Source organism: Ochlerotatus camptorhynchus, unplaced genomic scaffold (genome assembly GCF_037179485.1).
Source record: "Ochlerotatus camptorhynchus isolate MF236.1 unplaced genomic scaffold, CSIRO-AGI_Acam_v1.1 ptg000113l, whole genome shotgun sequence".
Taxonomy (NCBI): Eukaryota; Metazoa; Arthropoda; class Insecta; order Diptera; family Culicidae; genus Ochlerotatus; species Ochlerotatus camptorhynchus.
The window spans coordinates 201,950-273,425 of record NW_027040603.1 but is presented as its reverse complement, the minus strand read 5'-3'; the positions used below and the strand labels follow the sequence as shown (position 1 = coordinate 273,425).

The 71,476-nt window shown below is 39.6% G+C and overlaps 7 protein-coding genes across 7 annotated transcripts; 3 read left to right on the top strand and 4 right to left on the bottom strand.

Annotated features, from left to right (window-relative positions):
- The first annotated feature begins 339 nt into the window (after positions 1-339).
- LOC135699650 (probable tRNA N6-adenosine threonylcarbamoyltransferase) lies at positions 340-1,618 on the top strand. Its single transcript, XM_065219941.1, has 2 exons — positions 340-503; positions 683-1,618. The coding sequence occupies exons 1-2, from the start codon at positions 389-391 to the stop codon at positions 1,609-1,611; spliced, it is 1,044 nt and encodes a 347-aa protein (XP_065076013.1). The 5' UTR covers positions 340-388; the 3' UTR covers positions 1,612-1,618.
- An 87-nt stretch (positions 1,619-1,705) lies between these two features.
- On the bottom strand, positions 1,706-2,396 carry LOC135699649 (uncharacterized). The gene is made up of 2 exons (XM_065219940.1): positions 2,175-2,396; positions 1,706-2,114 (listed from the first exon to the last, which is right to left on the bottom strand). Exons 1-2 carry the CDS (start codon positions 2,349-2,351, stop codon positions 1,743-1,745), a joined length of 549 nt encoding a protein of 182 aa, XP_065076012.1. The 5' UTR covers positions 2,352-2,396; the 3' UTR covers positions 1,706-1,742.
- Positions 2,397-17,080: 14,684 nt separating this feature from the next.
- On the bottom strand, positions 17,081-32,666 carry LOC135699656 (type 1 phosphatidylinositol 4,5-bisphosphate 4-phosphatase-like). The gene is made up of 5 exons (XM_065219949.1): positions 31,887-32,666; positions 23,402-23,577; positions 21,204-21,413; positions 20,960-21,124; positions 17,081-18,680 (listed from the first exon to the last, which is right to left on the bottom strand). The coding sequence occupies exons 1-5, from the start codon at positions 31,963-31,965 to the stop codon at positions 18,564-18,566; spliced, it is 747 nt and encodes a 248-aa protein (XP_065076021.1). The 5' UTR covers positions 31,966-32,666; the 3' UTR covers positions 17,081-18,563.
- Positions 32,667-42,259: 9,593 nt separating this feature from the next.
- On the top strand, positions 42,260-43,483 carry LOC135699648 (zinc finger matrin-type protein 2-like). The gene is made up of 2 exons (XM_065219939.1): positions 42,260-42,539; positions 42,597-43,483. The coding sequence occupies exons 1-2, from the start codon at positions 42,434-42,436 to the stop codon at positions 43,073-43,075; spliced, it is 585 nt and encodes a 194-aa protein (XP_065076011.1). The 5' UTR covers positions 42,260-42,433; the 3' UTR covers positions 43,076-43,483.
- Positions 43,484-43,569: 86 nt separating this feature from the next.
- LOC135699647 (ribosome biogenesis protein BRX1 homolog) lies at positions 43,570-44,942 on the bottom strand. Its single transcript, XM_065219938.1, has 2 exons — positions 44,669-44,942; positions 43,570-44,604 (listed from the first exon to the last, which is right to left on the bottom strand). Exons 1-2 carry the CDS (start codon positions 44,828-44,830, stop codon positions 43,594-43,596), a joined length of 1,173 nt encoding a protein of 390 aa, XP_065076010.1. The 5' UTR covers positions 44,831-44,942; the 3' UTR covers positions 43,570-43,593.
- Positions 44,943-45,170: 228 nt separating this feature from the next.
- Positions 45,171-58,134, top strand: LOC135699654 (choline transporter-like 1). Its single transcript, XM_065219944.1, has 5 exons — positions 45,171-45,504; positions 55,173-56,244; positions 56,312-56,591; positions 56,657-56,819; positions 56,881-58,134. Exons 1-5 carry the CDS (start codon positions 45,397-45,399, stop codon positions 57,319-57,321), a joined length of 2,064 nt encoding a protein of 687 aa, XP_065076016.1. The 5' UTR covers positions 45,171-45,396; the 3' UTR covers positions 57,322-58,134.
- Positions 58,135-67,943: 9,809 nt separating this feature from the next.
- On the bottom strand, positions 67,944-69,398 carry LOC135699646 (uncharacterized). Its single transcript, XM_065219937.1, has 2 exons — positions 69,136-69,398; positions 67,944-69,073 (listed from the first exon to the last, which is right to left on the bottom strand). Exons 1-2 carry the CDS (start codon positions 69,250-69,252, stop codon positions 68,210-68,212), a joined length of 981 nt encoding a protein of 326 aa, XP_065076009.1. The 5' UTR covers positions 69,253-69,398; the 3' UTR covers positions 67,944-68,209.
- Between the last annotated feature and the right edge of the window lie 2,078 nt (positions 69,399-71,476).

The window sequence follows — 71,476 nt, the reverse complement described above, 5'->3', positions numbered from 1 at the left end:
GGGAGCGGTGCATTTTGACGGTTCGATTGGAACAACTTTTGACAGACGTCCCACTTTTACTGTACAAAACTACCCAAATTTGGGTAGAATACACCCAGATCGGTCAAAACTGAACCCACCCAAAAATGGTAAACTGTGTTTGAAACAGGTTGACAAATGAAGAACATCGACATGAATCCGATCGACGTTGTTCATTTGTCAACTTGTCACTCCCAACACAGTTTACCCATTTTCTGGTAGGTTCAGTTTTGACCGATGTGGGTGGATTCTACCCAAATTTGGGTAGTTTTGAAATAGCGTGTTGGACTTTATTTTGAAGTTGTTATGATTAGCGAGATTTCCGCAAATAAAGAATAATAATTAATTATTAATGCAAAACTAACCAACCATGGTAATCGCGATCGGATTTGAAGGAAGCGCCAACAAAATCGGTGTTGGAATAGTGCGCGACGGTGAGGTGCTCGCTAACGAACGAGAAACCTACATCACCCCACCGGGAGAAGGTAAGGATAAGACAATCATCCATATTCTCGTTTTCGTTCGAACCGTATTTTCCGTACAAAAAAAGTTTTTTTTTGTACGGAAAAATACAGCTCGAACAAAAACAAGAATAAAGGTGAATAATAAATATTTTGATTAACTGTGTCCGTAGCTTAACGGAATATGTCTTCCATTATGTTAGGATTCCTTCCGAAGGAAACAGCGCAACATCACCGATCGAAAATTCACGACATTCTGAAGCGTGCCCTTGCCGTTTCTGGCGTAAAGCCTAAGGAGATTGATGTCGTCTGCTATACCAAGGGACCGGGAATGGCACCTCCACTACTGGCGGTGGCAATCGTCGCTCGAACCATTGCTCAGATTTGGAACAAACCGATCATGGGAGTGAACCACTGCATCGGTCACATTGAAATGGGTCGGTTGATTACCAAAGCGGAAAACCCAACCGTCCTGTACGTAAGCGGTGGAAACACCCAGGTCATATCGTACGCTTGCAAACGGTACAGGATTTTCGGGGAAACGATCGATATCGCCATCGGGAATTGCTTGGACCGGTTTGCTCGAATCATAAAACTGTCCAACGATCCCAGTCCCGGCTATAACATCGAGCAGATGGCCAAAAAGGGCACCAAATATGTTCCGCTTCCATATTCGGTTAAGGGCATGGATGTTAGTTTTTCAGGAATTTTGTCCTTTATCGAACAAAAGGCTAGACCGAAGGGAAAACAGAAAAAGCAGAAGCGAGTCAGTGGAGTGGAAGAAGAAAAGTGGTCCGATGAGGATTTATGCTTCTCACTGCAGGAGACTCTTTTTGCTATGCTGATCGAAACAACTGAACGAGCGATGGCTCATTGCGGTTCCAGTGAGGTACTGATCGTGGGAGGAGTAGGCTGCAACGAGCGTCTTCAGGAAATGATGGGTATAATGTGTGAGGAGCGGGGAGCAAAGCTGTTTGCCACGGATGAAAGATTTTGCATCGACAACGGAGTAATGATTGCTCATGCTGGATGGGAGATGTTCCGCAGTGGGACCCGAATGAGCTGGGAAGAAGCCACCATCACACAGAGGTACAGAACCGATGAGGTTGAAGTTACCTGGAGAGATGATTAACGCGGTTGTAAATTATTTAATTAAATCATCGAATTATTATCAGAAGAATTTTAAATGGAAACAAAGTTCCTTCTTTCAGAATAATCATACTATCTTTCTAGTTAATAATCTATATTTATTCATCCAAACAATTACATTTCGCAATTCGCATACAGCTTAGGACTAGCTGGCTTTCCGATGCCCATACCAACTTCAATGGTGGGTTTCTCGCCCTCCTTCGCCAATCGGTAGACATTGTTATGACCCGGTTTCAGTTTGATCGCAATCTTCGGGTCGCTTTTTCCCGTTTCTCTTTGAACAAATTCCTTCAATAGTGGAGGCATATCGATTTCCCGCGGAATAATTTTCTCCGCCCGCTGCACCGCCCTGCAGTAGGATGCCTCCTCGTGCTTGTGAAGCAACCGATAGTCGGCCTTGTAGGATACGCTGTTGATTTCAACCAATTTGGGGTACGTTTGGCCGCGGAATGTTTTCTCCACCGTTACTTTGACCTTACGTGTTTCCTAAAAAAAATCAACACATTTGAAACAATTTTCTGAAGCCCATGAACATTTATTACTTACCTCATTCGGTAGGGTTTCGACTTTAACGATTTTCATGTAGCTGGGTTCTGGGTAGCGCTCGAACATGTTCCGGACGACCACTCGACCAACACCGAAATTTTTCAGATTGCCTACGATTTCCCACAGGGTTTTACCTTTAAAATCGGTTGTGCGACCGATGTACTTTATGGTCGACATGTTTTGAAGATTTTTTACAATTGATTATTCTTAATTTATGGCAAATATGTTTGAATGCCGACGAAGTTTTACAAAATTATGTAAAATGTTTTTGTTTTGCTTTGGAATAATGTGCTGCACCAGCACTATTCAAAATATGTCAAAACTGACCCCTGCGGCAAATTTCTGGTGTCAAAGCACACAAGAGTTGCCAGAACTATTTGTCAAATATCGGTACACGGAGAGAAAAATATTGAAAAACAACCATATTTTACACGGATAGAAATCTCCTTATACCTTTTGGCAAATTTCCATTGCTGATTATTCATAAAATGTATAAGTCAACTAATAAGCAGACGCCTTGCAAAAAGTTAATAAAGATCATGAGTCAAATGAAATGTATATGCGGTCACACATACCTTTTATGCATTCTAATAGGACCTATGTGGTTTGTCTTATGGAATGTATAAGGCTGATGCTTTGGCGAAAATGTATAAGTGAAACACATGAATTAAATAATTGATTTTCGTTTCGTGTAGATTACTCATAATAAAAAAATATCATACCCGAACGATAACCTTAATGATAGAACTATTCCACAAATGGTTTGGCCCTCCCGTAGGCTATTCTTAAGCACCTTGTCGAAGATGGGAGAGCTTAACGCCATGCTGCAGGCCTGCACGAGAGACCAAGACAGTGGCCCGAAGTCAAGCCCGACGTGATGGTATCTTATATTCTTCTCATCCATTTCCTACACAGAAAAAAAAGTTGTTGAATATTACATCTAAACACGTCGTACACAGCAAAAAAAATGTAATATCGATCAACGTAATTCAAGCTGATGTAGGAACGCAATCCGGCAATAGAAAGAGCCACCACCCGGCTAAATCACCGGGAAGCTCTGACCGCTCAACCTGGACTAGTTAAAACAGCATGACTGCTAATCCACCACTAAACTCCGTTCCCAACTACAAATCGCTATAAATTCGAAATGTTTTAATCGAATGAACCCAAACAAATAATGAAATTAAAACATTGTTGACTTATTCATCAAAAAAAATAAATAAATAAAATATAAATGCTGAAAAACTCAGTAAAAAACTATGTAAACAAACAAATTACTGTTCGACAGACAGCAATTCTAGTACTGACTAACACGGTAACTTTTGACAGTTCAGAGATTCTGCAAAAGCAAAAACTACTGGGTTGATTACTGAAAACTCAGCTGTTTAAAACCCCAGTAAAATTTTACCGACTTCGGTAATCTAAACTCTGTGTTATCTTGCAATAAGCACTCAAACACAGGATTTCCAGTGAAAACTAGATCATAGTCTGTACACAGCAAAAAAAAAATGTAATATCGATCAATGTAATTCAAGCTGATGTATGAAATAATGATGTAATAGCAAAAAGCAGATACAATATTACATCAATGGATGTTATTTTGATCGCAAAATCGATGTACATCGTACAACGCTATATTACACAACCGATGGATTTACCTGGTTGCAGCAGTTTGTATGTAATATTCAACAACTTTTTTTTTCTGTGTACGGGGTATGAGGGATCGATAAAAATATCGTTGTACTCAAAAAACGAAGCTCTACACACTTAAAATTTTTCGCCGAAATTCCAACAGCCGAGTAATTCTGTAATTTATTTTGCTGAGATTCAGTCAAACAATTGCCGAGACTCAGCTAACAAATAATATTTTGCTGAGATATCAGCTAACAAACAGATTGTTTGCAGAGATATCAGCAAAACTAAATGCCGAAGTAATCGGCTGTTGGAGATTTTACCGAGCTAGATTAAGTGTGTATCAGATGATGTATAAAAATCCGTATATTTTTCGAAGTTAAACAACCCAATTGCGTGAAGTATTTTAATTGTTTTTCATTCATTTATTCAATGATAATAACCAAAATACCTATATTACAGTTGGCATCATAAATAATGTATGTATATTGCTTCATTCTCGAAAAGGGTGAATGCTTCTGTTATGGCTGTGTGTCCTGTTGTGTATTCGGTTGTGGCATTTTGGAATACCATTTACCATGACAGGGTGCGTTGGGATGGAGTCAGTTGGCCATGATGGAAGTACTCACCATAAACAAAATATACTATTTAAATAGGAAACTAATCTATGAATGAAGCATTTTATCACAGACAAGTTTTACTTAAGACCAGGCTTGCAATTGCTCATTACAGCTAAAATGCTATTTTTCGTAATTATGAATCAATGAGATACTGTAATGATAATTTTTATTTGTAAGATGCAAGAAGAGGTGGTAAAGTTTGTGTAAAGGGTGATACGGTCAAAATTTGGTCAATATCAACTTGACGTATTTCTTTCAATTTTGCATTTAAAAAACCTGAACACCCCTCATTTTGAAGGTGTGTGTGTGTAGAATGTTGCTCCTATTTTGATTTTGGAATTCATTCTTCAGTTGTCAAAATGCCGTCCAAGCAAGAAGAGCAGCGTATCAAAATTTTGCTCGCGCATCGCGAAAATCCGAGCTACTCGCACGCAAAGTTGGCAAAATCGCTAAAAGTTGCCAAATCTACCGTTACAAATGTAATTAAAGTGTTTGGGGAACGTTTGTCGACAGCCAGGAAGTCTGGATCGGGGGAAAATCGAAAACCGGAAGCCGCTGAGACGACAAAGAGAGTTGCCGGTAGTTTCAAGCGAAACCCTAACCTCTCTCTCCGAGATGCCGCAAATAAGCTGGGTGTATCGTCTACAACCGTGCATCGAACCAAAAAACGAGCCGGACTATGGACTTACAAGAAGGTAGTGACTCCAAATCGCGATGATAAACAAAATACGACGGCCAAAGCGCGATCCCGGAGGCTGTACACGACGATGCTGACGAAGTTTGACTGCGTGGTAATGGACGACGAAACCTACGTCAAAGCCGACTACAAGCAGCTTCCGGGACAGGAGTTTTATACGGCAAAAGGAAGGGGAAAGGTAGCAGATGTTTTCAAGCACATGAAACTGTCAAAGTTCGCAAAGAAATATCTGGTTTGGCAAGCCATCTGTACCTGTGGCTTGAAAAGCAGCATTTTCATAGCTTCCGGGACTGTCAACCAAGAAATTTACGTGAAAGAGTGTTTGAATAAACGTCTGCTGCCTTTCCTGAAGAAACGCGGTTGTTCCGTACTGTTTTGGCCGGATTTGGCATCTTGCCATTACGGTAAAAAGGCCATGGAGTGGTACGCCGCCAACAACGTGCAGGTGGTTCCCAGGACAAGAACCCTCCCAACACGCCAGAGCTCCGCCCAATTGAGAAATACTGGGCTATTGTCAAGCGGAACCTAAAGAAGACCAAAAAAACTGCTAAGGGCGAGCAGCAGTTCAAGGCAAACTGGCTTTCTGCGGCGAAGAAGGTGGACAAGGTGGCTGTATAAATTCTGATGGCAGGGGTCAAGCGTAAGGCCCGGCAATTCGGATTTGGAAAAGCGGAAGCCTAACTGAATATTTTTCCTGAATTTTATACTAATTGAACTTGAAAAAGAAATTTAATTTGATTTTTTAAATAAACGATTTCACCGATTTACACGCGTTTTCCCTTGACCAAATTTTGACCGTATCACCCTTTATGACATATACAATTTGTCAATTTTGCTTTCAGAAGGTCACAACTAGCAATTAGCTGTAACGATGAGCAACGCGTTGAGCGAGCAATCAGCGATCATAAAATCGCTAGTTTTGACCTTCTGAAAGCAAAATTGACAAATTTTATGTGTCATACACAAACTTTACCACCTCTTCTTGCATCTTACAAATAAAAATTATCATTATAGTATCACATTGTTTCATAATTACGATAAATAGCATTTTAGCTGTAATGAGCAATTGCAATATCATATCATCACATCATATATATGATCACTCATACATGAGCAATTGCAATATCATATCATCACATCATATGATCACTCATACATAGGATTTCCAGTGAAAACTAGATGTATGAGTGCTCATTGCAAGACAGCCTATATTACATGATAATATAAACCATAGTCTGTACGGGGTACTAGACTTTAATCTTCTCTAATATTTATGCATATTCGTTTCGAGATATTTCCGATCGTAGTCAAAGTTGTTGAATGTTGGCGACAAAGTAAACAGGAATTTTCATTCGAATAATTTTCAATAACCCTTATTTTATTGTTATTTAGTATTTGCAAGTCATTTTAGGCATTTTGTGTTCATTTTCAACATTCTGTAGGTTAGTGGCACCGGTGGTGTAGTAGTAAGCGTGATTGCCTCTCACTCCAAAAGGCCTGGGTTCAATTCCAGTCGTCGCCGCCGGGATTAATAAAATCTCTGATCACGCCTTCAGGGAACCCTAATAAAAAAATACGATACCCTAACGATAACCCAAATGATAAAACTATTCCATAAATGGTTTTGATGATAATGACGGGAAGCAAATTAACCGTACAAATTTTATTAGGGAAGTAAAGCCGTTGGTCCCCAGTCTATGAGTTGATGGGTCGATAGGTAGGGTCCAGGTATGGGAGCTGCCTCCCTGGCGTCGGTACCATTGGAACATGTTGGTTCTCAGTAATGAAAACAAGATCAACGGAAAACAAATCAAGAAAAAAAACTGTAGCGAATTACTTTTGAACGTGGAGTTTAAAATTCACATTTTTTTCTAACGTGATTTTTTTGCGGATTTTGTAATTTACATAGTTTATTATTATTTTTCTTTTGATATTATAGTTATAGTTGTTAGGTTCTAGGTATGTGTGCGTGTGCAAATTTTGCTTCCTTCGGTGATTTTAGTATGAACGGAGAAGGTGATTCTGATTCAAGTTTCGGTTTTCCTGGAACAAGATGATTACAACAACGTAATCCAGTGTCAGGTAACAAGTTCGATCCAAGATCAAAGGTCCCGGACGATTCTGCTGTCAAAACATGCAGGGTGGTCACACACAAAATATTCAGATATGTGTTTGGAGACCTATGAGCACCGGAAGGTCTTTGCAATAATTTCTGAGACCGCTAATACCACGAGATAATATCTGAGAGACGGTATTTCAATTGTTGTACAGTTGAAGATCTTCAGAATAAAACTTGTTATCCTGAAGTATTGGAAAAATAGCATGAGTAGTTATTGGAGACCTATGAGCACCTGAAGGATTTGCAATAATGTCTGTGACATCTATAGAGAATCTCTGATATTTGATCATCCTGAAAAATTGAGAAAATATCCTGAAAAGTTTTTGTTCTGAGACACCTGGTATCATGAGAGAATCTCTGTGAGACGTTATTTGAATGTTGGACAGTTAAAGAACTTCAGAATAATAGTTGATCATCCAGAAGTATTGAAAAAAATATCCAAAATTTGTTTAGTTAGCTGACATGATCAGGTCTGAACACCTGAAGGTCTTTGGTATAATTTCTGAGTCACGTGGTATCATAAGAGAATATCTGAGAGAAGCAAATTGAATTGTTGGATACCTTCAGAATAGTACCTATTAAACCTAAAGGCATGAAAAAATATCCTACGAATTTAATGAAGATCTCTGATCATCTGATGGGCTTTGGAATAATTTCTAAGCAACCTGGTATCTGTCAGATTAGAAGCTCCACAAATATATTAATAGAAATTTGAAATAGAGTTCCATTCGTGTTTCAAACCCGCTCATAAATAAAACAAAATTCAATTCTAGACTGCAGTTCTGCACGTTGCTATACGCATCGCTTCATCTCGTCTCCTTTAATCCGTTGAGTCTCGCTGTTTCGAAGATGTACTGTAATTCCTTAACCTTTCCTGTATCGCTGAGTGGAAGAGTCTGCATCCGTTGATTCATGTTGGAAGTATAGGGGATAACTCATATTCTTCGCTTGAATACAAAATTTACAGGAAACCAACAAGCACCAAAGAGTTATCCCCTATACTTTCAACCATTCGTTCCAGCAGAAAATGGCCGCCTTCCACCACATGATTCATCGGATGCAGACTCTTCCACTCAGCGCTACAGGAAGGGTTAAGGAATTACAGTACATCTTCGAAACAGCGAGACTGAACGGATACAAGGAGACCACAATCCAGGCAATGATCGATAAAAAAGCGAGAATTCTACAGAGAAGATTATCTACAACCCTCACCGCAGCACCTGATCCCTTGAAACGAGTGTCCGTTCCATTTAATCAAGATATTAATTGTAAGCTAACCCAACAAACAATCGTCGATTGAAGAAACGACTTCTTGACGATTTTATTCAACTGCATGCTTAATAATAACTTGCATTATTTTTAATAATTCGCGTAATCCTAACAGAAGAAGGGGTAATAACGAGTGGCTTGATTATACTGCAAAAAGGGATCGTGTTGCATCACTTATCTTTGCAGCCAAGAAGCGGTACGCCGAGAGGAACTTTTCCAGTGATCTTCCAGCGAAGAAATTGTGGAATAATCTTCGCCGAGAAGGAATACACAACAACGCAAAGAAGAATGTCGCTGTTGAACAGGCAGATCCAGATATGCTTAACCGGTACTTTGCCGAAGGCCACAAGCTCCTTCGTTCTGTTCCTGGTCCGGGTCTAGGTGATCCGTCTCTTCCTGTAAGTAGCGAACAAGTTCAACGCACATCGTCTGACCACCCGCTACAACGATTAAGGTTTAATCACACCAACGTGGAAGAAGTATCGAGGAAAATTGCTGAAATCCAGACCAACGCATCGGGATCGGATGAAATTCCGATTTGCTTCGTGAAAATGCTGTGTCCACATATTCTGCCGCTGCTTGTGCATCTGTACAACTCTATCATTGACGCTAGGATCTACCCTTCAATCTGGAAAAAAGCACTAGTAACACCGATTCCGAAAATTGCTAACCCGGGTCAACCGAAAAACTTCAGACCAATAAGTGTCCTTCCGGCAGTGTCTAAAGCGTTAGAGAAGATTCTACTCGGTCAGATCACGGAGCACCTAGACAACCCATATATGTCACTGCTGGCAAAACATCAATCTGGATATAGAAAAGGTTATAGCACCACAACCGCCCTTACTAAAGTGACACATGACATATATAGCAACCTAGACCAAAACCACTGCACCGTTATGGTCCTAGTTGATTTTTCGTTAGCTTTCAACAGCGTAGACCATCAACGGCTGAGACATAAATTGCTGGCGGAATTTAATTTCTCAGATGAAGCAGGGGAATTGATTACAGCGTTTCTTAGCAATCGTAGTCAAGCTGTACAAAATGGAAACCAGACATCTGCTGAGCGCCTGGTACCTGATGGTACCCCGCAAGGATCCTGCCTCAGTGCACTATTATTCAGCTTATATATAAACAGCCTCCCGTCACAGTTGAAGTGTGAATTCCAACTGTACGCCGATGATCTTCAAATGTACATTTCCGGGCATACAGATGATATCAGAAAGACTGATTGCAACTATCAATCAGGATCTGGCAACAATCGAGCATTGGGCTAAGACTAACGTTCTCTACCCTAATCCGAAGAAGTCTCAAGCCATAGTTTTCTCGAAAGATGGCACGATTATTGCGCCTTGCCAAATTGTGTTCTGCGGAGAACCGATTGTTCTCTCAGATACTGTCGTCAACCTTGGACTCCGAATGGACAAAAAATTGAACTGGTATGCGCAGATCAACGATGTGACATCAAAAGTGTTTGGAACGTTAAGAACATTCAGGCGATTCGCCCCGGTACTATCTACACAAACACGCAAGAAGCTGGTGCAGTCAGTTATCATACCGTTCTTTACGTACTGCGATGTGGTCTACTATAATGGACACTCTGTAGCCTTCAAAGAACAATTAAACCAATGCTTCAAGGCCTCGGTACGCTTCGTGTACAACATTAGACATCGAGAAAGCACTGCTGCTGTACGTAATACCACAGACAAACAGACGTAACTCTTCATTGTGTATCTTCGTTCACGCATTTAACGGTTGATTTGAATATTATCAGTTCCGCGAACTACTCGCCGCAGCGCTGGCATCGGATCACTTTGACGTTTCTATACATTCTATAGAGCTTTTATGCAATATTGTTTGCGAGTTAGCGAGCAAGCTTGTTTTCCGCGAGAAGCCTGAAAGATGTCGCTACTGAGGTCCTATGTTTTGAGATACTATGTTTTCATAAAAAACTTTTTCAAAGATTTACGTCTGTTTGTCTGTGGTAATACCATTTTTAAGGCACGACCTCTCAAAGAACTACCACAATCGAATATGTTGCTTCATAAGACAGAGGTATCTAGAGGCACTTCCGGATTATCTGCAACAACACCTGCAACGCGGATTGCACGACCGATCTCGATGCTTCATCGTTCCTAGACACACCACATCGGCTCGAAGGAGTTTGCTAGTGTCAGGGACGCTCACCTGGAACGATTTGCCACTTGCAGCCAAACAACAACCAACCTTAGTCCTATTTAAGCGATGTCTTAACACACCTGGTAGAGGTTAACATAGGTATAGCATTGGCGTTCAAACATAGGTTATAGCACTACATTAACTTAAATTTCAATTACATTTGTCACGATTTGTAGCTTTTTTTTAGTTTTCCGTAAAGTGAGTTTCTTTCAAAAAATGTATTCTTCCTTGACCTGGTAAAAAGTGTCAACTACAGGCTAACGTATCACTAAATAAATACAAATACAAATACAAATAATAATAACTTCTTTCTGTTCAGGCTTTGTTCACACAAATCTGGAGAATTTAGTTAACCACAACACATTGAACTATTGGTGTTGTATAAGGTATGTCGAGAAGCTGTTATTCGACTTATATTGAGTTGTAACAGAGCTTATTCGATAACATTTTTGATTATTCAGCGTTTATTAGACATCATCAGAATACCTATCAGCACTCCCGATCGCAACTCTAGCTCCTTCAAGGCCCTGTGGGAATGATTAATTCATTCATCGTTCTTTTACATGAGACCAATGTTACCTCCTCGCCTCTCCAATTCCAAGGAAAGGATGCTCGGTTATTTTTTAAACTAGATCAATGCATTCATTGTCGTGAGCCATGTGATCGATGATTACTATTTAAATTAATTAGGCGTAGAAAACAAATTAAAAAAAAACGTGTTGAACCTGGGAATGAACTCACGACCTTCTACTTGGTCGCTACTGAAAATTTAGTCGATTGCTAAATTTATGTATGGGCCCAAACACTGACATGCAACACGGCTTCTTTAAATGACGTTCGACCTTGAAAAATTTACTTGAATTTATAGACTATACATTAAATGCAATGGATAATGGAAACCACGTAGAAGCCCTCTATACGGACTTTAGCAAGGCATTTGACCGAATTGACATACCAATGCTACTCTTCAAATTAAAAAAAAATGGAATCGAGCTAGGACTCCTGAAATGGCTTGAATCATATTTAACTAGGGGAAAAGCTTCTATAGTTGCGGTACGTTAGAAGCGTTAGGTTCCTATACTGCCTATAATCGCATATCAGTCCCATATGGATTTGCGACAATTTTAAGATAATAACGCTATCCACTATCAATTGGCATCTACTTTCATATTACATGATAAAACCACATAAAACTATGGACTTTAATCATGCCAACTGTGAAAACAACATCAAGTCAGTATTTCCCATCAAGCAAAGTAACCGCATATCAGTCCCATCCTGAAATTAAATCGTCAGAGGCTACGATACAGTTCTGCTGGGAATATAGGCAGTATAAAGGGTGTCCACGATGAAATTGCCACACACAAAATTGATTCGCAAAATTCGAGTTTTCATCCGATTGCCATCAAATTTTCAGGGATTGAGAAATAACTATTAAACTTCATTTTACCATTTTACTCGTATTTTATTTACAGTCCATACGCAAATGCCCGCACCTTGGCCTGTGAATCAACCGTTTTTTGCATGTAAACCCATACTTTCTTCAGTTCCTCGACTGTCTTCACTACCTTAGGTCGTTTAAGAAGGTGCTGCTTCATAATCGCCCAGTACTTCTCGATGGGGCGGAGCTCCGGAGTGTTGGGAGGGTTGAACATTTTCGGCACGAAATTGACCTTATTGTCCGCATACCACTTCAGCACGTCCTTGGAGTAGTGGCATGAGGCCAAATCCGGCCAGAAGATTGTTGGGACGTTGTGGGCCTTCAGGAGAGGAAGCAGCCGCTTCTGGAGGCACTCTTTTATGTACACCTGTCCGTTCATCGTGTCCTGGGTCACGAAAGGTGCACTCCGCTTCCCGCACGTGCAGATGGCTTGCCAAACCAGGAATTTCTTCGCAAATTTGGACATCTTCTGAGTGCGGACATGCTCCGGAACGCTGAACTTATCCTTGGCCGTGAAAAACAGGTTGCCTGGGATCTGTTTGAAGTCGGCCTTCACATATGTTTCGTCGTCCATGATGCAGCATTCAACTTTCGTCAGCATGTTGAGGTACAACTTCCTGGCACGGGTTTTGGCGGACTTGTTCTGCTTCTCGTCGCGATCAGGGGCCTTTTGTACCTTGAACGTTCGAAGCCCAGCCTTAGTTTTGGCCTTCTGGACAAAACTTCGGCTTAGGTGCAGCTTCTTAGCCACATCCCTAACGGAGGCGTTCGGATTTCGGTTGAAGGCCCCAACTACGCGGTTGTGATTTTTGGTGTTGTACGGAATACTTTTTCCTTCACTTCTGGGCTTCCGATCGGTGGTCAACCGTTCCTCGAACCGCTTAATCACTCGCGACACCGTGGAATTCGCGATTCCCAACGTTTTAGCGATGGAACGATGCGAGAGATCCTTGTTCTCGTGATGAATGCGCAAGATTTTATCACGCACGAGCTGTTCTTTCGACTCCATTTCCGCGAGTTTTGATCACAGGACTTTAAAACTTGCAGGATGTAAATAATGCACTATGAACTAAATCCACCCAAATTTTCATTAAATTCTACCCAACGATTAAAAAGTTAGAGCAATTTCATAGTGTGGCAATTTCATCGTGGACACCCTTTAGTCGTATAGTTGTGCATGCAGAGTGCAGACTCAACACACAACTATAGGAACCTAACGCTTCTTACGTACCGCAACGTCCGCAACTATAGGAGCGTTTACTCTAACCGCCAACAAATAATTAAATTCAATGGAAAGAAATCGACTCCAATTCAAGTCACCTCAGGAGTCCCCCAAGGCTCTCATTTGGGACCTCTTCTTTTTACTCTGTATGTAAACAACATTTCCTTCATTTCGTTTTTAACGATTTCTCGACAACGATACAACCTGATTCCAATCACATTATCCATTTCAAGCTATAGGTAATCCAATGGCATACTTAAAAAAAATCACAAACTTTAAAAAAATGGTAAAAAAATGCAACTTAATATCATTTAGCAGAAAAAGAACACCATCAAACATTTCAATTGCATTAGAAAATCAGAATGTAGAAAAATGTGAAAAAGTTAGGGATTATCTTAGACTCCAAACTAACTTTCATAGACCATTACAATACAATAATTCACTGGGCAAATAACATCCTAGGCTTTATCAAACGCTTTTGCTATAACGTTTAGGAACCATACACGATTAAAACACTATAAATTGCCTATGTGAGGTCAATACTGGAGTATTGCATCATTGTATGGTCTCCATTTTCAATTTCTATTATATACCCTTTCGTAAATTAGGTTGGACATCATTTCCTCTTTCATCATATGAAGCACGCTGCATGCTTATAAACATACAAACATTAAAAGAGCGACGTAGATATGCAATGGTTACGTTTGTAAACGATATCGTTTCGCAGCGCATTGACTCAGCAGAACTTTTATCAAAATTAAATTTTTATGCACCTACTCGATAACTCAGAAATAGAAATTTATTTAACCCATCATCGCACAAATTATGCAAAATTTGGGCAATTAAATCGCATGATTTACAATCACTTACAATCAACACTGCGAAACCATTGACTGTTCAATGTCTCGCCATAAACTAAAACAATATTTTAACTCCATACGGAATCATAACTCGTAAGAAGTAAAAATAGAATAGCAGACAATATATTTTTTTATATATTAAGAAAAACAAATTTGTATATGTATTTGTACTAGTCTACATCAGTTGACGAAAAATAAATAAATAAATAAATAAATTAGAGGCATTTAGGCCGATATTACATCCATTGATGCAGGCCCTATATGATAAAAGCTCAAAAATTACTGTATTTTTTTCTGGTTTTGTCTGTGCTTGCCATAAATTTCCTACTTAATAGTGTGCTTTCTACTTCAAATAAACTGCATAGTAGTAGTAGTACTTAAACCATATAGATACGTGGGGCTTTAGGTAGTGATGAAAACGTCGCTAGAACTATTCCACAGCCGCAGTCAGTTTATGAGCAACAAGAGGAACGCACATTTTTGCCTGTGGACTTGGAGACATACTTCAAGTCCCCGCGTACATCGTACGGGTTAGGCAAAAATGTGCGTCTATCTTGAAAACTGTCGCTTTAATGGCCCTTCGCTCATTTTCAACTTCTATTCAATTTTCATACTGCCGTACTCTAACGGAACTATCCACCTACCCTCTTCTAAAGACCATTCTCTAGCTAATAAAGGGTGATACGGTCAAAATTTGGTCAAGGGAAAACGCGTGTAAATCGGTCAAATCGTTTATTTAAAAAATCAAATTAAATTTCTTTTTCCAGTTCAATTAGTATAAAATTCAGGAAAAATATTCAGTTAGGCTTCCGCTTTTCCAAATCAGAATTGCCGGGCCTTACGCTTGACCCCTGCCATCAGATTTTGTACAGCCACCTTGTCCACCTTCTTCGCCGCAGAAAGCCAGTTTGCCTTGAACTGCTGCTCGCCCTTAGCAGTTTTTTTGGTCTTCTTTAGGTTCCGCTTGACAATAGCCCAGTATTTCTCAATTGGGCGGAGCTCTGGCGTGTTGGGAGGGTTCTTGTCCTGGGAACCACCTGCACGTTGTTGGCGGCGTACCACTCCATGGCCTTTTTACCGTAATGGCAAGATGCCAAATCCGGCCAAAACAGTACGGAACAACCGTGTTTCTTCAGGAAAGGCAGCAGACGTTTATTCAAACACTCTTTCACGTAAATTTCTTGGTTGACAGTCCCGGAAGCTATGAAAATGCTGCTTTTCAAGCCACAGGTACAGATGGCTTGCCAAACCAGATATTTCTTTGCGAACTTTGACAGTTTCATGTGCTTGAAAACATCTGCTACCTTTCCCCTTCCTTTTGCCGTATAAAACTCCTGTCCCGGAAGCTGCTTGTAGTCGGCTTTGACGTAGGTTTCGTCGTCCATTACCACGCAGTCAAACTTCGTCAGCATCGTCGTGTACAGCCTCCGGGATCGCGCTTTGGCCGTCGTATTTTGTTTATCATCGCGATTTGGAGTCACTACCTTCTTGTAAGTCGATAGTCCGGCTCGTTTTTTGGCTCGATGCACGGTTGTAGACGATACACCCAGCTTATTTGCGGCATCTCGGAGAGAGAGGTTAGGGTTTCGCTTGAAACTACCGGCAACTCTCTTTGTCGTCTCAGCGGCTTCCGGTTTTCGATTTCCCCCCGATCCAGACTTCCTGGCTGTCGACAAACGTTCCCCAAACACTTTAATTACATTTGTAACGGTAGATTTGGCAACTTTTAGCGATTTTGCCAACTTTGCGTGCGAGTAGCTCGGATTTTAGCGATGCGCGAGCAAAATTTTGATACGCTGCTCTTCTTGCTTGGACGGCATTTTGACAACTGAAGAGTGAATTCCAAAATCAAAATAGGAGCAACATTCTACACACACACACCTTCAAAATGAGGGGTGTTCAGGTTTTTTAAATGCAAAATTGAAAGAAATACGTCAAGTTGATATTGACCAAATTTTGACCGTATCACCCTTTAAATCATCACACTAAAGCTTCATGTTAGCATTTCCAACCAACTCTGAAAATCGTTAACTTCGCGTATGAAGTAACATAAAAACACTTTGAACATATAGATAAGTTATGCCGCGGATACACTTGTATAACAAGTTATGAGCATGAGCCTTGTTTGTATAATAAAACACATGCTCATAATTTGTCATACAAGTGTATCCGTGGCATTAATGTACCCGAACCTGGATGAGTATTGCACGAGCGAGTATTGACAAGTGCACCGGGAAGGACAGTAGGTGTATAGACTAGGACAGGCCTGCCCAACCGTTCTAAACTTGCTTTTTTAAATGGCTGTATCTATGTTCGAAGAACATTTTTCTAGCTGCATTTTGCTTAATGCTTATTCATTCTGAGCTAAAATTCGTAATGATGAATAAAATTGGACTAGAATGAAATCATTACTGAAATCCAGATACCACGTCCGACCCGCGCGCCGCACGTTGAGCAGCGCTGGAATAGGAGGTTGGTCCCTATACACGCCGACTTAGCGGAAGGCACGGTTTATGTACTGAACAACAGAAATTACTGCACACAGTTGAAGGCTGTTGTAGCGATGGACAACTATTGTACCGATCTAACTTTCTTTCCCTTCAATTTCGACAAAAAAAACGACACTTAAACACGCTACAATTTGCCTAATCTTTCCTTTATTTTTTTTTTCGCTTGTTGTGTTATTTAATGTAGTTTTTGTATACACCCAAACTATTTTTTACGCGGGCTTGTTTTCCTTTTTCTTTTTCGATGTTCAATTAAAACCAAGCAAGACCAAGCCAAAAATCAAGGAAAAATATGGTACCTACAGAAATTTTCTACCACAGATAATGAAAATTGGAAGAACATAAACTTCCCGCGTAAAAAAGGGTTGGGTGTATCGTTTATGGTTATAGTAATTAATCATAAAACCACAATACGAGGCTGAAAGAATTTATTTTCTTTCAGTTTGGAGCTTTGTTTGATTCTGCGATTCTAGCACATTATTCTTCCCTTATGCTTATTTGTAATATCATTACGGGAGGGGGAAGGGGGGGGGGATGGTTGGTGCAAAGAAGATTACGAGATAAACTCAAAATATAAATCATAAGCATGGGTTACACTAGAGAATGGGACGCTATAATTTGTGGCTAACTATCGCTTATTCTAACAAAACCATACTGCATCAAAGGCAAGCGGATAATTGGTATTCGTCGTTCATATTCGTGAGAAGCATCCTGCAAAAGGTAGATTTTTTTCTTAGAATCGCTTAGGAATTGAAAGTAGCTTGTGAAAGGTCCAGTAAATTGAGTAGATTTGTAGGTGATTTGATAGTTTCGAATTTATCCTTACAGAACAACTATTTGCTTAGCTTCATTCTATAATGGATTGTTAAGATTTACAACTATATTTCAATGGTTCAATCTCAACATGCCCAATTTGGCAATTGGGATTAAAGCGTTTCCCATTTTTATTGCAGATTAACTATCCAAATGTTGACCAAGTATGGAGTTTAATGATAATATTATTTATATAAAGTGTTTTATAAATGTGTTATTCCTCGTCTGGTGCTTACGATTTACCCCGACAGCTTTACCGGTTTCCTATTTCTTCTTTATTTTTGGTTAACAACGTTGCAAGCTGTTCTACCATCATCTGCTTCTTCACTCTTTCTGCTATCACGTGCATTTTATTTTCACATACAGTTTGTATAGTTTATTCCACGATTTAATTAAATATAACTCTTTAACACAAGAAAAAGAAACATCACATTCCTGCACTTATCCGATTAATTTATACAGCATATAAATTCCGATTAGGTGATTACAATGTGTAAAAATGTAAAAATATGAATAATAATCAGTAAATCATAATCTTTACATGTATCGATGATGTTTCTTGTTTGTTTGTCTTAAGCTTACTCATCACCATCTACTACCGTTTGGAGCACAGAGTAGATCTTTTCCTTTATCTTTGTTCGAGGTGTTCCGCAGTTACGTTGAATATGGCTTCTACTGCAACCATCAATCAGATCTGTGGTTTATTCGAAGAAATAAAACACAAAATGTACCTGCATTTTTGTTTCGAACCAAACCCATCACTTTTCTGTTTTCAATAGCAACGAACAACAAATTCTGTGTACTAGCTTCCAATACACGTCCGGTTACGACTGCTGTTATCTTATAGGAATGTGTATAAACTGTTGGTTGTTTGTGAGTATGTGTGTGGGCATGGATAATTTACATTTGATCCTTAGATTACCGCTGCTGCAACTGTTACTGTTTGGTTTGCTTGCGAACAAAAAAAAACTTTGGATATAGACGATGACACAGGCAGAGAATACAGCAAACTGGCCCAACGTTCTCGAAACACTTTAGATTGGCCCTTCCACGTTACTCACTTTCAGCGTGCAGTAGTATATCGTCTTGGCGAACAGAAGAAGAGCGACCAGGAACAGGCTGATGTAGGCAATGAACATTCCACTGTGATCCTGCAATGTTGGGAGGTTCGATTAGACTTTCACACTGTCAAAGGACTTGGTAATATCATAAATAAAGAAACTGAAATGGGTAAAGAGACACATCCATATGACAGGTCTTCTGCTCGATTGGAATAACTTTTCCTAACTTTGACAGATGATCGATTGTTCCTATTTCAGCCACTTTAATCATAAGGAGTAGGATGGAGCCCCTTACATTTCTGAATGAATTAATAAACTGTCGATAATGCTAGGGTATAGAGCAAAAACAATCATATTTACAAGAAAGTACCACGTGTCAGTGCAAACCTCGAACCCGGTTATAAAAGCAAACGATCAAACTGACGATTGCCTGAAAACAAGCTAACCATACCATGATACCATCCATGTTGGAACGGAATTAACCACTTCATTCGAGCAGTTAAAATGACGTTTACTACCACTTGAACTTTGAAATAAAACATTATTTTGAGATGTTTTCTACTAGAACCACGAGCAAAGTAGCCAACATTTCTAGATAGAGCTGGAATTAGGGCGTAACAGATTTTGTAAACAATGACTTCTCTCGTTGATTTCTAGCAACTTAATGCACGCCTACACAAACCAACATATCCATCGGGTAGGGGAAGTATTCCCCTATTCGATGGTAATGTTGATTTACCAGGGAGAGTCATGCCTTTCGAGAAATCATCGAGAGAAGCAATTGTTTACAAAAGCTGTTACGCCCTAAATCCAGCTCTATCTAGATTTGTGAGTTTCATACAAAAATAGAAATTAGTTGGTCCAGTTTTGTGAAATTGCTGGTAGAAAGTCACGCTAAAACTGCTTGACAAAGTGGTCAATTGAAAACAAATTCGGTATGAACCACTTCATTCGAGCAGTTCAAAATATTGTTTACTACCAATCGAACATCGTTTTTTTTTCTTCTAGAAACAGCAAAAAAGTAAGTAGCCAAAATGTGACTTTCATAAAAAAAAAGTTGTTGCTCCAGTTTTCTTAAGTCACTGCTAGAAAATCATACCAAAACTGCTTAACAAAGTGATCCATTAGTTAGGGGTTAATGGGTTGAAAAATTCAAGCAGTTGGAATGGCACACTTTCAATGGAACCTTGAGCTGAAATAATGTTTCAAGATTTTTCTTCTAGAATATCGCGCTAAATAAACATCATCGGGGGATCCTTTCGATGAAATTACGATGAAGGTATACATTTCTTAAAAATAGCTGGAGATTTGCTACAAGTGCTCGAATAAAGCTATCCATACAGAAGAAGTCAACCCTACATTTGCCAGCACGTGGTGTGCCGACTTCTTCCGTTAAGGTATATTTCAAAAATGAGTTTATGCGTGACACGGACTTTTTACGAGCTACGTACTGCCCATAAAAGCATAACAGTCATTGGCGTAGCTAATAGGAGTGTCTGACCCTTTCCAGAATGATGTAGGCCCCCTCCAGGATTAAATGACGATTTATATTATTTAAATTGTCGGCATTAGAGTAATAGGCCTCATAGCCTAGTCAGTAAAGGCACGGTATTATCAAGCCGGAGGCGTTGGGTTCGATTCCCGGTCCAGTCGAGGGAATCTTTCGGGTTGGAAATTTTCTCGACTTCCCTGGGCATAGAGTATCATTGTGCTTGCCACACAATATCCAGCATTTTACGAGCGCTTATGGTCGCCGAAATCTGGCTGAGTTTTTGGTAGGGAACATATGATTCGACGTTTGGGTTGTGTCGTTTGTCTTGTAAACGTTCAAATTTGATCGTTTACACGTCAAACGACACAAGCCAAACTTCAAATCTTATGTTCCCTACCAGAAACTCAGCCAGATTGTGGCGGCCATAAGCGATCGTAAAATACTGGATACAAATTCATGCATTGGTATTGGCATCGAAAGCTCTCAATTAATAACTGTGGAAGTGCATTTAGAACACTAAGTTGAGAGCACGCAATAAGCTAATATGCGCTAAGCAATAAGCTTGAAATGCGATCAAGAAGAAGAAGAAGAAGAAGAGTAATAAAAAAATCTGGAGGGGGCCTGGATCATTCTGGAGGAGGTTAGGCACCCCCATTAGCTACGCCAATAAACAGTCACATTTTTGCTTGATTTCCTGTTCGAATGGGACTGTTATGCGTTTATGGGCAGCGTACCCCGCGTGTAAAAATAGACGTCAGTGTTAAACAAAATTGTACATGATTAAATGAAACGATAAGTTCTATATCTGCCTTATAACAAAGTTCATTTTGTTCATAGGTTGCACGAAACTCAGTGAAAACAAACAACCACCACTTACCTTTGCATAGGACATAGTGCCATAGGTAACGCCTATACCGATTCCTAAGAAAATCAATCCTCCAAGGAACAGCAGATTGCGCCGTTTGCGGCAAAAATCTGCACCAACCGACGAAACCTTGCGACAGTGAGGGCACCGGGCCAGGTGGTTCTTCAATGTGTCGAACTGAAAATGCAAAACATAACACCCGATTCGAAATTTGATCGTCTCTACACAAAAAAAAACGAAAAACGAAACCACTCACCAAGAATGTATCGTGACAGTGACCGCAGGTAACGCGGCACATACCGGGCATCGATAGCAACGGTGGCGTCACCGGACTCGGCGCCAGATTGATGATGCGCTTGCAGTTGGGCCTCGGGCAGGCCACCCGCTGGGAAGAGCTCTTGCAGATCAGCAGACAATTGCAGGGACAGCGGACATACTTTTTGCCAGGCGGAGCATTCCGAATTGGCTGCGAAAGAAATTGAAATTGTATTGTCGGTAGCTGTAAGCGTGCATTCATTCATTCAGTACGCTAGGTGACGTTCCTCATCGCAGCGAGAGCACTTTTATGGGTTGATTCATGGAACATGCTTTCATATTCGTTAATATACACAAAAATGATATCTCGCACTGATGATGGTGTACAGAGGTGGGGTACCTAACTTTATTACGAACAGCTCTTAGTAAACATTGATAATCACTGAAAGCCAAATGAAGGAAAGTGTGTACACTTCAACTAGCGGCAAGTCATGTGATACATTGAAGCGTAAATAGTCCAACAAATTCATCACAATGGAAAAAAATATTTTTGCGAAAACAAAGATACCGTAAACTGCCATAATTCTGCGCAGTTAAGAGTAACATAATTTCAACTATGTGATGAAAAAGTATTGAAGCTAATAGTGACCAAAAAGCAGTGTTGCTGAAGTTGTATATAAGACAAACATTAAACTTCCAATATCTGTGACATAGCCTTGCTAAAAAAATCTTCAATATGTGCTTGCGCCTAATTCATTGTTTTCCGTCGATCTTGTTTTCCGTGCTGAGCACCAATGCTACCGACGCCAGGAAGGCAGCTCCCACACCTGGACCCTACCTATCGACCCATCAACTCATGAACCGGGGACCAAGCCGTTCCGAAGGAAGGCGTGATCACAAATCTCCTATTTATCAATTTTATCTAGATGAACGCGTCATTGGGAACGGTACTAATGTATATTTTTGGTCGCTATTGAAAATTTAGTCGATTGCTGAATTTATGTATGTGCCCAAATTAGGGGCATTTAGGCCGACATTACATCCATTTCCCCTATTTGTTTACAGTCGAGGGGTGAGTGAGTTGCACCCTACCCGAGGTAATCCTGCTTGGACATCGATTTGGAAAAATCCTTGTCGATCCTTCGGATTCTTATTGCAATTTACCTGGAAATCGATTTGGAAAAACTTTCTTCTGCCGCCACGGCGCTTAAACGCAAAAGAAACCGGTAATCTGTTGATCCCCCTTCTGATGAAATTTATTTGAGCAATCAATTTGATATGCTCACGGATGATGAGAATGATCCATCATCATGACAAAAATCTAAACGTTCCCGGCTTAATGCTAAGAAGGAAAATGTCTCCTCTATTGTGATAACCACTTTCGATTTCTACGAGATGAACTAGTCAATGAGCTAAAAATCCCGCTAATCAAAAAAAAACTTCCGATCTGCTTGCTCTTCGCACGGAACTTTTGAAATTGGCCGTCGGGGCGAATGCCGTGTATTGCCTGAAACCTTTGACGTCTATCAAACGTCTGACTGAGAAGCAACACTTTTTTTTTTTTCATTTATGACACCAAAACTGAACGTCTGTTCAAAGTTGTCTTGAAAGGACTGCTAAGTGGTGAATCCCTGAATCAGATCAAAGATGAATTGAATAAATGACTTGAAGTTGAGCCAGTCCAAGTAATCAAAATGAAAATAAAATCCCGTCCTGGGGATCCCCGCAACGGGATTTCTTATGATTTTTCTTTAGTTCACTTCAAGCGAAGACAACAAATCAAGAAGACTGGCAACTCTTCCATTTTCTCATACAAACGCTATGAGACAGGTACAATCGCGTCATCTGCCGCTCAAAGGTAAATGCTTCGAACGAATTTGATAGCAAAGATTACAACCTCAGAAGAAGGGTTTGTGTATTTGCTCATTTTTCTATGCGTTGCTTCCACCTTCATACAAGTGCTGCGCTACTGTATCTGTCACTTGGATTCTGGCAAAGTTGCCAGTCTTCTTGATTTGTTGTCTTCGCTTCAAGTCTAGTGAACTAAACAACCCTTAGCTAGCCTTATGCTCCATGTCCGAGTGAAGTGGGACAATTTAGCATTTGATTGACACAAATCTTTCGTTTTGCTCCGAATGCGCGGAATTAGGCAGTGCGCAGAATTATGGCGTTTTACGGTGTAAACCTCATAATTCTTACCGTTGCTTCGTGGCACTGTGAGCACTTGACGACGTGTTGTTCCTTCTTCCAGGAGATGTCTATCAATGCCTGGCAGACGCGGCAGGTCACTATAACACTACTCTGTTGCTCCTGTTGGTATGGCGGTGGAACCTCGTCCGGTCCAATCGAAGAAGCCGTCACAATCGCTTGCGATGCTGGAAGTGAAAAAAAAACGGGGATTGTTATTTAGTTCCAATGATCTATTACATAAAAATGTATGAATCTCCGTTCAGTAATAAAAGTCAGGTAATTTTTGAATGATGTCATTAGGGGAAAGCGGGGCAATTTCGCCAATGGGGCAATGTGGCACCCCGCTTTAAAATCAACTTATTGAACATAAAGGGTGATACGGTCAAAATTTGGTCAAGGGAAAACGCGTGTAAATCGGTGAAATCGTTTATTTAAAAAATCAAATTAAATTTCTTTTTCAAGTTCAATTAGTATAAAATTCAGGAAAAATATTCAGTTAGGCTTCCGCTTTTCCAAATCCGAATTGCCGGGCCTTACGCTTGACCCCTGCCATCAGATTTTGTACAGCCACCTTGTCCACCTTCTTCGCCGCAGAAAGCCAGTTTGCCTTGAACTGCTGCTCGCCCTTAGCAGTTTTTTTGGTCTTCTTTAGGTTCCGCTTGACAATAGCCCAGTATTTCTCAATTGGGCGGAGCTCTGGCGTGTTGGGAGGGTTCTTGTCCTTGGGAACCACCTGCACGTTGTTGGCGGCGTACCACTCCATGGCCTTTTTACCGTAATGGCAAGATGCCAAATCCGGCCAAAACAGTACGGAACAACCGTGTTTCTTCAGGAAAGGCAGCAGACGTTTATTCAAACACTCTTTCACGTAAATTTCTTGGTTGACAGTCCCGGAAGCTATGAAAATGCTGCTTTTCAAGCCACAGGCGAGGGGGGCGACACATCTAAATCTCAAGTTTAGAGGGTCAACAAATCTCACACTAGCGAATCAATCTTCGAACAATCTTCTTTCATTTGTCGCATCTACTTGCATCGCGCATCAATTTTTTGCAGGAAATCTTTAGAATCGTCATCAATCTTCTTTCTATCTACTCAGCGTACGCGCAGCTAGCCACAGCAAAACACAATATTTCCTGCATCGTAGATAGAGTCGTCCCCCTCGGCCACAGGTACAGATGGCTTGCCAAACCAGATATTTCTTTGCGAACTTTGACAGTTTCATGTGCTTGAAAACATCTGCTACCTTTCCCCTTCCTTTTGCCGTATAAAACTCCTGTCCCGGAAGCTGCTTGTAGTCGGCTTTGACGTAGGTTTCGTCGTCCATTACCACGCAGTCAAACTTCGTCAGCATCGTCGTGTACAGCCTCCGGGATCGCGCTTTGGCCGTCGTATCATCGCGATTTGGAGTCACTACCTTCTTGTAAGTCGATATTCCGGCTCGTTTTTTGGCTCGATGCACGGTTGTAGACGATACACCCAGCTTATTTGCGGCATCTCGGAGAGAGAGGTTAGGGTTTCGCTTGAAACTACCGGCAACTCTCTTTGTCGTCTCAGCGGCTTCCGGTTTTCGATTTCCCCCCGATCCAGACTTCCTGGCTGTCGACAAACGTTCCCCAAACACTTTAATTACATTTGTAACGGTTGATTTGGCAACTTTTAGCGATTTTGCCAACTTTGCGTGCGAGTAGCTCGGATTTTCGCGATGCGCGAGCAAAATTTTGATACGCTGCTCTTCTTGCTTGGACGGCATTTTGACAACTGAAGAGTAAATTCCAAAATCAAAATAGGAGCAACATTCTACACACACACACACCTTCAAAATGAGGGGTGTTCAGGTTTTTTAAATGCAAAATTGAAAGAAATACGTCAAGTTGATATTGACCAAATTTTGACCGTATCACCCTTTAATCGCCCATTTTGGGCCTATCGAGCAAGAAACTTCAAATAAATCCATGATTTCAGAGTTAACAAGTCAATTATGCATTTGGTACGATACTTTAGTTAATAAGCTACCGAACGAAGTCAATGAGAACGCGTTATATGAAGTTTGCACCCATTATTCCCAAAAACAAAAGAAGCGCTCCGACCGAATCAATTTTTATCTTCATCCGATAGGCCGAAGTGAATTCACTGGCGTTTCAATGACGTTTCAATGAGTTAGGCCGAGTTTAGAATCCGTGGGCCGAGTTTGGCGTCAAGTAGCAGTGTTATACTTTTGACAATATCTCAACGATTGGTTTCTCTTTATCAAATCTTATGGTACGTACGGAAAGGTAAATAAATTTGGAAGCCATCAGTAATAATAACATTCTGTTTGGTGCTAAGCTGCGCTAGATTAAGACAGACAAAGTGCGAGTTGTGCTTAATAGGCCAGAAATGGGGTAGTAAACCCTACGACACAATCGATCGAGATCAGCTATGGCAGATTATGCACGAGTACAGATTTCCGGACAAACTGACGCGATTGGTCAAGGCGACGATGGATCGAGTGATGTGCGTTGTTCGAGTATTGGGGACACTCTCGAGTCCCTTTGAATCTCGAAAGGGGTTACGGCAAGGTGATGGACTTTCGTGTCTGCTGTTCAACATCGCGTTAGAAGGTGTGATCAGAAGAGCTGGGATAGACACGAGTGGCACGATATTCAGGAAGTCCATCCAGCTCCTTGGCTTCGCCGATGACATCGACATTATGGCACGGAACTTTAAGATGATGGCGGAAACGTACATCAGACTGAAGGTTGAAGCTAGACGGATTGGACTTGCCATCAACGTATCAAAGACCAAATACATGAAAGGAAGAGGTTCTAGGGAAGACAATGTTAGCCTCCCACCCCGAGTTCAGATTGACGGTGACGAAATCGAGGTGGTCGATGAGTTCGTGTATTTGGGTTCACTGGTGACCGCCGAAAATTATACCAGCAGAGAAATTCAAAGCCGCATTATGGCAGGAAATCGTGCCTACTTTGGACTCCGGAGGACGCTCCGGTCGAATAAAATTCGCCGCCGCACGAAGTTGACTGTCTACAAGACGCTGATTAAACCGGTGGTCCTCTACGGCCACGAGACCTTAACTATGCTCGTGGAGGACCAACGCGCCCTTGGTGTTTTCGAACGGAAGGTGTTGCGTACCATCTACGGTGGAGTGCAGATGGATGACGGAACGTGGAGGAGGAGGCGAATGAACCACGAATTGCACCAGCTGCTGGGAGAACTATCCATCGTCCACATTGCAAAAATTGGGCGACTACGGTGGGCTGGGCACGTCGTAAGAATGCCGCACGACGACCCAGTGAAAATGGTTCTAGATAGCGACCCAACAGGAACAAGAAGAAGAGGCGCGCAGCGGGCAAGGTGAATCGACCATGTAGAAGGTGACCTGCGGACCCTTCGCAGACTACGAGGCTGGCGAACTGTGGCCATGGATCGAGTTGAGTCGAGACGACTTCTTCGGACAGCAGAGGACAACAAGGCCTTAGCCTGATTGGTAAGGTAAGTACAGGGTGCGTGACGAATTTTTGCAGTAAATGGCATATTTGAGAAAAAATACACCAGTTAGTTATTCTAGCAATGAATTTTGTGCGATTTATTTTCTTTCGCAACATATGGAAGTTGTAAGTAAGTAAATTTATTCAAAAAAATTGCCTTCCCTTTCGACGACTGTAGTTAGACGCTTCCGGAAACTGCAGTATGCACGTTTTAAAATGTTTCGATCCATAGATGTCATCACTGCCTTGATTTTAGCTTTTAGCGACTTAAGTGTGGTGTGAGGGGTTCTATTGGTATCCCGTTGGACGACGCCCTATACAAAATAATCCAACGGATTGATATCGGGACTGCTTGGGGGCCAAATTTCTTCCTCCCAAATTTACGAAATATTTTCCGTAAGCCATTTCTGTGCTTTATTAGCAGTATGAGCAGGTGCTCCATCTTATCACTTTCCCAAGCCTTTTTTATACACTGTTCTTTCAGACACATTTACCGACCGAATTATTTCTTTCATGCATACTCCGGCGCGCAACAAAGCGACAACAGCTGTCAACGTTTACTCAACATTGTTTGTTTAAATCTTACACCTAACAGTATAAGCTATCCAGTGCTGCCAAATATATCTAAATCATGATGCACAAGCATGAGAAATTACTATTTGAAATTTACTGCAAAAATTCATCACGCACCCTGTATATCATATATGTTTACATCATAAAGTTCTGAGACATTTCATGCAATGTAGCCCATTGTTGTAAACAACATTATTTACAAGTTTGCTCGGTTGCGTGAAATGAAATACAAGTTTACGTGAATGAATGTTTACATCACTATTAAAATTCATAATTTTTATCTGTGTATAGAATGCAAGTTCAGTCCATGACAAAATTAAATGCAAATGAAGCATGGAAAACATTATATGATTTTGGGCATGGAGTTTTGCGTTTTTGCTTTGGATTTTTTTAAATCCTGATTACAAGCCGGAAAAAATAGAATACAACTTACTGGACTAAGAAAAGAACTCAAAATTCTGTGACATGATTTTTTTTCTCAATAGTTGGTCAAATACTAAAGCTCCGGGTTTCAAATATTTTTTAAATTTCTGGTCTTTTAAAAAATGTCTAGAGCTTGAAAATTATTCCAGACCATTTTCCGACAGTTTAGGTTTGGAATTTTTTTATGATCGCGAAGTAAAATCTGTGATAAGTCTGACAATTTCAAGATCACAGGCAAGGGAAAAAATAATTTTATAATCTGGACAAATTTGGAAGATAGTGGACTTGAATATTTAGAAAACGGAGTTTTAAAAAAAATCCAAATATTAGTGATTCCATGAACACCAGTTAACCACTTCATTCGAGAAGTTAAAATGACGTTTATTACCACTAGAATTTCGAAAAAAAAAACTATATATTGAGATTTTTCCTTCTAGAACTACGAATAAAAAAAGTAAATTGCTGGTTCAGTTTTGTGAAATAGCTGGTAGAAAGTCACGCCAAAACTGCTTGACAAAATTGTGGAGTTAACGTTTGCGTCTGTTTGCAACTCTTCTTGTCAAGCTTTACACGCTTATTTTTAAAGATTCTTTCACACATTTGTTACCAAATGCCGGCGCCGATGGTGTAGTGCTAAGCGTGACTGCTTTTTCACCCCAATGGGTCTGGGTTCAATCTCAGCCGAGGTCGGTGGGATTTTTCTGAGGCATAAAAATCTCTGGTCCGCCGTTGGTACCACCCCCTACCATGTGTGTTGAATGGGTGCGATATCCTATGCAGGTGTGGAAGCTGCCTTCCTGCACATTTGATTGCCGTCAATGGATGGCGATCGATGTCCATCGGTGATTGGCACTAGATTGCGGAACAAAGACCGACGTTAAATAAAGGAAAGAAGATTTGTTACCAAATCAAGCAAATCAAGATTTGATGCCATTTTTTAAATTCAAATCCTTTACTCTCAACATTGGTCGTAAAAAGTTACTTTAGTGAGTAAATTTTTAGAAATAGTTATTTTGGGTGAAAAAACTGACTTTCTTGAAAATAGTGACCTAGCCACTAAAAAGTGACCTGCTACCAGTCCTGAGCTTAGGAAATATTTCACGATATATGGATTTTTAATTCCAACGTTCCAAGATTTTGGAAACGTCGATCTTAGACTGCTTGAATGTTATGATTAATGGTCAAGCAATTTTGGTGTGACATTCTACATTCTTGAAGAAAAACTCTCTAAATTTTGTTGTATTTCGAAATTCGAGTGGTATTAAATGTCATTTTGAACTGCTCGAATGAGGTGGTCCATTGATTTACTTGAGACTCTTTTTGAAAATCCTTCCTAACTAACATAACGACGGTTTACTAAGAATGATGACTCATTCATACATGCAATCATCACTGCTCCATCCCCTATCATCCATCTTACCAGCAGCGAAATCAAGCTGATAGCTAGCCCTCGGTGTCCTCGTTCGGAAACAGGGAGACATTTTCAATCTAGTTTCAATAAGCCACTCCTTATCACGAACTCAACTATATATGGCGAAAGTTTTGCTTCCTAATTCCAATCACATCGATCGTCATTACACAGACAAACAGACATAACACTCACAAGTTGTTCATCGAACAAGCATTTAACGGTCAATTTAAAAGTATCTCAGTTGGTAGTACTGCCACCTGTGGCGCGCATAGTCAATTCCGTTTGACGTTTACACACTACCGCCATCTGTTCAGCATACTACCCACCACAGTGTACTCAACAGATGGCGGTAATGTTTTAGCGACGATGTTTTACAATAAGAAATATTCAATGTGTTATGTCTGTTTGCCTGTGGTCATTATATGTATATTAGGGTGGCCCAAGCAGCACACATCCACCACAATAAATTGCTGCAACTTGATTGCGACTGGAATAAGTTCCACACAAGTAACCACAATTGTTCAGTGACAAGCATGCTGCTAGGCTCTCCACAGCTCTATCGATTCGTATTCAAATTTTAATTAATTCGGTTACGATCTGGATTTGCGGGAGAGCTTTAAAATGTGCATTGGAAACGATATAAAACTATTCATTTGCTTGACAAAATTACATAATTTGCTCAATTTTCACCAAACCTGGGACTTAGATTGATAAATGATTGAGAAGTAGGTATAATGGCCATAAATAAAAAAAATTATAACTTTTTGCACAGAAGTCGAATCGATTTGCGGCCTTCAACAAAATTGTTCTGTATAGTTTTCTCAATGTGAGTCCCTGGTTTGGTAAAAGTTGAGCGATTTTTGAATTTTTAATAAATTTAAATAATTGAACAGTTTCGGAACGTTTCCCAATTATAAAGTTCACCCGCAAATCCAGATCGTACCCAAATTCGTTCAAATTTGGCACAGTTTTTGGGGACCTCAATACGAACCGAAAGAGCTGCGGAGAGAAGGAGGCTGTTAAGTTGTCCCACCCTAATGTATATATGAAGCGATGAAGCGTCTCCATCGATGATTCCAACACTGACCGTGGCTCCGAACCACCGTAATTGATTGTACCAACAATCACTATCGCTCATATTTCAAAATGTGTATGCCCTACCAGCAGGCGAAGCAAAATAAGGAAATTATTCTATAAATGCTAAACAACCAGCTAATTACATATGGCGGTTGTGATGACACATCGAGTCAGCTACAATATGGGTCCATTTAGAATCAAATGCAATGCCGAGTGACCACTGCCGGCGTATTGACTGACTACATAATCGTTATGATTACAAAATACATAAACAAGCCTCGTACATACCATACTTACAACTCGCAGTTACAAAAAAATGAAGCAACGTTTCGAATCCGATGCGTGAGAGTGCGCGACAAAGCAAATCGACATTATTGTAACGAGGGGATTTGCGGTTTGGACGATGAGCTGTGAGTTCTATTTCCAGTTTGCTCATAGGTTACACTGTCGATGGACGCATAATTGTCCCATGTGCTATGGAATTTCATACACACATGGGACAATTATGCTTCCACCGACAGTACAGTAGTTCGTTGTATCTACGGTGACTGGAAGATTCTGTTCCACAGGACTCGGCTCTGATCCAATCGCTTTCACAGCGTCAACATGTTTTTCTCAATTGCAAACAGTCAAATACTTAGTGCTGCATGCCCACCCCTCCGAGGCCTGTCATATTTTATATGTTTCATAGGTACTATCCATTCCGTTATTTCATAACGGATACATACGAGATGAAAATATGCTGATTTGTCGCATCGAATAGATGACACCCCTACGATTCCTAACTACATCACCGCACACATGCAAACGAACGCAGCGAGCGGCCAGCAGTGAATAATAATACATGCATGTGGTCTAAAACATACGTGGAAGCAAATCTCAACCACTCCACTAGTTAGCGATAATTGGTCAACCAGAGATAAGAGCGACTTGCCAGGCCAGGCAGTCAGGTCTTACGACAAGGCAAAAGAATTCTTTATTGACGCACGGATTATCTTGTTCATGATTGTTTGCATAAGGGGGGATGATATTGTTTACATATTATGCCGAAACGAAAATAATTAAAAAATCGTCACAAAATTGTTGTCTATTAACAGCAAGAATAAAGTGATAGTCAATAGAGGGCAATGGTATAAGCTATAGATCCGCGTTTCTACATTGAGAGACACTTTTTATAGGTATTATGGAATAGCGAAAAAAAAAACTTGATTGTATGCAGGGCATGGGCAAAATGAAAAAAACAACGAAAGCGAAGGCTACCAGTAAGAACAACTTGACTCACGGCCTGAACACTTCTGATTTTCTTCTGTTTTGAACCAAATAATGCCGCTTGGATTTGACCATCACCTATCCACAACAATAGCTATATGAAGGCAGAATATTTTTTCTTTCTGCTTTATGCTACAAGGGACGAGAGGGTGGAACCCGATAGGGAAACCTAAAAAAGTCCCACAGAACTTTTGATATTCGATGTGAAAGTTCCCTATGCGATAGATACATACAAGCTAGGAGGCAAATCACTTACGCTGTTCCAATCCGGAATCCGGCTGACCCGACTGGGAGGACTGCTTCAGGAGCGGTTGCTTTTCCGATTCTCCGTCCATAGCGGTGCGTCTAGGGAGAAAACCTATCCAGTGGTTTCCCTACCGATCTGCTTATCCGGAACCGTAGTAATCAGGAAAAAGTGCTTTGCGATCTTTTTTTTCCCCTATACCTGCACCACTTTTCGATAGACAGACTGTATTCTTCACTGTGATATTTGCTGTCGCAGATTGAAGCGAAAATCAAGCCTTCAGCTACTACACAATTTTCCTTGATTCAAGGATTCCGTGGATCCACTGAAAATGGTACACGATCAGATCTATGTTCGGTCGTAGTATTCCACCGATTTTCATGCGATTCCGTAATCTCCGTATCACTTTTCCAGCGCACTATTGACGGACAATGAAAATGACTGTACAAAACTGCACCACCATATTAAAAAAAGATCTCTTCTGCCACTTTATCCTTCGTTCTCCTGCCTCTCTCGCCCTCTGTGTATGTGGCGTCGAATCTATATACGATTTCTACCTCCTACCTTGGCGTAACAGAGAATGAGAGTACTCAGACCTATAATCCACGACACGACCGCCGTCAACACCAGAACCGACAAAACGGTAACACAATCACGGGCAGTGAAATGGAGTCGCACTAGCAGTAAGTACTAGCAAGCAAAGAATAGCAATGTATGAATCATACACGGAGAACGGAACAAGCGGACGTAGGTTTTTAGGGATCTTCTAGTTGAAAAGTGGAGCAAAAGTGCATCAGAGAAGCCAAACAAAGGAGACAAAAGTGTCAACGTCAAACGCGCTGTCAAAAAGTATGGAGTGCTCGATGCAGGGTTCTGTATTTGGAAATCCGATGTATACAAAAGATGGGAAGATTCACAGTAAAATAAATCTTTAATTCGATGCTAACATTTCATTAGGGCGAAACTACCTTTGTAGGCAATAACATAAATCGCCAATTTCTCGCAAATGGTTTATCCCGGAAAATAACCATTATTTCCACTGGTAGATGAAACTACTGGATAGTTGGTTTATTGTTTTTTAGACTTGATGATAAAAATAATTTTTCTTTAAGAACCACTAAGTAAAATCGGAAGCATGATCGAAAGTCTTTGAAAATTTCATTAACTTACCACTAATTCCTTTCCTTCTATAACGTCACTACGCGTCACTGAGAAGAAAAACTAGCGCGCCGGTGGCTGAAAAATGTGGGAAAGTGTAATACACTGCTGCTGCTGCTCCTCCCTAATAAAAAAATACCATAACGAACGATTGAACTATTACACAAATTGTTTGGATGATACCCCAAACACGTCTTTAAGCAAATTAACCATAATATTTTTATTAGGACTGCTAGATCAAATTGCTGCTGCAGTCGTTGTTTTTTTATTGCGCGTGTCAAATTTAGCGGAAAACGGAGGTGATCTGTGAAACACTGCCTGATGACGAGGTAATTTTGACAGTTCTGCATCTTTATTTTTTTTAAACGTACTTTTAAAATTAAAAGTCGAAAGTTTTGGAAACACTTTTAAAACAAACAAATAATTTTAATTTTTAAATTTTTCATTGTTAAAAATACGAAATTTTGGAAATTTTTAATTTAATTAATGCATTATTTATTTTTGTAGCAAAAATTTGTGTTCTTTGTGTGTACTAAAGCACCTCCGAGGTGCGCTAATACATAGAGGTAACTCTAAGACAAGAAGGTCCTGAAATAACGTGCTCAACTTTTTGGCTCAGCTCTGGTACTCTCTTCGGTCCCAAGCTAATCGATTCACCCCTCGAAACATGGGAAAATCCACTAACCCCTCATTTTATCTGTCAAACTTTTATAGCGAATCAAAACATTGTGTAGTAGTAGAATTTCGACTAGAATGGGCTACTTTAACCATAGAGGTAACTCTAAGACCACTGGGTCCCGAAGAAAATCATTATAATTTTTGGCTCACTCAGTACCAGAACAACGGTCCCAAGCAGTCCCAAGCTATTTCACTCACCCCTGCATGTTCTGCATGAATCCACACACCCCTGATGTTATCTGTCAAACTTTCATAGCGAATCAAAACAAACATAGAGTAGTAATAGAATTTCAACTAGAATAGGGTACGTTAATCGTTTGCTTGGGACCAATAGGCTACTAAAGTGGTGAGCCAATTTAAAATCGTTAGTTTCGTATTGATTGTTGCTTTAACCGTTTGCTTGGGACCAATAGGCTAGTCAAGTAGTGAGCCAATTAACCAATTCATTCGAGCAGTTAAAATGACGTTTACTACCACTCGAACTTTGAAATAAAACATTATTTTGAGATTTTTTCTTCTAGAACCTCGAGAAAAGTAGCCAACATTTGTGCGTTTTATAAAAAAATAGATATTAGTTGGTCCAGTTTTGTGGAATCGCTGGTAGAAAGTCACGCCAAAACTGCTTGACAAAGTGGTCAATTTAAAATCGTTAGTTTTGTATTGACTATGTAAAATAGGCTGTCTTGCAATGAGCCCTCATACGTAGGATTTTCAGTAAGAAGAATAAGATGGTGATTTATGAAAATGTAATACCCAACAAACAATTGAGAGCTCTTATAAAACACCTGAGTTGATCAAACGTTGAATAATAGCTTCCAGAGTTGAACAAGAATGTAGTTGTATTGCCATTTGATTAAACGTTTTAAAAGCTGTTGGAGCACTCTTAAATCATTGTTTACGTTTGGTTTAACTATATGCTTTATAAGACCTACGATAACTTTTATAGCACCTTAGTTAAACTGATTCACAAGAGCTATACAGAACGTGGAATAAACGCATCAAAACAAACAATTGGGAGCTCTTATAAAACACCTGAGTTGATCAAACGTTTAATAATAGCTTCCAGAGTTGTACAAGAATGTAGTTGTATTGCCTTTTTGGTTAAACGCTTCAAAAGCTGCTTGGAGCACTCTTAAATGATTGTTTACGTTCGGTTAAACTGTTTGACAGGAGCCATACAGGATGTGGAATAAACGCATCAAAACAAACCATTGGGAGCTCTTATAAAATACCTGAGTTGATCAAACGTTGAATAATAGCTTCCAGAGTTGAACAAGAATGTAGTTGTATTGCCTTTTTGGATAAACGCTTCAAAAGCTGCTTGGAGCACTCTTAAATGATTGTTTACGTTCGGTTAAACTGTTTGACAGGAGCCATACAAGATGTGGAATAAACGCATCAAAACAAACCATTGGGAGCTTTTATAAAACACCTGAGTTGATCAAACGTTGAATAATAGCTTCCAGAGTTGTACAAGAATGTAGTTGTATTGCCTTTTTGGTTAAACGCTTCAAAAGCTGCTTGCAGCACTCTTAAATGATTGTTTACGTTCGGTTAAACTGTTTGACAGGAGCCATACAGGATGTGGAATAAACGCATCAAAACAAACCATTGGGAGCTTTTATAAAACACCTGAGTTGATCAAACGTTGAATAATAGCTTCCAGAGTTGTACAAGAATGTAGTTGTATTGCCTTTTTGGTTAAACGCTTCAAAAGCTGCTTGGAGCACTCTTAAATGATTGTTTACGTTCGGTTAAACTGTTTGACAGGAGCCATACAGGATGTGGAATAAACGCATCAAAACAAACCATTGGGAGCTTTTATAAAACACCTGAGTTGATCAAACGTTGAATAATAGCTTCCAGAGTTGTACAAGAATGTAGTTGTATTGCCTTTTTGGATAAACGCTTCAAAAGCTGCTTGGAGCACTCTTAAATGATTGTTTACGTTCGGTTAAACTGTTTGACAGGAGCCATACAGGATGTGGAATAAACGCATCAAAACAAACCATTGGGAGCTTTTATAAAACACCTGAGTTGATCAAACGTTGAATAATAGCTTCCAGAGTTGTACAAGAATGTAGTTGTATTGCCTTTTTGGTTAAACGCTTCAAAAGCTGCTTGGAGCACTCTTAAATGATTGTTTACGTTCGGTTAAACTGTTTGACAGGAGCCATACAGGATGTGGAATAAACGCATCAAAACAAACAATTGGGAGCTCTTATAAAACACCTGAGTTGATCAAACGTTGAATAATAGCTTTCAGAGTTGAACAAGAATGTAGTTGTATTGCCTTTTTGGTTAGAAGCTTCAAAAGCTGCTTGGAGCACTCTTAAATGATTGTTAAACTGTTTGACAGGAGCCATATAGGATGTGGAATAAACGCATCAAAACAAACCATTGGGAGCTCTTATAAAACACTTGAGTTGATCAAACGTTGAATAATAGCTTCCAGAGTTGAACAAGAATGTAGTTGTATTGCCATTTGGTTAAAAGCTTCAAAAGCTGCTTGGAGTACTCTTAAATGATTGTTTACGTTCGACCAACCACAATTTTGTTGCTAAAAATAGCACAAGTGATAGGCATGTTTACATAACCATAAGGCAATGATTATTCGACTGCAAGAGAAGTCACTCAAGATGAGCTTGATATACTTCTCTCATATGATCAAAATATGTATTCAAGAATAGAGCAGATGGAAACAGAAGCGGCTGGCAATCCGGGATTATGAGTTCGAATCTTGCTTCGAGAAACCCTCGGTGGAGTAGAGGTAAATTATATATAGGTGTTATTAATAAATGCATTAATTTAAGACATATATCATATAATCAACGATAACATTTCTAGATAAATTCTCTCAATTAATGATTAGAGAGATTAATTGAAAGAATATCAATCAAACATTAAACAGATGCTTGTTACTACTTCCTCCATGATCACAGGATGTGAATTATGGCATAATTACATATTTTTTCAATGTGCACAACAAATAAATTAAATTAATAAAAACTGTACAAGGAATTATTTTGGCGTACCACGACAATTGTTAAACTAATTTTAATCTGTGAATATTGTGAGTACTTACACAACGGTTATTAAGGAGTCATTAAAAAGTGCTATAAACGCTTTTCACCGCTAGCTGTATAGTGATTATTTAGGAGTCATAAAAGAGTGTAACAAACGCCTCTCAGGTTCAATCTCTAATACATTTCGAAGCAGCTGTTAGGAGGTGTCTACAAACGTTGTATAAGAGCTTTCACCAAAATAATAAAGCTTGAGTTTGAATATGTATCTATAAACGTTGTATAAAAGTTGCTTCTATCCGGTTGTTAAGGAGTCATTGAAAAGTGCTATAAAAGCTTTTCACCGCTTGCTGTACAATGATTATTTAGGAGTCATAAAAGAGTGCAACAAACGCCTCTCAGGTTTACTATCTATTAAATTTCAAAGCAGCTGTCAAGAAGTGTCTACAAACGTTGTATAAGAGCTTTCACCAAAATAATAAAGCTTGAGTTTAAATATGTATCTATAAACGTTGTATAAAAGTTGCTTCTACTCCTATACCGCGTATACATATAATGCTGTAGTTGAACAGGTTCTCCAAACCAGTGTAAACAAGAGTTTTACAGAAGTTGTAATAAACAAATTGTACAGTTATTATTCAGCATGCAGTTGAATAAAATCACAATGGAAGCGTTTCTTCAACAAGAAATTGATTTTGGATAAACGTTTTACTGAATACGTTAGACAACACCTTTGTGTTGCAGTTGTATAGGTTCTCCAAACCAGTGTAAACAAGGGTTTTATAAAAGTTGTAGTGAACACATTGTGCAATTATTATTCAACATGCAGCTGAACAAAATCAAAACGAAAGCGTTTCTTCAACTGGAAATTGTTACTTGGGTAGTACCATAGAGGTAACTCTAAGACCAGAAAGTCCCGAAGAAACGAGCTCAACTTTTTGGCTCAGCTCTGGTACTATCTTCGGTCCCAAGCTAATCGATGCACCCCTCGAAACATAGGAAAATTCACGAACCACTCATTTTATCTGTCAAACTTTCAAAGCGAATCAAAACAAACATAGTGTATTACTAGAATTTCGACTAGAATGGGGTACGTTAATCGATTTTCATGGGACCAATAGGCTAGTAAAGTAGTGAGCCAATTTAAAATCGTTAGTTTCGTATTGATTGTTGAGAGTACTGCTTCAGTGCACCAAAATTGATGAAATTTTTGATTTTAAATATGCATTTACCTCAATTGGAAGATTGCCGCAAAAGCTCAACGCAGATGTCGCCACTGCATGATGATGATAATGTTGACAGGCTGCATATGAAGCTCGTGAAAATTAGCATTAAATCATAATTTTCATCAAGCCTGCGTAAAATTCTTCCAAAATAACATTCGAATTTAAGGAGAAAACGTTTTTACGATCAGACTGATGTGCATCTTTGACTTTTCCAGGTGAACTTTCATAAGATATATTCATTTCATTTCACGGCTCCATCAATGCTGCATCCTAAATATGATGTAAACAGTAGTAAATTGCTCAATTACTCAAAATAAAGATGATTTGTCATCTTGTTATCACTTTGAAAACCATCTAGCACCATTTTATAGTATGGTGCATGTTGAGTAAATCAAGTTCCGGAGCATTTTCCGTCGAAAATTGTGAGTATCAAGATGTTTGCTTAAAACAGGCCAAAATGAACATTTATTGAATATTGGCGTCCTATACAACCATTTCTCTATTACCACCAGCATGATACAAGCTTTCCTAAGTAAATTCACTTAATTTCCACTTTCATCTTAGTGAAAATCGCACATATTCACTATTTTCTGAAAAATGCAGCTGCGCAGGAGGTAACCTCTCCCTGTGGGTGCAAACTTGTTATGCATAATTTGCCATGAAAACATCTCCGATCCGTACCGAAATAATAACAAAAAGTTTTCAAACACGTTTTCTTACACGATTCAGGCCAAAGTTTCCACGGGAAATTATTAGTTTTTCTTTATGAATCGTTTTGCCCCAAAAAGCGTCTGTTTTACCGAGGGGTACGACACATCCAAATCTCAATTGCAGATGGTCAAAATATCTCACGCTAGCGAATCAATCTACGAAAAATATTTTTTCATCTCTTTCATCTAAATCCATCTACTCATATCGCTTTGCACCTTTTGGCAGGAAATCTTCAAAATTGTCATCAATCTTCTCTCTATCTATTAAGCGTGCGCGCATATCACAAAAGCAAAGCAAAAATTGTCCTGCATCTTAGATAGAGTCGCCCCCCTCGTGTTTTACTTGGAAAATATGGAATCTATCCTCCTTCTAGTAGTTCTCACTTCGAAATGTAGGTGGCGAAAGCTTGAAAAAGTTTCACTGCAAGACGCCAATACCATTAAAGAACTTTTTAGTGAGTATTCCGAAAATTTGTTATTTTTTTCTGAAGCTGCAGCAAATGTTTTCACTAGCACTTTGCTGGTTGTCCAGCAATATTTTTGTTCGCCACGTATGCTGGATTAGCAGTAACACTTTATCCGTTTGTTTCCGTTTTGGTAATCAGTATTAATTAACGCAATTAACGGTATTGAATGCAGGATTTAATTTTAGATGTCTTTATTCTATTGGGTTGTTTGTTTTTAAGAAAACATACCGATTTTGATTATACACACAAAGAACAAAAATTGTTGCTATAACAATAATGCATGATCAAATTAAAAGTTTCCCAAATTTCAAAGTTCTAACTATGAACATGTTCAAAATAAAACATATTTTTTTGGTTTAAAAGTGTTTCTTTCACTTTCGGCTTGTAATTTTAAAAGTGTATTTTTTAGAATAAAAGTCGAAAAACTGTCAAAAACCTCTTCATTGCAAAGTTTTTGACACTACTAGACCACTGTTTCCCGCCAAATTGGCTAACATGAGCAGCAGCAGTTTCTTCAAGTTTCCCACATTTTCATCCACCGGCGCGCTTGTTTCTCTTCTGACGCTATCGAGTGGAAGGATCGGAAATATATTCCAGTTACGGGATTTGGAGGTAGGTTGATGAAATTTTCGAATACTTTCGATCTTGTTTCCGATTTTACTAATTTATGTGTTTTGAGCAGTCTTGCCGCAAAGGAAGGTTACTCCCACCACCACCAACTGTATCATTTGCGTAAAATGCTTCCCATGATTCCACAATGCAGTGCCCTTTCAGTCATCATCAAAAATATAAATAAGCGAAAATATATTAAATAAAATATTTCTATTGTTAATTTTTTTTTTCAAAGCATATAGCAGTCGAATTAAAAATAATTCATATTTGAGATGAAAACATACATCGTTGCGATAAAAATGCCCATCTTTTAAATTAAATCCTTTCGTGAGTCTATTTAAAAAACATGGGTTTTTATATTGACAGTTCTACAATTTGATTTGAAGGTTTCTACTTTTAAAAGTAAAAAACGAGTTACTTTTGAATTGACAGTTGGCTGACTTTTGTTTTGAATGCTAAACACTTTCTACCAAAAAGAACCAACGCAAACTTTTAATTATACCAATGGTTTTTTCAATTTAATTAACGAGATTTTTGTGTGTAGATACTATAGAGTCAAAGAGTTGTTCGATGTGCAGTTTTGTTTTGCATTGTTTCGTACACAAAAGTTCAACATGAAGAGCAAAGCAACAATGAATCGAGGAGTGGTTTGCGTAATAGAGTGGTATTCAATGGCTATTTGGAGATAGGTAATTAAAACTGTGTCCTCAATGAATTAAAAGTAAATGTTATTTATTTTTACACAAGGGAAAATTATAATGAAATGAAAATAAATAGTAATTTGCTCGTAATATAACCATAGAGGTAACTCTAAGACTAGTAGGTCCCGAAGAAACGTGCTCAACTTTTTGAATCAGTTCTGGTACTATCTTCGGTCCCAAGCTAATCGATTCACCCCTCGAAACATAGGAAAATCCACGAACCCCTCATTTTATCTGTCAAACTTTCATAGCGAATCAAAACAAACTTAGTGTAGTACTGGAATTTATACTAGAATGGGGTACGTTAGTCGATTTGCTTGGGACCAATAGGCTAGTCAAGTAGTGAGCCAATTTAAAATCGTTAGTTTCGTATTGATTGTTGATATAACAATACTTAAGGCCGGCGCACAATGGATGTTTTCAGGTTTTTTGACAGTTAACCCGGAAACTTATGCATTGTGCGCCAGCTTTTACTCTGCAAAAACAACACCATAATAACGTCATGTTAGTTTGGCAACACTAACTTAAGAGCCACCCACATTAGATCCGTTTGCGTTGCGTTGACGTTAATTTGACAGTTAGACAATAGATTTAGCTGTCAGTTTACAGCAACGCGTCCGATCTGGATCTAATGTGCGTGGGCCTTTTCAGTTTGATTGGTTACATTCTATTTCACCTTCGTTTACCTATGGATTGTATAGTATGTGTAGTTTTTAGACATAATCTGAAAGAGCTTTGTTTTATAAGCACAAAGGTATTTGTTTCTAATCCATAGACTTTCATCTCGATTTCTAAATGAAAATTTAAAGCAAAATAATAACTTCATTGTTTGACACTAATTTACCCATAAAAAGTTCCACTGAGGGGCGCCTGGTGATGGTGATTATTGCTAATGTAATCGAACTTATTTAAAATATTTCCAACTTACCAACTTAAGCCTGGTACGCAGCTGAAAAGAAAACGGAAAAGTAATTTTTGAGGAATATTCCCAAAAGTAAATTTGACAGCTACAGGGAGGTGTCTTTTGCTAAATTTTGAGATCATAGGTAGGTGTCGTCTAATTTTAAAATCAACAATTCAGTGCCAACATTTCAAAGGGGCGTAATTGCTTTTGTAAACAATGGCTTTATCCGTCGATTTCTCGCAAATAAAAGCTCATCCCTCCAAATTACCAATGCTAGCTGGGACAGGAAACATTCCTCTACACAGCAAAAAAAAATGTAATATCGATCAACGTAATTCAAGCTGATGCATAAAATAATGATGTAATAGCAAAACGCAGATACAATATTACATCAATGGATGTAATTTTGTTCGCAAAATCGATGTACATCGTACAATGTGATTTTACACAACCGATGGATTGACCTGGTTGCAGCAGTTTCGATGTAATATTCAACAACTTTTTTTGCTGTGTACCTGCTGGTGTCATTCATTTTCATAAGTGAGCTTTCATTCGCGAGAAATCGAAGACGAAAGCCATTGTTTACAAATGCAATTACGCCCCTTTGAAATGTTGGCACTGAATTATCAATTTTTATGTTGTTAAAATGCATCCAAAACATCATTTGGTACCAGGCTTTACCGGGTTGTTTTTTTATTTCCGTTCTGGATCTGTTGATTTGTATAAACCTTGGTCTCGTATCTGTTATCACCTCGGTTGTCACCCCACCCCTGCTACGAACCCTTGTATGGTCATATCGGCTCACATCTTTTGAACTGTCAACCAACACTCGATAAACGAAGACAAAAAGGCAAAAGTAAACGATTTTCTGATAAACAAAACAGAATTTTGTCAAACTTATTTCATATTCTACATTTTGGGAGTAAACTTAAGTTATTCTTCGTCCTATTTGTACGGTTTGTAACCTCTATCGATACCACCGGAATATACGTACAAGCACGAGCAACGCATATTCAAGGAAAGTTAACTACCAGACCATCGTGTCTAATTCAATCAACAGCAGCAGAAATATATTCAAAGATGTCGACGCGCCCGGATGATCACCGTCGTAAATGGGACCGTAAGGAATACGAGCGATTGGCTCAGGAGCGACTGCTTGGAAAAACAGCTGCCACCTCCGAAGATGGTATGTACTATGGAATATTTTGTGGGAGAAATTTGATGTTTCAAGGGTAATTTTCAGACTCCGAACCCATCACAAAAGAGCTGCTCAAGCAGCGCGAGTACAAGGTCGACTTGGACTCGAAGCTGGGCAAAAGTATGGTCATTAACAAAAGTACCCCTTCGTCCCAATCCGGCGGGTACTATTGCAATGTGTGTGACTGCGTCGTGAAGGATTCGATCAACTTTTTGGACCACATCAACGGCAAGAAACACCAGCGTAATTTGGGCATGTCGATGAAGGTCGAAAGGAGTTCGTTGGACCAGGTTAAGGAACGGTTCAAGATTAACAAAAAGAAAACTGAGGAGAAGAAAAAGGACTACGAGCTGGAGAGCCGGGTGAAGGAAGCCAAAGAGGAGGAGGAACGCTACCGGGAGTACAAACGCGAGAAGAGGAAAGAACGCAAACGGAAGATTGAGGAAGTGGACGACAGCGTAGTGGGCACTTCGGAGCTAGCCGCCGTGATGGGATTCGCCGGGTTCGGGGGCAAGAAAAAATAGGAAGTTCATAAGAGGGGGCGTAGTATTATATGTGGTAACTCAACTATTTCTACACAGCAGCAGTAAGGCTAACAATCTGATAAGAAGCGTGTTTAAAATCAACTACTAACGGAAATCGTTCGTGTTTATAATTATGCAACCTCATGTACATTTCGCCGTGTTTCCTCGGGAACTATCGGTGTAAACGTCCTAACAAGTAGAGAAACAACTAACTACCGACAAAAGCTGAACGTCTAAGTGTTTTCACTTAAATTTATCTTTACATAGAATCGTAACTATTATGGATAGACCACCCATTGCAGCGAAAAGTATTGGCATAGATAAATATATTGAAATGCATTATTCAGCCAAGAGGACAACGTGCATGATTTTCAATAAATTTACTACCTTTCGCTGTAGCAAGGTAGACACTGGAAATAAATGGATTTCTTTTGCGTTCTGTTTAAAACATTGGGGTTTCCGAATAAAATGCGTTATTATTTTACATCGAAAATTGCAGAAACGAAAAAAAATTTACTTCACTCGCTATCGCCTGTGTCCTGCTTATTCTTGCCCTTCTTCTTGGTTTTCAGAGCTGCCTTTTGCTTCTTCTTTCCGTTTGCGGCTGCTTTGCCAGCTTTCTTCACCTGAGCCATCTTCTTCAGCTTTTTTATCTCGTCCTTCTTCTTCATTCGCCTGTGTTGTTCCTCAATGGCCTTGCGTTCTTCTTCCTCCGCTGCTTCTTGCTCTTCCTTCTCCAGTAGTTCCTTGGCTTTTTCCTCTTCGTCACCTTGGAATACATCGGCAAATTTGTCGAAATCGTGGGTCTTTGTTGGAGCATTCATTTCATGATCCACTTTCTGCTTCTGCTTGTTCAGATACTTATCCTTGGCGGCCTTCCGGATCAACTGTCGGTGTTTGGCTGGGCTCTGATAGTTTGCATTTTCCCAAATCGGATCCCCGCTGAAAGACCCATCGAAGATTTTAATGGGATTCATAACGAATCTTGGTCCCACTTCGGACAGACCACCATCTTCCGACAGAATCTGGAAATGCCTGTACCAAATGCGATTATCCAGATATGTGAAGCTGACCACACGGTCCACGAACGGTTGACTCTTCGGATGGTGATTCGGGACCCCGAAAACCTGCGTCAGCAGTTCCTTGATAACGGCTAGATGTGGCTGCTTGGTAAACTCTTGATCAAACGACAGAATGGGGCGCGATCCGCGCAGGCAATTTCCAGTCAGTTTCATCTCGCCCATCGTGTTAATGTTCTCGACCAGGAACTTAACCGACGGTCCCTTTTCTACATTGGCCAACCACATGTACAGATCTCGCTTGCGTCGACCTTCGAACAGCATCACCTTATTGCAGTGCTTCATTTCGCTCATCTCGTTCACCACCGACAGCGTCTTCCAGCGTTCCATCTTCGGTTCGGACCGATGATGCGGCATCAGCGTTTTCAAATCCTTCATCAGGTGCCGATCGCGATGGTTGATTCCTCGGGCGCACAGGACTAGAACGCGTTGTTTGTTCACCCATTTTGTCTGGAAATTAGAAAATAATATTATTCAAATTTCAACCAAAGTTCTATGCTAATCGACTACTAACCTTCTTGGGAACCAGTTCATCCGAAGACCTGGTATCTTTCAATAGGATTCCTTCATCTTCCGACGAAGCATCCAGATCCACTAGTTTGCGCTTCTTGGTAGCCTTAACCTTTGGTTTTCGAACCCTATTGTTGGTCTTTTTGTTTTCAGCTTTCGGCTTCATCTTAATTGTGAAAGGATTTCGTTGGGGAAAGGCAAATTACACTACAAAAATCAAGAAAATCGGTGAAAATTATCCGCTGCACGAGCTAAGCGCCTGGAACGACAACACGCGGTTTGGCTGATTTCGCTGGGATTTGACATGTTTACATTTTTCTGAAAGAAAATCAGTAAAGGCTCGGCTCACATCTCCCAACAAGCTCGTAAAAATGGTAAAAATGGTTTCAGTATAGACCCTTTTGAAAACACTCGGCTGAGTGAGAGAGAATCAAATCGAGGGAGAGCCAGAAAAGCCGACGCCATCAAAACAATAAACATCACACAAGCAGAAAGCACTCCACTCCTCAATCTCAATCAACCGACGACGACGACGACAGTATCGAGAAGCGAAAAGAAGTTGAAAAGCAAAGGCAACGCCATCATCACCACCGCCAGCGGAAGCGATCGCGTCATCTCGATGGCATTCATTTTTGAAAATTGAGGAAGTTCTAGTGTTTTTTCGTGCCGTTAAGTGAATTTAAACTAATCAAAAAAGGCACGAGAGTTTGGAAGTGAAAGTGCCAATCAGGGATGGGTTGCTTTGAGAGTAAACCTTCCGACCAGCATCAGCCGACGGCCGTACGCGGGTGTACCGATATCTTCTGGCTTATTGTCTACGTTCTGTTTTGGATTGCGTTGGTGAGTAGTATGCCTGTATACCTACATTCACATAACCGATCGTAAAAGGAATCATAAAGCAGGGAATAATTAGCACCTCGCACCACTTTTCGGAACCACACCTTGTGGAAAGATGATTCCTATAGAAATTCGCTAATGAATTCGATTTACACTAGGGAGATCTGGGTCGAGGCAGTGTCCGAACGATTGTAGAAAATGTCCCCTGCTGCGCGTTTTATCAGCGCTTTTCTTAACAAAGTCATTCCGAAATGCCCTTGTAGAGGAAAATGTGGAAAATGTATCATACACAGCGGGAAAAACTCACACCCCGAACCAAGTGGATTCTGCTCTCTGTGCTGTTACGCATCAGTGTAGCTACATACACAAACTTGTTGATACGTTGTGTTTAGATTTGCCTGGTTGAATGCATGGGATCACGAATGATTTGCAAGAGAATTAAATTCCAATCGTGTGACTGTGATGGATTTGTTGGGGATCATTTAGAAACACAGATTATTGTGACAAAGTACAGATTTTTTAGATGGTTGAAATTATAATATTGAACCTCGGATTTTTTCAAGCGGTGCTTTTTTTTTTTTTTTTCATTTCGTTTATTTGGAAGGCTCAAATGTTATAAAAATAACTTAGCGGAGCCGAGTACATAGAATACCAACTTTGGTACTCAAAATACCAAAAAAATATATATAAAAATGCATTTTATCATAGTATTTTTCTGGGTGGCGATCGAAGCGGCGACAAAGCGATCTTCTCCCGTGCACGTAACTTCTTTCTTTCCCGAATTTGTTCCTCATTTTCATTGAACCCGAATCGTGATCGCTGCTGCTGCTTCTGAACGTCGTTTCCCGTTGCATGCTCTCCGCTACTCTCGTCGGTCGTCGGGGTCGTCACGTCCATTTCGTTATTTTCATTCAGCATCTCCAACCTCGTGTCCGTTTCCTGGTCGCTAATGACTAGCGACGCACCTTCCACCACTACACCAGCATACGTACTGCTGCTGTTTTGTTTTCTTTCACTTTGCTGCTTTCCTTTTTCCTTAGGTTGCTTCTCCGCTTCCTTCCCAGCCTTCCGCATGGGACAGGAAAGCTTCCGGTGTCCGTCCGCCTTGCACAGAAAACATTTATCTTTGTTGCCATCATAAAATATATTTCCTTTGCGATTGAAGAAATGTAATGACGTGGGGATTTCCTTCTTCACATCCATATATATACCGCGTATCCCTGTATATACCTCAAAACACAGATCAGATGGAAATTTCTCCCGGATGATGCGTTTAATTTTTCCATATTTCCCCAGAACTTTATCCAGCTCGTTGTCAGGTACCTCTGGTGGCAAGTCATACACACGCACATATTGAATGTATTCACCAGCATGCGACATGCGTACCTTTGCCGTCGTTCCATTCGCATAATGGAAGATTAAATCCTCCGAATTGAACGTCAGAGCATGGAGCATCGCTTCCTCTGATTTGAACTTGATGAATACTCCCCTTTCCTCACCAATGCGATAAACAGCTTCCATTTCACCCCGATCCGCGTCGAGTGCTTTGGCGAAATTTACAATCTCTCCGATGTTTGGTTTAGCATCATGGTGGCTGAAGCTAAACTTGATGGTGTTTTTTACTTCACACATCTTGCACCGTAGCAAGAAAAGGCACCGAACTGCTAGCAATGAACAAAGAGCAACTATATAATAGCGAGTCTCGAAAACAGGCTATCTCGTGGTTCACACCGAAATAAAAAATCGACTGCTGCTGTAGACAGCTGTGGGACGAAAGCGGTGCTTAATATTATTAATAATATCTAGAGTAACATTTGAAATGGGCCTATGTCCAAAACGTAAACAAATCGGGTTTTGATACCATTCTTTAGCACCGCTTGATAGCTACCTTCTGTAGGAAAGTTCCGCATAATCAAGAAAAATAATTAAAAATAACTCGATTTTCGAAACGGCCGATCAACGAAATTTTTCTATGCATAATAGGCCCGCACGCTAAAACGGCCAACCATTCATTTATTTCATTTCATTAATAAGCCTAGTGACGTAGAAGGGCCAATGATTTAAAATTTTCAAACCAAAGCTAGGCCCTATGAAGCCACTTGAGATGCACCCTTTGGTGCACACTGTGTATGAATAAACAACACGGCCAATAATACTAACCAGGGCGTCACAATATCAGCTTCAATCGACCAAATAGATGCGACGAAGAGACTGCTGGCTTTCTTTTTCTGTTAAAGTCGAACAGCTTCGCAGCATTCTAGAACCTCAGTCGGCGTGCACAAACAAATGTTCAATCGCTTGTCTCTCTTTCTCCCGTCGCTCCATTGGTCTTCCTTTCAAGCTTCGTCGAAATGGATGAGCGAAAGAGCGCTCGAGTTTGATAGTTTTCTCTTTCATGAAACACATCAACAGAGGTTTCATGACGTATATGACGGAAAATGAAATAACACATTTAAAGCATTTCTCACGTCAAAACACTTGAAGATTACACGTCATATTTCTAATTTATCTTCCATCCATATATTTATCTAAAAAAAATGATCGAAAACGGGACATAACGCATTTTAAACAAATTGAAAGAGCGGTGATAGAGTGTTCGTGAAAGGGGATTGAAAGCCATAATGAAGTTCGTTTAACTAGAAAATCGACGTTAGTTACATTGAAAGCGATGAGCAAAGCAACGACGAGAAGTTCCACAGCCAGCCTTTCCTTCTAAGCGTCCTTCTTTTTTATTTTCGTTTCTTGCTGATAGTCTAGCTAGGCGTTATAGAAATGAAGCGTCGAACACGTATGTATGAGAGAAACAAAACACGAGTTCATTTTAGAGCTTCGAAATTGTAGAGCCCTGATACTAACTCAACGAATGAATTTAATTGACTCAGAGAATCTGTTGCTTATTTGGAGTATATTTTGCCCCCGATTAATAGACTAAATCGCTTGTTCCAGTCTCAAAAGCCCGAATTCACGATGCTGCACGAAGAACTGAAAGACTTTTATCTGACGATTCTTACTAATGTCTGTGATGAAACTTGGGGGCTGTTCATAAACTACGTAGACAGTTTATGGGGGGGGGGTGACAATTGTCCACGGCACATACAAATTAAAAAAAAAATTGTATGGACAATTGTCTACGCAGGGGGGGGGGGTCAAGAATCCCAAAAAACTGTCTACGTAGTTTATGAACAGCCCCTTACGTACAATTAAAACCCTGGGCAAATGCTGCCAATTTTGAAAAACATCTGAAAAGTGGAAAGGATGATCGGGTTAGCAACTGAAGAAGCAATTAAATCAATGGACGGAGAAAAGCAAAACATTTTCAGGGACATCTGTCGCATTTTCTTCGTGGAGTTGGTTAAGCAGATGCGAAAGCGGTTCGATTTCAATGATCCGATCCTTAAGGCTGCTGCAATTTTGAATCCTAGAAACTTTTCCAATTTGACAGGAATCAATATGGTACTGGACGCGTTTTCAGGTTTCTATGATTTGAATTTGCAAGAGTTGGAAAACGAATTCCTTGCCTTAAAAATTAAATTGCTTCGCTAAGAAATAATAGTTGAAGAACCCGCAATATGTGCAGGATTGCTGGACAAACATAGCAGATTTGAAAAGAATTGACGGTTCTCATGCATTTTCAGCACTTCGACGTCTTGTGTATAATATTCTTATAATGCCTCACTCCTCAGCAACCGTAGAGCGATTTTTTTCTCAATATAACAACAATAAAACAAAACTTCGAAATCGGCTTAGCAACGACACAATCAACCACGGGACTGACATCAAATGTTTCCACTATGGGATTTCACAAATTTGACAGTACCCTCTTAACTGGTCTATAAATTTATAGCCCATAACAAACTTGAACAACACATACGAACTTTGTGACTGTATTGCATATTTTAGAGCTGTCGCTTACACCGCATGTGTTTGTATTGCGTTGGGTATATGTGTGTGAGTGAAAAATAGCAGACAACAGAAAAATGCTGGCTTAGCAGTCCCTTGCAATCAACGGAACCCTGAAATCTAAAAAAATATCAATCAGCGGGATGGCAGTTCAAAACTAGTACTTACTGAGAGTATGTAGTCGAAGTTTTCAAAGACCTTTTATAAACGTCACCAAAATGAGAACTAACGCGTCATTATTTGTTATTTAAAGCCTTTGTTACAATATTTGAAATAAATAAAGTGGATTTAATAAATAAAAAAAGTAATGGTACAGATTTTGGTACATATTTTTTCAGAAATAGTACAGATGAAAAAGATTTTTGCCACTCCCAGTACAGATGAAAATGTGGCAACACTGGTCCCAAGTAAATATATAAGCGTACCCATTCTAGTCGAAATTCTAACACTACACTATGTTTATTTTGATTCGCTATGAATGTTTGACAGATTAAATGAGGGGTTCGTGGATTTTCTTATGTTTCGAGGGGTGCATCGATTAGCTTGGGACCGAAGATAGTACCAGAGCTGAGTCAAAAAGTTGGGCACGTTTCTTCGGGACCTTCTGGTCTTAGAGCTACCTCTATGGTAGCATTATAGATGTATTGTCTAGCATGGTATGGGAGAACATCCTTGATCCTGATGACGTTGAGGCAGCAGCGCAAACCTTTTCACGGGTCTTGGCATATGTCATTGACAGACACGTCCCGAAAAGAACTCACCACAAAGTTTCTCACCCTCCCCCGGCAGACGAGAGAGCTACGTAGGTTGGAGGCAATCAAGAGAGCAGCATTGAGAAGATTTACGAAGTATCACACGCTTCCTCTGAAACTACATTATGTGAGACTGAATCACATGTACCAGCGAGTCAGTCGTGAATGCTTTTCAAGTTTCCAACGAGACATCCAGCGCAAACTTAAGCTACACTCGAAATACTTTTGGAAATACTTGAATGCGCCTTTTTTCCGACAAGTTTGTCAGTGTATTCACTAATGAGATACTAACTGACGACCATATAACCAACAATCAATACGAAACTAACGATTTTAAATTGGCTCACCACTTTAGTAGCCTATTGGTCCCAAGCAAACGATTAACGTACCCTATTCTAGTTGAAATTCTATTACTACACTATGTTTGTTTTGATTCGCTATGAAAGTTTGACAGATAACATCAGGGGTGTGTGGATTCATGCAGAACATGCAGGGGTGAGTGAAATAGTTTGGGACTGCTTGGGACCGTTGTTCTGGTACTGAGTGAGCCAAAAATAATAATGATTTTCTTCGGGGCCCAGTGGTCTTAGAGTTACCTCTATGATATAACCATAGAGGTAACTCTAAGACTAGAAGGTCCCGAAATAACGTGCTCAACTTTTTGGCTCAGCTCTGGTACTCTCTTCGGTCCCAAGCTAATCGATTCACCCCTCGAAACATAGGAAAAACGAATAACCCCTCATTTTATCTGTCAAACTTTCATAGCGAATCAAAACAAACATTGTGTAGTACTAGAATTTCGACTAGAATGGGGTGCGTTAATCGTTTGCTTGGGACCAATAGGCTAGTCAAGTATTGATTGTTGGTACTATCTTCGGTCCCAAGCTAATCGATTCACCCCTCGAAACATATGAAAATCCACTAACCCCTCATTTTATTTGACTTTCATAGCGAATCAAAACAAACATTGCGTAGTGCTAGAATTTCGACTAGAATGGGGTGCGTTAATCGTTTACTTGGGACCAATTGGCTTATCAAGTAGTGAGCCAATTTAAAATCGTTAGTTTCGTATTGATTGTTGATATTACCCTGGCTGCCAGGAACGTTCCAGTAAATGATCAAACGCTGGGTACAATCGATGTTAATGCTGAGATGATTTCCAAGGTCGCGACTCTGCTCAAGTCATCCTTCAATCCTGGACCTGATGGAGTTCCAAAAAGTTGAGCACGTTTCTTCGGGACCTTCTGGTCATAGAGTTACCTCTATGGTAGTAACAAAAACTTCAATAGAATTGAGAGTACTTCAGGAATGCTTCGAGAGCAGAAGGAATGATCAGAGAAACTAAGAGCAGTTCAACTAATTTCAATGAAATTGAAGAATGTTTAAGAAGTTCCAAGAAACTCAGGGAATATCCAAAATTTCATCAAAGTACCAAGATCTTTATTTAAATTTCAGAAACATAAGAGATGTTACGTGAGCATCAGGAAAATGTGAGATCATTTTAAGGAAATTCCATGGTGCAGAACTGCAAAAAAAATGCAGGATCTTCAGCAACGATCACATGATGTTCAACGTTGAACGTCTAAAGACCTTCAGAGAAGTATATAGATTTTTTGGAAGTTTTATTATATTTTGGGAAGTTCTCGGAACTTCGTAGATGATTAGAGATCAGTTCGTGGCCAGCAGAGTGCGCATGCTGGTCCCAGATCCAAATTGATTAATGTAGCATCAAAATAAGTTATTTAAAAAAATACGGAGCTCTAGGATCTTTCTACAAATTGGCCACCTTTACGGATGTTCCGGATCCTTCGACGACGATTCAGATGCAATATCCGTTTGCACTGTTTACTGCTGAGTCAGGCTAAATTGACCTTTGGAAATAATCCCCGTAAATTGTATCTTGTAATCCAGCCTATGAAATCGAAATAAATTTAATTAGCAGTGTATGACGGATTTAAATATAAATAAATAAAGCGAAATAATATAAAAATACCTTCGAACAGTTGCAGTATGCTGAATCACTTCTTCGATGCCGCCATATTGTTTAACTTTTTCATACATGTAAATCACGTAAACTCCTTTTAGGTAAGCACACCACAATCACACAACCGCACATAGAAGTTTGATGTGACAATGTTGTCACATTCATCATCAGGTCCAGTGAACATGACATGATATATTTATCAATTTTACTACCATCATGTAAACATGAAAGTTGAAGCATTCGAATGAGCTACGTGATTTTTCACGTAGATTGGATGTGTATATGTTGTAGAGTGTACACGATTATCACTTACTTTTTACGTGAAATTCCCTTAGCATCAACGAAAATGAAAATCACGTAAATTTAATCAAAATTTAATTTGACATTGACGTAAGCCACGTGCAAATGATCGAAGTGGGGTGTTAAAGAGGTTACGTGATTTTTCACGTAGCATTAACGTGAAGATTTTTTTGAGTGTATGATCCTCATCTATCAATTACTTTAATGAAAAAACAAATTTCAACAACTGAGTGAAAAATTATTAAAAAATGAGCAGTTGGTGTGTACAACTGTGCATGCCAAGCATGATGCTGTGAAATCTGCCTACTGATCATCCATCCAGGATATGTAAATAGGTAACGCGCAGTGAATTTGCCGTCTCTTTCGTTCTCCCGTTTGTTGAATTGTTATACGAGTGTGACGTCTAACTCCGTCATTCATTTAAACAGCCGAAGTGCGAGAGAGACGACAAATTCACTGAACCTCACCTGTGTACGCTCACTGATTTTCCATTTGTGAATTTGGTTCCAAAGATCAATAAACCGTCGTTGCTTATGGCTTGTTGTCCTTTGGAACTAGTTATGCGAGGTAGGCGACGATTGTTCGTATTTGACAGTCACCTACCCCTTGCATTCGGCAAGTTCAACCATGCTATTGCGATTGCTAAACTCGGCAGGCTCGGTGTATGCGGTAATCTTCTGAGTTGGTTTCGATCATATCTTAACGGTCGCCAACTAAAGCTTACTATAGGAAATTGCAGATCAGCTAGCTTCTTCGCCACATCAGGTATACCTCAGGGAAGTCACTTGGGACCGTTGATTTCTATACTGTACTTCAACGACGTACATCTGGTCATCGAAGCTCCTCGGTTATCATATGCAGACGAATCCGCTCGATTGCTGATCACACCAGTAAGTCAACTTGCTTTCGTCATTCTCGTCCGTTTCACCTCGCACACTTGACTTCGGAAATCTCTGTTTGGTAACAGAAAACCTTTGTGAAAATAACAAATATATTACTGATTAGACAGCAATTTCTTTACTGACTTAAATAATTTTTGGCAGTTCAGCATTATGAAGTAACATAAAAAACACTTTGAATGTAACAACTCAAGGCGGGAGTAGCCGTCAACAATGCTGATGATGGTACAGCACGCAACAACCACCCTACTGCTTTCTCTCTGAGATGATCACGTTGGTCATGACGAGAGGAGCAACACAATAGTTGGGTAAAGAAGAACTGCATTATAACACACCATCGACTGGAAATGCTCTCGCAACGTGGGGCTTTAGGTAGTGATGAAAACGTCGCTAGAACTATTCCACAGCCGCAGTCAGTTTATGAGCAACAAGAGGGACGCACATTTTTGCCTGTGGACTTGGAGACATACTTCAAGTCCCCGCGTACATCGTACGGGCTAGGCAAAAATGTGCGTCTATCTTGAAAAACTGTCGCTTTAATGGCCCTTCGCTCATTTTCAACTTCTATTCAATTTTCATACTGCCGTACTCTAACGGAACTATCCACCTACCCTCTTCTAAAGATCATTCTCTAGCTAATAAATCATCACACTAAAGCTTCATGTTAGCATTTCCAACCAACTCCAAAAACTACTGGGTTGATTACTGAAAACTCAGCTGTTTAAAAACCCAGCAAAATTTTACCGACTTCGGTAATCTAAACTCTGTGTTTATATAAACGTCATTGATGTGCAATGACGTTTATACAAGGTTTGGGCCAACAGGCAGCCTGCTGGTATTAGAAGCAAAAATATTGTAAACATTGCTGAGCACTCATGTGACGACGTCACTCTACCATAACATTCCATACTGCGAACAGTGATATTTACGTCACTGCAAACAGCTGTTTCGTGTAAAAAGATAAACATTGCAATGAAATACGAACACCACTAAACAATTGCATATTTCACTAATACTATTAAGCCTGTTGGCCCGGACCTTATATAAAGGACATTGATTGATGTGTGGTCACATAAAACAGCTGTTTCGTGTAAAAAGGTAAACATTGCTATGAAATACGAACACCATTAAACATGTCCACTTTCCACGGTAATTACCGAGCGTGCTGGAAACAAAAATTATGTGTAAAGTTACCAGATTTGAAACATTCGTTATTTACCTACACGGCGAATGAGAACGACTCAAATTTGAGTTTAGTTCACTCATAATCGCCAAAAGTGCAGGAACTCAGCGATGAGTAAATTTGCCTCATGTTTTCCCAGGTTTTTCCAGGGAAAAAATCCCGAATTTGAGAAAAGTAAAGATTGGATTCACTCAGTCTATTGGTACTAATCCGAGACTGTATAAAATTTTCGTCAATTTCCTCATTTTCCGGCAGATTTTTAAGGTTTTCCACAGGAAACCATGAGACGGCGATTATGAGTGAACTAAACTCAAATTTGGGTCGTTCTCATTCGCCGTGTAGAGCAGGTTCTTGTATGAAAACATACCTACATAGCTTTCGTCCATCTCACTTTTCACGTAAAGCGACGTGATTCACAAAAATGCGTGAGAAAAACAACCAGTAGTGGATTTGGCAAATCTGTTGATTTTTTTTTAAAGCTTTCTATGAAACAATCGTGCAGAACAATCTCCATAAATAAAAAAAATGATTCACTACTGACTTATACTATGTCATATGTACTAAAGCGAATTATTTCTGTGCTAATTCGTTTCCTCTTTCCATTCACTAGAATTGTTTTAATTAACGCCTTCCCTGTTTCTCGATTCCTACAGCTAGTCGTCGCGGTCTTTTCGTTCGTGTACGGCAACCCGTTGCGTATCATCAATGGCTATGACTCGTTCGGCAACACATGCGGTGCGGAAAGCAATGAAAAATTCTCCCACTTCCCCCTGTCAGGAATGAATACCCTGGACAGACCGTACGTGTTCTTCCTAGACATCAAGGAACTACGGCAGACTCTGAAGCTTTGCGTTAAGGAATGTCCCAAGAAGGAAATCGGCAGTGCGATGGAACTGTACCGGTACTACGAGGATCGTAATACAAAGTACTGTCGATATGATTTTAACATGAGCCTTCTGACGAAACCGGAAGCAAATGGACCGAAGTATTTTGCATTTGCCGGGCCATGTCCCACCATCCCGGTGTATGAATCCACCCCTGTGCTGCATCGATGTATTCCGTCGGGTAAAAATGCTCCGCTCTCGCAGGTGAAAGACATGTACGCACTGGTTAACTCCTTTGGAGCTGCCCAACAGGTTTTCAGTGACCTCTACAAAACGTGGCCCACGGTTCTGCTTCTTTGTGCACTCAGCTTGATTTTCTCGATCATACTGATAACGATGCTGCACGTGCTGACAGCCATAATTTCGTGGTTGATTTGCATTTTCGTCGCTGTAGCCAGCATTGGAATCACCGGAGTTTTGTGGTGGAGTTACTACAAAGCAAAGCACTCAATCGATATGGATCCGAAACTGTCCTACTTGGAGGAATTGGTACGCAACGAAACGACTATCTATGTGCTGGCTATTCTGGCCACTTTTATCATGATTATTCTGCTGGTCATTATCTACTATCTGCGTGAGAAGCTGAACGGGTTAGCTGCTCTGTTCGAGGAAGCTGGCAAGTGTATGATTCAACTTCCCGGATTAGCTGGACCTCCGCTGTTGGCGTTTATTGCTCTGGCCGTTTTTCTAGTGTTCTGGATGGTGGTGATCGTGTGTTTAGCCACTGCCAACTATCCGAACGTGAGACCTCTATTACCATTTACTCAACTCAAGGAGAACCCGAACAAGACTGAAGCTTCCATCAAGCCCGATATGTCCGTCAACAACAACACGTACAAATGTGAGTTGGGTTGGGAAAACGCGTTCCAAAGAATGTTTACATCTTATCAGTGTTATCTTTATTGTAGCATTCGATCTGGTTGAATACCCGGAAGCTGACTTCCTTCGGCATATGTTGTGGCTGTACATCATCGGCCTTGTGTGGACGTCGGAATTCATCTTTGCCTGCCAACAGATGGTCATCTCCGGTGCCGTTGCCTATTGGTATTTCCGCAAACCCACCGACACTCCGGTGCTGAATGCCATCGCCAAGCTGGTCAAGTACCATCTCGGTTCGGTGGCGAAGGGATCGTTCATCATCACACTGTTCAAGATACCGCGACTGATTTTGACCTATCTGTACACAAAGTAAGTGCAATTTTTCAGGGGATTGGAAATCTGTATCTGGTCGCTTTAACTTTGCCTATTCGCAGATTGAAACGCCACCAACAGGAAGGTTCGGAATGTGCCAGTTGCTGCTTGAAGTGTTGCATCTGCAGTTTCTGGTTGCTGGAGAAATTCATTCGCTATTTGAATCATAACGCTTACACGGTCATTGCGATTGAGAGTGTCAACTTCTGCCCAGCGGCGAAAATTGTAAGTTTTTTTTAATGGCGCAGTTTTGAGTCAAGGTTTGAACTTTCATTCTTCCCCCTAGGCTTGGAACGCGCTGGTAACGAATGCTCTGCAAGTGGCTACCATCAATGGAATCGGTGACTTGGTGCTGTTCTTGGGAAAACTGGCCGTGGCAGCCCTCTGTGGATTGATTAGCATTTTGATGCTACGCGATGATCCGAATGTTCACTTCTACATGGCTCCTGTTATCATCATAACACTCTTTTCGTTCTTCGTCGCTCACATCGTGCTTTCGCTGTATGAAATGGTAGTAGATACGCTGTTCCTGTGCGTATGCGAGGATCGTACCATCAACGGTAACTCCGGTCGCTGGAAGCAGAGCAATCTGGCTCATTTGCTTGGAGAAGAACCGGAAACGGATGCCGTCGAAGCACCGATGCAAGTGGTGGAGTTGACGCCCATCACCAAGCAACCGTTCTCCGTACAAAGCTTGCAAATGACTGAAATCGACGACATAGCTTAAACGACAGTGCCGCCACTGCCTTGAGTGGATGATATTAAGGCTTACCTCAACATTAATTCGGAAGCACAAAAAGGAACATTGACGGCACAACAAATGTTAAAATTTTCACGTTTACACTTACAAACATAAAAATGCGAGTCTCTCCTCCGAGTAAGGTAAAAAGACTAAATAATTAAATGTTGCCTGAGTGTGCTTAAAACAACAATTACGTAAGCGGTTTTAAGCTAATTGTTGACACTGTACGGAAAGTAAGCTAGCTATTAAGGTAAAAACAAAAACGTATTTTCTCGGTTGAAAATTAATCCATCCAAAGTGCTGTAAAAGACGTTCATATGTTAGGTGCATTGAATTTTGAATCATTGTACGCGAACATACTACACTAAATCACATCCCACATTCGGAGATTGGCTCAAACTCTTTTACACGCGCACGCGTTCTTCATTAACGAATGCTCTATTTATATTTATATAATATTTATTATGTTAAACACATAAAGCTAATCAAATCGAAATTTCATCTCAACTGTCCCGTTTTGGATCAGTCAAAAATAATTCACCTTTCACTGATAATCAACAGAATAGAAACTCAACGCATAAATTATAGCCTTCCATTTTGTAGTTGATCCCATTTGAAGATGCATATTGTTAGAAGAGTTTATTTTTACAGATTTTATTCCAATGTATTAATGTTTGTGAGGTCAGTTCAGATTATAAGAAAACAGTTTAGAGAGATGAAATGCTAAGTTTTAATATTTACGTATTATATGCGAATGCAAGAATTGGAAATCGAATAAAATTGTAATGCCACAAAAAATGTATGCAGTGAATCAATTTCAAAGAAAACCCATAAATTTTCTGTTTGTCTACCTTGGTGACCGCGCCTATTTGATCAATTTAGATGGTCATTCCAGAGAATGATAACAACAGTCCCCCCTATTCTGCGAGTCACGTGACTCTCTCTCACCGGTGAGGTGACAATAGTCACCTCGTGTGAGGTGACTCTCCATTTGATTTACATGGAGAGTCACCTCACACGAGGTGACAATTGTCACCTCACCGGTGACAGAGAGTCACGTGACTCGCAGAATAAGGGGGAGTGTCAAATTGGCAAGTGACATTCAAATGGTCAGCGAGTACCGTGCCAAGTTGCCGAGCGTCACAACTCAACTTAACTCCCACCGCTGTGGCCAGGTGCCAAAGCCGTGCGGAACGGGCATGCATTTTACTAATGCACCATACGAATGCCCATTAATGCATCACTAAAGGGCTTAGGAAAAGTGGAAGATAATTCTGAGATAGCAAATTAATGATCGAGAAAGATCCCACCATCATTTTGAATGGCATCATTGCCATAGCTTTAATTTTCAAAACAAATTTACTTACGCATATGTTCAATTTCAGCTGGAATTTTACTCGTTGTCAGCATAAAGCAAAGAATGAAACTTTTCACTTTTTATGACAATCATAACAAAACCAATAATTGACAGCTATTTATTTCTACCTATGTGTAGAGGCGTCGCGTGCCTAATTTGTTTACCTGTGCACCAAGCTTTGCTTGTTGCCACATATTAGTTTTTGTTTTATTTTTCAATGCTCCGGACATATTCTCCATCACTATATTAATCACTACCTAACGTAACATTTGAAGGGCCTAGCATCTTGTATAAACAAAACTTGTTGGCCCTTTTCGCGCTAACCGAAGTAGGAGGAATTGCAAAACTAAAACATTTTTTGATACAAAACAATGTCAAAATCTAGAGGCATTTCATAGTCCCCTGGGTAGCAAACTTGAATCAATCAACTCAAGACCATCAATTGAAAAGGCCTCAACTCCATTTTGTAAACAAACCTTGTAATGGTATTTTCTCGCCATCCGAAGACCGCAAAGGCAAACCAACATAATGAACAGGTAGGAGAAATTCTCCCTTACCGATTGTGGTTTGCGACTGTAGGTTTCGGTTCGCGAGAAAATGGTCTTACAAGGTTTGTTTACAAAATGGAGTTAAGGCCATTTCAATTGTTGGTCTTGAACTCTTTATTCATCAGAACAACACTATTGGCGTTGACGAGAGCTCTGTAACTCTTTACTCCTACACTGAACGAATTTGACATATTCCTGTTATGTGGAAGTCTAATAAATTTGCGCTATAAGATAATCCATTGAAAATGATATGATTGAAAATGTGTCAGGTAAATTCTATATGAATATCTGATACATTTACAATGCTGATAATTTGGTAACTTTTATATGATCGTCATATGATAAATGAAAATCGATTAAATTATAATAATTAACTGAAATGGATTTGAAACCCATAAGCATAAGCTATACTTTTCACCACAATATAATATATGTGTCATAAATCAATCGAAGTAAAGTTTATGTGAAAATAACATGAAATTTACTTCTTCTTTTGACACATATATTTAATCGATTTCTAAAAATAAATTCGAAAAATAAAAATCAGGCAGTGGGAGCTTTCACAGTTGTGCCTTTTTTTATTGTAGCTGATTTGGGATTCGATCAAGATCTGTTGAGGTGTGATGCTTTCGGTGTCTGTGCTCGATTCCACTGGGCCACGGCTGACTTCAAGATTGAGCTCGTTCAAATAGCATGAAGTAAGAACAGCTCTCCCGACATGGAATGTAGTGCAACTTTATGCTCGTTTTGCTAGAGTGAAGACAAATAGCACTGACAAATTTATGTTCCGTTTCGGTGGTGTGGTTTGTTCAAATCTTTCTTAATGCACCTGTGTGCAATAAATCAACGACTAAATTTTATGATTTGATAGAACTGGCTCATGAAGTTCGAGTACTACTTAGGGCTGGAATCTGAATTAGCCGTGTAGAAGGCTTACAATTAGAATCATAGCAAAGTAAATATTACAGTAGAATCATTTTTTTTTTCAATCTCAATACATTCTTTTCTGGAACCAATTATCATATGAATGAGTGTACGTTAACATCATTGAAAATTGTTTCAATAATTTATAAAGAACAATCATGTAAGATGTATTTTATTGGGAGCGATATTCATCCCAGAAAAACATGCAAAAACAAATGCTTGCTGTTGGATTTCTTAAAAGGCATTTCTATATGACTATTTAATGATTGGGATAGATCTGTTTACAATCTTTAAACGTCAAAAATCAAAGCAAGCTATTACAATGAGATATACATGTTTTCCTATACTGCAAAGTTAAATGACAGTCCAATAGTTTCTACATGTCTATTTACACGCGACATATCAACAAACGTCAAAAATCAGTAAAAGCAACTCCAATAAAATATACATGATTATCTTATAAGATATATATTTTAGTGAGCAATATTCATCATGAAAACAGGTATATTTTACTGAATTTTCTCATAGTGCAAACTTATATGATTTTCCATTAGTTTCTAGATGTCTGTTCCCACCCATGACATATCAACAGTTTTTCACCATGAAATATATCAGACAATATTCATATACTTCTTACCTTCGCTAACCACGTTCGAAGCAAAGTATTATCAAGTACTAAGTATGTGAAATTACGATAGAAATCATTCCATATCGCAGTCATAGTTTTTAAGTGATAATCCAATGGAATCTATCAATCATCACATAGAATGAATAAATCTGCTGACATTGCTATGTTATAAGATGGATCCAATAAACGGTACATGTCGATTTGTTTCAGTGTATGGAGAAATCTCATATGTATCTGTCAGTCTATGTGTGAAACATGGCGGACTTTTTCTTATTCTCTCACTCCAACGCAAAACCCCATAAGGAACTGTCAAAATGTGTGTGAAGAAACGTCACTTCGGGACTGGTGTCAAGGCGAATAAGAATGAACCAGGGGAAGCTCATAAGTTTGATAGGCGCACCGGCGCAACTATCGGTAATTGGGTTCTTTAATTTTGAAAAATTTGTCGGTTTTCATACATCATCTGAAAGGGCGTCGTTTTCTGAGCACAACGATATTTTTTTCGATCCCATCTCCATTTTTAAATCAAGATTAAAAGCAAAATAATCACTTCACTGTTTGACACTAAACTAACAAACTGAGAGCTCGTTCCCATACGAAGTACCATCGAGGGGCGCTAAGATTTTGATTTTTGCATGTGTAATCACACTTATTTAAAATAGTTCCAGTGCTCGAAAATTGATGAAATTTTGGATTTCGATACCATTTGTAATGCAGATTACGAATATGCAATTACCTCAATACCCCTAAAGAACTCAATTAATACCACAGACAGACAAAAACATTAGTACCGTTGTACCAACAATCAATACGAAACTAACGATTTTAAATTGGCTCACCACTTTAGTAGCCTATTGGTCCCAAGCAAACGATTAACGTACCCTATTCTAGTTGAAATTCTATTACTACACTATGTTTGTTTTGATTCGCTATGAAAGTTTGAAAGATAACATCAGGGGTGTGTGGATTCATGCAGAACATGCAGGGGTGAGTGAAATAGCTTGGGACTGCTTGGGACCGTTGTTCTGGTACTGAGTGAGCCAAAAATAATAATGATTTTCTTCGGAACCCAGTGGTCTTAGAGTTACCTCTATGGTTGTACTTCTTTAATCCAGTACCTCAAAACGTACAATTTGTGGTACTGACTTAAAGCAGTACAATCATAGAGGTAACTCTAAGACTAGAAGGTCCAGAAATAACGTGCTCCACTTTTTGGCACAGCTCTGGTACTCTCTTCGGTCCCAAGCTAATCGATTCACCCCTCGAAACATAGGAAAAACCAATAACCCCTCATTTTATCTGTCAAACTTTCATAGCGAATCAAAACAAACATTGCATAGTACTAGAATTTCGACTAGAATGGGGTACGTTAATCGTTTGCTTGGGACCAATAGGCTAGTCAAGTAGTGAGCCAATTTAAAATCGTTAGTTTCGTATTGATTGTTGGTACAATGGTAGTACAACAGTGAACTTTGTATGTCTGTACAAGGTATTATACCTTGATTCACAACTGACAAGAGAGTGAGAGCGGGCTTTTGCGCTCTCTTTCTCCATTAATCTCTTTATCTGCAATCAGATATCCAAGTGCACAGCGAGAAATGCACACTTTGGGAACTCATACATCACAATTGTTCTTCTAATTTAAACTCACACATTCAAACCGGTCTGCTCGTATGATAACGTCTAAAGCGTACCAGACTGCTGTTTCCGTGTTGCTCCCGTTTGACGCGTGACTGCTGAAAGCTTCAATTACAACCAGTGGTGCAAACCGCCATGTATTGTGGAAAATTTGTGGTATGTTTCAAGAGGTGATAGTAGATCGCTTGGCTTACATCAGGCATTTGACCATTCACAAACTTGCCACCAACCTCCCAAAAAAGCTCGCTTTTAGGTGCACTATTTAACGAGTTTAGTCATGGTAGTGTTATCGACATCAGGGCGACACAATATCAGCTTCAATCGACCAAATCTATGCGACGAAGAGACTGCTGGCTTTCTTTTTCTGTTAAAGTTGAACAGCTTCGCAGCATTCTAGAACCTCAGTCGGCGTGCACAAACAAATGTTCAATCGCTTGTCTCTATTTCTCCCGTCGCTCCATTGATCTTCCTTTCACGCTTCGGTGAAACGGATGAGCGAAAGAGCGCTCGACTTTGATAGTTTTCTCTTTCATGAAACACATCAACAGAGTTTCATGACGTATATGACGGAAAATGAAATTACATATTTAAAGCATTTCTCACGTGAAAAAACTCGAAGATTACACGTAATATGTTTAATTTATCTTCCATCCACATATTTATCTAAAAAAAAATAACGAAAACGGGACATAACGCATTTTAAACAAATTGAAAGAGCGGTGATAGAGTGTTCGTGAAAGGGGATTGAAAGCCATAATGAGGTTTCGTTTAACTAGAAAATCGACATTACTTACATTTAAAGCGATGAGCAAAGCAACGACGAGAAGATCCACAGCCAGCGTTTCCTTCCAAGCGTGCTTCTTTTTCATTATCATTTCTTGCTGATAGTCTAGCTAGGCGTTATAGAAATGAAGCGTTGAACGTTTGTATGAGAGAAACAAAACTCGAGTTCATTTTAGAGCTTAGAAATCAATGCATTAGGGATTAGGCAGACCATCCTAACTGAATTCAACCCTTTTTGAAGCAAACCAAGGTCGAAGATTTAATTGAACCACCCTATAAAATAGTGTATTCATGGTCACTTGTGGTCTGGAGTAAAGAAGTAGAGCTATAATGTGACCATTAAAGCTATAAAAATCTAACCACATTTTTTTTTAATTATTTACACCTGTGCCGTGCACAGGTTGCACATGTGGACACGACGCCACTGTGAATGCACTTGTGAATTAACACACACCATCATACACTGGTTCCACTTTTGCTCAGAAGAGGCGTTGCCGTTACTGTCTTCAGATCTTTGGCAGAGTTGCCAGTCTTCTTGGTTGGTAGTCTTCGGTAATATGCTACAAAAACCACGCAGGAACGAAAATCGATGGAGCTGAGGAATAATGAGGTAAATTCTACACAGTATTTTAAAGGAGCCAACTCTAAGCAGGTAATAATAGCAATTAATAATCAAACAACCATAAAGAGGTAAGAATGAATTTATTTATTTTAAATACAGTAATGACCCGATTTTGTCAGCCCCTGGGCGCTTCAGACTTTTTTCTTTCAATAATTTCACATAACCATAAATCTAAATTTTTCTCATTCATCGTTAAGAGGGATATTTAAAGTATACTTTGGTGCAATAGGTTCAAGAAGATTACTGAAAAAGGGCATGGGTTTTGTAGAACATTGGAAAACATTTTCAAAAGAGGGGGCTGACAAAATCGGGACATTACTGTGTTCCTAAATGTAAATGTATCACATATTTATGGTCGTAATCTAATACACACATTTGATCACAATACGAGCCTAAAAGCTGCAGTAACCTAGTGAGCACCATAGCTCGAGTCGTCTGTTAGTATTGTGTATCGCATGGAGAGCCCAACCAAGATGCTAGCCTATTAAGACTACCCAGCAAAAAAATGTGATATCGATCAACGTAATTCAAGCTGATGTATGAAATAATGATGTAATAGCAAAAATCAGATACAATATTACATCAATGGATGTAATTTTGTTCGCAAAATCGGTATACATCGTACAACATAATATAAAACCACCAGCGGAATGACCTCTGTGCAGCTGTTTGGATGTAATATTCAAAAAAAAAATTTCTGTGTACAGTTGGTCAACTCTCGAAAAAAAAAAAATAATAAATCAATAAAAAACTTGAAAACAATGATACCGTCATAAAATCAGCTTAGTTAGCTCCAACGCTGAGGTTTTGACAGAACTATGCTGTAGCTACCACAGTATTTTACATTAATTTGATCGTCCATATACAGTAGCGCGAAAAACATGCTGTGGTGGTTTCAAAACTTGACCATCTTATAGCGAATTCGTTATTTATGGGGTTGGAACCAGTTCCAACCCAGTGCGAACCTCAACCTGAGCTAGGTTTTAAAAACAAACGAGCTAACTGACGTTTATCAGAAAACAGGCAGACCCAATCTTGATACCCGATCCAGCTTGGAACTGAATAATAAACGAATTCGCTATAAATTGATCAATTGAAAACTGTGTAACGCGCCAGCCCGTCGATCTTCCCTTATAAAAGAAGGATGGCTTAAGCGCCACTCCTAAAGGAGACCATCCAACAGTTGGTAGCTTGCCCAGCTTTGAGACCTTCCTAGGGAGAGGATCAAGTTTCCCGAATTTCGGGTAGGAAGCTGACTGGCTGACTAACACGCGTTCGGTGTACTTCACGCAAGACACGCAAGATATCCCTAATTCCTATAAGACTTACACAAATCAAACTCCGACAATCGGCCAAAGACTAGGAACACGTGAACGGGGGTTATCATCACCGGACTAGCCCTAATCGTCCCCGTTTGCACTGAAAAGCTTCCAATTCCAGAGTTGCCAGAAAATTGGTCAGATTTGGGCTGACTACCCAATAAACATGAAATACCAAAAACTACAAAACGAACGCGAAGTAACATGAAACCTCCTCAAAAGACATCAACCAAACTATCTCTCATTGGTACACAACAGAAAACATTCAGTGTAAAGTAAACTGATTTATTCCAAGCAGGATCAACATTTGTACAGCTCTCTATTCTACCATAAAGCTCAAAGCACAGAAATTCAAACATATACAAAGACTATTTCTCGTAGCTTTGTTCCCCTTTTCATTGCCTAGGCCTAGTTGTTTGTCATCCTTTCCCCTTGCGTACTACCTATCTTTCATATCGTGTGAGATTATTGTATCCGTCCCATGTATTCCTCCTGTGTGCACTCTGCGGTAACTCAGCGATCGATTGCTTCAATGGTTGTCTTCACATTTCTTTAATTGGTTATTCTAATGGCGGGAGATTGATGGTTTACGGGATAACTATATTTGAGTGTGCCTCAAACGAGTCACATGGCCATGGACGACACAAACAAACATGCATGCATTTTCTACTCACGACCTAGGGTTTACGTGGTGTCCTTTGGTGGGGAGACTTTCGGCGGTACTGAAGTGGCTTGGTGCCCCGCATAAACGCGAACCATAAATTGACCTTACCTAAAATGGTTAAAAATTGTTTATAATCCCTGCTAAACTTTAACTGAAATGGTTATGAAACTTTACATGAACGTTTAATGATAAAGTTTCAACCTTATGTATTATGGTTTTGTGGAACTGAACCTTACAAATAATTGGTTGTTAAGAACCATTACCGTTCCAAATTCTTGTTTTCTCCATACATTTTCGGAAAGAGAACTATATTAGAACCTTTTAACTTATGGTTTGAGAACTTTAATGGTAATGGTTATGGTAGTCAGTAAGGTCCACGAATGGTTTTGTAACATCGATCAACTTTATGTGGAATATATCGCGAATTGGTTGCCTGTAATTTACTGATTACCAATTCACGATATATTCCACGTAAAGTTGAGCGATAATACAAAACCATTAATGGACCTTACTGACTACCATAACCATTACCATTAATGTTCTCAAATCATAAGTAAAAACGTTCTTATATAGTTCTCTTTCTGAAAATGTATGGAGAAAACAAGAATTTGGAATGGTAATGGTTCTTAACAACCCATTATTTGTAAGGTACAGTTCCAAAAAACCATAATACATAAGGTTGAAACTTTATCATTAAACGTTCATGTAAAGTTCCATAACCATTTCAGTTAAAGTTTAGCAGGGATTATAAACAATTTTTAACCATTTTAGGTAAGGTCAATTTATGGTTCGCGTTTATGCGGGGCACTACTCCGGCCCAGAAACGATCGCGGATGCGACAAGGGCTGTTGATGTGTCTCCCTCACCGATTCGCGGGCTTACGCGACAGCGTGGTACAAACGCTCGTGCGTACGTTGGCTGAACGTACTCTCCTCGACGAATGGCCTGCCTCCCCAGGGCGCGACTTGACGATGTAGCCCGGGAATCTTTGCAACGGATAGGTGAGGTCAAAGAGTGGTTCCAACGAAATGGTGGTGTGTCGGCAAACGACCTGTGCTGCCACGAATCTATGGAAATAACGACGTATATTTCCCCTCTTAGTTTACGCACAATCTACAAACTTTGCACTTTACCTTTTGCTCTAAGTCACACGCTAACCACTTACCGCCAAATAGCTAATCTATCTTCGCTCACTACTGCTAACTAGGGGAAGGAAAATCTAGTTTAAGTTAACACTTTATCGAGACCACATGTTACTATTCACCTTTTAACACACACCACGGCACGGATCAAAAACTGACCACTCTTGCCTCTTCCACGTATCAGTACAAAGTGGACGAGTTAAGGCTAAGTGTTGTGTCCTCGGATATCGCGCTTGGTGACATTTGTTCCCGGTTATCGCGATTTCAGACGAAGGCCACGAAACCGATTCTCAAAATTGAGCATGCGACAATTCCTATAGAAATAGTGACATCTCATTCCACCGAACAAATTTTAATCGTCCAGCCAAATTCCTCTCCCGAGTTTGGGAAAGTGCAAAGCCGAACAGGAAAGGTCAATGCATTCCTAATTGTTTTAGGCGCAGGTCGATGCACGCGAATCGACGCGGTAATGTGAACAAGAAGCTATTGGGACATGTGCTTTGCGCTTGTAGCTAACGTATACGGGAACTCATTTGAACAGCCACTAGCCATAAATAGTGTAACTCTTTTACCCATTCTAATAATGGGTGTTCCTTTGCGGTGAACACATTTAAGATTTATTTGGAAAAACGATATTTCATATTTTAATAAATAAATAACATATAACAGAATAAATAATTTATAGAAAACATAACTATGATTGTAGTTTGTAAATGTTCATTGATAATGTGCTAATCATAAAGCGTACTGGCTACAACGGTACTCGTCGTTGCCATCAATTATTTGATATGAAGTATTTTCACAAGACCCCCTTGTCTCGAAGAATTAAAATGAGTCTAAATATAGTTTAAAAAATGATATAAACGCTTTATTTCTTAAACATTGAAATGAAAATGATAAGCCCAAGCTGATCAAAGATTACACTAATTGAAAAAAAAACTAATCACTATTAGTTCAGAACCAAAGCATTATTAATCCACAGTAATTTTATTCTCAAACTTACACAAACAAATTACAGTCAATTTCCGTTCTTGAGAACAACGCTCGATGCATTAGCTATTTGCGTTCCATAGTTTTGCATCAGTTAATATTGTTCCAAAATTACCAGCCCTCTCTGATGAATGGTCTAGTAAAATCAAGAATAGATTTAAGTGTTCGATGGATGTTGTGGAAAGCACAGTTGTTAATAAAATTCATGTACTGTAAAACACTGTACTTGAAAACGCGATTCTCAGCCTTACATATCGATCACTTCATTCGAAAAGTGGGGATTTTCGATCGCGTTTGTAACTTTTTCCCAGGAATCAACTCCGCGCTGCTGCCGAGCCCCGTAGCACCCTGCTTCATTTGTCCAAACAGTGCCGTTTTGCGCATATCGTTACCACCCGCGCTGGCCAACGGCTGCACATTTGTTACGCATCCCAAAGGCGTACGGGGTCCTACAATACCACTGGCTTTGCGTGCACTCAAATCTGACTTTTCTCGTTTTGGTGTAACCACCAACGGTGTATTTGTATTTTCATCCTGAATGACGATCGTTAGCTTGTTTGTCGTAGTTTTCTCCTCCTCCTGCACGTCGTCCTTAGTTTCCTGCTGTGTTACAAGTGGTTGTTCGACTTCTATTGGATCCTCATTTTGCTCTTCTGCTGTAGATTCTTGGATTTCTTCGAGAACGATCGGCGTACGCAGAATGGCAACCGAAGGCGATCGAGGATCCTTGCTACCTGTATCATACAACTTCTGAATGATGCAATCGATGTCGGCCTTCAATTCAGTATTCAAACTGGTATCACTGAAAATGCTACCACTGCCTGCGATGGAATCCATGACCGGCGCCATCGAAATATTCGTGGAACAATCTTTGAAGGAGAGTTCACCGTCACTATCGATTTCCTCGTATTCAATCGAGCTGCCTCGTAGGCTGATGTTTGAAGCATTCGATACATCCAGTACGAGCGGAGTCCGTAAGAATATACTCGGCGACCGTGGATCCAGGACCGATTGTAGCTTTTCACTAACAACTCGATCGGGTGTTTGAGCGTCGTCGAGAATTTCGGTTAAGTCAGCCGTTAGGTCCCTTACTTTCGTGATGATTGGCTTGTCAGGAGCGGTCTGTTACGGCACGATAAATTAATGAAACATCTTTTTAATACTACCGTTTTTTTCTTTCTTACCTCTGCTCCGATGGGACTACGATTGATGTTTATTGTTGGCGAACGAGGATCAACGGAGTTGTTAAATTGTTCATTTGACTTGTCGATAGGCGCAATTTTACTATGAAATATACCCATATTTTGAGCTTCAATGTAATCTTTAGAATAATCAACGGACTACAGGTTTAAACTTCGCTTAGCGCTTTAAATTTGCTTTAGAAATTTGATTTTTAATTGCGATCGGAGCGCTGACCGATGACTGCGAGTGAGGTTGAAATAAAAATGCAACGGCTTTTTGCGGGTGGTTGTCAGAAGGGTCAGAAGCAACAACATAAGATGATGGTGTTGCTATCAGTGGAAGGGTGACCTGTTTATCAAAAAAGGGGGATCTTCAAAAATTTGCTATAATTATAGTACGATCTGGTACACTGTACCAAAACCTCTTTCTATGTTCGAATGAAACCTCAGATCATTCAAATCGAAACATCAAAAAAAGGCCTATGTGCAAAAATTCAGAATAACAATATCCTTCAAAAGAAATGCTTACCCATAAAAAAAAATCTAATAAAAATACAATGATTTTCATTGTCATTGTAACAATGATATTTACTGTCAAAATATTGGACATTTTTGTGCATTACCATAAAATCACAACGAAAGTCATGGTTCACAACAATTAAAAACATGGTATTTGAGAAATTTACAGTAAAAAAGGGGGATTGTTAAGCATCTTAACAATAAAAATGATTTTTCTGGAACAAATTTGATCTCATCACACTAATTTTCATTGTTTGAGCATTGTATCGTTAAAAATCGAAATTTATTTTTTCTCCCGTACAACAATTTAACAATAAATTTTAATGTACATGAAATTCAACAGTAAAAATCATTGTAATTTCGTTGTTTTATTATAATAATTTTTTTTTCGGTTACTTTTAGCTATAATCAGACGATCCGCTCTGGTTCTCTCTTTGGTCCCAAGCTAATCGATGCACCCCTCGAAACATAAGAAAATCCACGAACCCCTCATTTTATCTGTCAAACTTTCACGCGGGGACTTGAAGTATGTCTCCAAGTCCACAGGCAAAAATGTGCGTCCCTCTTGTTGCTCATAAACTGACTGCGGCTGTGGAATAGTTCTAGCGACGTTTTCATCACTACCTAAAGCCCCACGTTGCGAGAGCATTTCCAGTCGATGGTGTGTTATAATGCAGTTCTGCAGTTCTGCATTATAACACACCATCGACTGGAAATGCTCTCGCAACGTGGGGCTTTAGGTAGTGATGAAACTGTGGACTTGGAGACATACTTCAAGTCCCCGCGTACATCGTACGGGTTAGGCAAAAATGTGCGTCTATCTTGAAAAACTGTCGCATTAATGGCCCTTCGCTCATTTTCAACTTCTATTCAATTTTCATACTGCCGTACTCTAACGGAACTATCCACCTACCCTCTTCTAAAGATCATTCTCTAGCTAATAAATCATCACACTAAAGCTTCATGTTAGCATTTCCAACCAACTCTGGAAATTTGTAATCGGTTATATCACAAACGAAGTGACAGACGAAGCGGCTCGAAAATTTTGGTGACGCACCTGCTATTGCAATTTTTCAGTGTACCACATGGCAACACTACTACTACTGGATTGTACCACATGGCAACACTACTAATGGATTGTACCACATGGCAACACTAAATTGTACTAGAATGTTTTGGTTCTACACTCAAAAAAATCCACATGTTCCAATCATGTGTTTTCAAATATGAATTTTGCTAATTGCCAGTCACCATGATATCATGTGAATTTCATTCGCATTTCATGGGATCAATGTTCAAAAATCACATGTCCCACCTGTCGGTGAAATCAAAACAAATCACACCATAATTTCGTGTGTTTAGTTATTAAAATTCATGGGATCTTATTTTACTGACAATAATTACTTTTACCAGTAGCGATCAATTTGTCAGCCGGTGTGAAGAAGTTGGTCAGTTCTATATGAAATAGAACTTTATTTTTAGCTTCATTAGATAGATTTTCAGCCCTTTGGCTGGATCATCTTTAAAACAGAAAACTGATCAGGAATGGTAAGTAAATCCTATTTAATAACTGAGTATAACATCAAAAACTGAAAAACTTTATATCTCCATAACTGTCTTTTACAGTATCCTTGGGTTCCTACACTTAAAAAAATTCACACGTTACCCTTATGTGTTCCACACTTCGATTTGCGCAAATTGCTAAACACATCCATTTCATGTGTGAATCTTATAATATAAATTATTCCCGAACACTACAAGTTCAATTGTGATACACTTGGATTTCAAGTGTCTCACATTTTGTTATGAACAGTCTGACACTTAA

Bases quoted from the DNA above. Each gene is read 5' to 3' on its own strand.
- LOC135699650 (XM_065219941.1), top strand. From the start codon at position 389: ATGGTAATCGCGATCGGATTTGAAGGAAGCGCCAACAAAATCGGTGTT. The intron at 504-682 runs GTAAGGATAAGA...CCATTATGTTAG, and splicing joins CATCACCCCACCGGGAGAAG to GATTCCTTCCGAAGGAAACA.
- LOC135699649 (XM_065219940.1), bottom strand. From the start codon at position 2,351: ATGTCGACCATAAAGTACATCGGTCGCACAACCGATTTTAAAGGTAAA. The intron at 2,115-2,174 runs GTAAGTAATAAA...GATTTTTTTTAG, and splicing joins TCGAAACCCTACCGAATGAG to GAAACACGTAAGGTCAAAGT.
- LOC135699656 (XM_065219949.1), bottom strand. From the start codon at position 31,965: ATGGACGGAGAATCGGAAAAGCAACCGCTCCTGAAGCAGTCCTCCCAG. The intron at 21,125-21,203 runs GTGAGTGGTTTC...TTGCATTTTCAG, and splicing joins ACTGTCACGATACATTCTTG to TTCGACACATTGAAGAACCA. The intron at 18,681-20,959 runs GTAAGTGGTGGT...CCAACATTGCAG, and splicing joins GCACTATGTCCTATGCAAAG to GATCACAGTGGAATGTTCAT.
- LOC135699648 (XM_065219939.1), top strand. From the start codon at position 42,434: ATGTCGACGCGCCCGGATGATCACCGTCGTAAATGGGACCGTAAGGAA. The intron at 42,540-42,596 runs GTATGTACTATG...GGTAATTTTCAG, and splicing joins AGCTGCCACCTCCGAAGATG to ACTCCGAACCCATCACAAAA.
- LOC135699647 (XM_065219938.1), bottom strand. From the start codon at position 44,830: ATGAAGCCGAAAGCTGAAAACAAAAAGACCAACAATAGGGTTCGAAAA. The intron at 44,605-44,668 runs GTTAGTAGTCGA...TCTAATTTCCAG, and splicing joins ATGAACTGGTTCCCAAGAAG to ACAAAATGGGTGAACAAACA.
- LOC135699654 (XM_065219944.1), top strand. From the start codon at position 45,397: ATGGGTTGCTTTGAGAGTAAACCTTCCGACCAGCATCAGCCGACGGCC. The intron at 56,592-56,656 runs GTAAGTGCAATT...GCCTATTCGCAG, and splicing joins TTGACCTATCTGTACACAAA to ATTGAAACGCCACCAACAGG. The intron at 56,820-56,880 runs GTAAGTTTTTTT...TCTTCCCCCTAG, and splicing joins TCTGCCCAGCGGCGAAAATT to GCTTGGAACGCGCTGGTAAC.
- LOC135699646 (XM_065219937.1), bottom strand. From the start codon at position 69,252: ATGGGTATATTTCATAGTAAAATTGCGCCTATCGACAAGTCAAATGAA. The intron at 69,074-69,135 runs GTAAGAAAGAAA...GTGCCGTAACAG, and splicing joins GTAGTCCCATCGGAGCAGAG to ACCGCTCCTGACAAGCCAAT.